Consider the following 72,089-nt stretch of genomic DNA (forward strand, 5'->3'; position numbering starts at 1 on the left):
TCCGTAATCGTGAAAAGCAACATTCTAAACTATTCTGCTTGCTGGAGAGTGGATAATGCATTGTGTGAGTTGAGAAAAAGCAAGTAAGTACCGAACAGGTACAATGACCTTTTATGTACTACCACAGAACACAAACTAAACATAGACCAGGTAGAGTGTTGGATTTGTGAAGGTACACATCAGTAGAGTTTGGGAAACCAAGCAGGGGAGGGCTGGCATGATTCAGTGAGTTCAGTGACGTGACCTACTAATAGTGGGTCTTAAACAACTTATATTCAGTAGGCTGTATCAAGGTCTACTCAAACGTTCACCAGAAGAATAGAAAGCCCATAAATAGGCACAGAAGGGATACAATAAAAGTGTAAATTTAGGTATTGGTTCAAAATCTTAAAATCAAAGCAACTCTTGAGGAGCAAATGCCTCCCTCCCCACTTTTGCCAGCCCACCCCAAAACACAGCTCTCTAGGGAAGAACATGGGACATGGGACATGCCAATGGGGGTAGGGCTCTAGAAACCAGTCTGTGATAGCATGCATTATTATGAATATATATAAGTAATTTAATATAAATAATTCTACATGATCACATAAGATGATGGTGTTATGCAAGTTCGCGCCAAGGTGGATTCCCTGCTGTCACCCATCTCTGCGCTGCCCTGACTGTGGTGGCGGGAGTGCGAGGCCTCCGTCTCGGTTGCAACGGGGCAGCGAGATAGAGGCCTCTTACCACAAGACTTCAGCAGGGTAAGTGAATAAGTAAAGGTGGGGGACAAATAGCGAGAAAGGCGGGAGATAGATTGTGAGAGGGGGGAGAGGTAGATAGTAAGAAAGAGGGGAGGTAGTACGAATATTGAAAAAAATAAAGAGAAATATATAGGGGGAGAGATGAGGAGGAGAAAGAAAGGTGGCAGTTCCCATTTGTGCAATCTGGGCACTGGGCAAGTCCTCTGAGTGCAACCTGGGTGCTGGGGCAAGTCATCTAAGTGCAACCTGGGTGCTCGGGCAAGTCCTCTGAGTGTAACCTGGGTGCTGGGGCAAGTCTTTTGAGTGCAATTTGGCTGCTGGGGCAAGTCCTCTGAGTGCAACCTGGGTGCTCGGCAAGTCCTCTGAGTGCAGCCTTGAGTTCAATCTGGTTGCTGGGACCAGGGCCAGCCTTAGGGGTGTGCGGCCGCACAGGGCGCCATGGCAGCAGGGGCGCCTGCCCGGGACTTAAATTAAGACATCGTGTTTTGTTTTTTGTTTTTTTTTAATTAAAACATGGAGGATGTTAAATAAAGTTTTTTAACTTTTTTAACATCCTCCATGTTTTAATTTAAGTCCCGGGCAGGGGCACCGAGCGGGCGCTCGCGAAGTTTTCAGCAACCGCTCGGCAGCCCTCAGTCTCCGTGACTCAGTCGCGGTGCTGGCGTTTCATGCTGTGAGGCGCGCACCACGGCAGAGCGGGAAGACGGACGCCTCCTGCTCCCACCGGAGGACTCCGGCAACAAGGTAAATAAGGATAATGAGAAGTAGGGAGAGGGGGTAGATTCTGGTGCTCAGGCTTGGGAGCCAATTTTGTGGTCAGCTTACCTGGTTGCGTGTCCCTCCCTCCCCTTATGTTTTGTATTCTAGCTTTGGGTTTGTGGCATTTGTCACAGGGGGTTAATGTGGTGGTAAGAGAATTGTTGGTAACAACTGGTGGGAGGTTCTTGGCTGTCAGTGCTGGGAACCTCCGGTTTGGGTAAGGCATCTGGGTATGTCCCTTCCTTAAGTGGCATTTGGCGCTGGTACCTGGATTACTGGGCAAGCTTAGTGTGTTTATTGTATATACTTACATGTTTGTGTTTTGAATCATTGTCCTTGTTAACGCACCTATGTTTATTATTTCTGGTTTTGGCGTGACAATGACTGCAATAAATAATATTTTTTTTACAGTTTTGTTTATTAGCTACAAAAGAAACAGAAAAATAAAGAAATGATAGCAGAGTGAGTGGAGCGAAAGAAAAGACAAAAGGATAAATAAAGAAGTAAAGGACAGGAGATGAACGAGAAAGAAGAGAAAGAAGAGGAGAGTGACTACAGAAAACAGGGAGATACAGTGGATATTATGAAAGGAAGTTTTACTATACTGAGAGGGTGGTAGGTAAGTGGGAATTTAAACATGCATGAGATAAAAGTATCCTGAATCTAAAATGAGACCAAGGACTGGGCAGGGTCTGAGACTTTACAGCAGGAAAAATGGGAAAACAAGATGGGCCAAATGGTTCTTCTCTGCTGTCAAATTCTATGTTGCAGATTGTGTTTTTCTACGTATTGAAAAGTATTCATATTTCTTATTTGGATACCTGAATTTTTGGCTCTGATAAAGATCATTGATTCAAAATGTCAGTATGCAACTCAAAACATGTTTCTGCTTTTTGGGGATGTACATGGTCTCTCTTTATTACTGTGTGGCTTCCCTGAGATTGTTTATGGGATTAATCCCTTTCCCTGATGCACCCCTTACTATAATGTCTGTATCTTTTCAAATGTATAGTTTATGGTGTGTACGCAACCATTTATAATAATTCCTTGTCACAGTGGACTGAACAAATGCTTTGGGGCGTCTCACACCTACTGTATGTTCATTTCATCAACTTGGTGATCTTGAGTATGTTCACTTTTCAAGAATAGCTGTCGTTGTTTGAAAATACCAGCCATATGTCTCTAGTTTTATGGCTAACAGTTTCATTCAACCGACAGAGCACTTAGGGAATGTGTTAACCTAATACTATAATCCTATGATGACCATTATTAATCTGTCATTCGTTATCTCAACATATCTGTTTCAGAAATAGTGCAGAAAGACTTTTTCACTCTATTTACCAAGTAAGCAGGCAACCTTTTTTCTACAGTAATTCAAACTGGTTGCAGTTCATGTTAGGTTTTCTTCTTTTGTTTGTTTGTTATTTCAATTTTATCATCACGGCAACGAGATATAGAGCTCTTAGTAGAAAAGTTTTAGACAAAAAAAGATATATATTTTCTATTTTCCCCTTTCTTTTCTTCCACCTACAATTTTTTCCCCTCAGAATCAATACAGACATATTATCACAGCAAGATTATAATTCAGGTGTACAATACCTACATTTTCCAGACTACAAAAATGAGACTGTCTTGTACCATGTTTCACAGTGGGAAGCTAATATTAATATGAAGTGTAAATGCCCCAGTACTCTATCTTCTGTCTCAATATTGAACTCCCTTCAAACCCATTGTTAAGTATTTTTCCAAGGTCCATTAAGCGCATGTTTTCTTCTGTGGAAAAGGTTTAAAAAAACCTAATACAAAAAAGCACTCTGAGATATGTTGAATGCAAGCATATTCATCTAGAGCGTTTGCTTAATTTTTCATTTTTTAAACATTATATTTTTAATATTTTGCTAGATTATGTAGTGTTTTTGGTCTGAAATGTTATAGAAATGGTGCCAGTTGTGGGTAAACTGGTGTAGGTTAATTACAGATTTAAAACAGCAGAGATGTGTAAATAACTACTGTTTACAGTCGCCAGGTATATGTGTAATGTCCTCGTGTGTTATACTGTTTCTGTTAGGTTGAAGACAATTTCACTTTTATGCTACCAGCAAACAACCAGTGTGAACAATACAACACAATAAATCATTAATATTGGTGACAAAATCAGGCGCAGTGTGTTTTAGTTCTTGCAATAGTGTTCCTGAATTGGGTTTAAGTTGCAGATTTACACTACCAGCAAAGACTCAACGCAAATAATAAATCAGAAAAAAATGGTGAAAAATTACTAGTAGTGGTGGTAAAATATTCTCTATCCTACCTAACGTGAAGTACAATTTTAGCCACTACCAAGGACTCACAGAGTGGTCATGTTCTGGTCAGGGGCGTACCTACGGTATTTGGCACCTGGGTCGGATCCTATATGTGACACCCCCCCACACACACACACACACACACTTTAACCACTTAAGGACAATGGGTGGTCCCTAAACCCATTAAAAACAATGCATTTTGAGCACGTACATGTACAGGCTTTGTCATTAAGGGGTTAAAACTGCATAGCTTCTATCGTTATATACTGGCGCAGACATTGACGGTGGTATAGGATAACTGTTACCATTATATACTGAGGCAAACATTGACGGTGGTACAACATAACTGTTATCATAATATACTGAGGCAGACATTGACCATGGTACAGCATAACACCTATCACTATATACTGAGGCAGACATTGACAGCAATCACACTCCTATCATGCCTAGGTTCTAGCATGTACTGGTTGCCTGGGAATGATCGGAGTGTGATTGCTGTTAGCTATATATATATATATATATATATATATTAATATTGTTACTGATTTTTTCTGTCCAATTTTGGTGTGTTACTTTTAATAAAAGTGTGGTTAACACACCAAAAAAAAAAAAATCAATAACAATATTATACATGAGATTACAGCCTCTCTATGTCATGCTATCATATCCCCCCACACACACTTACACTGTTACCTCCTCCATGGCGTCTTCTCTTCCATGGGCAGGGATGCCGAGACGCAGCCCGCGCGTTCGTCTCCCTGCTGGTTCCGTTGATGAGAGCCGCCGCCTGGTCCTTCCTCCTCCTAGATGGGCGTCCCCGCCGAGTTCAAGGGATCTTGACGGGGCGCTCCTCTACGTCATGAGAGCCGTTCGCGCATTCACTCATGAATATTCATGTCACTTCTTAAAGTGGCATTTATCATTTTTTCTCCTCCCCCAAATTAGGTGGGTAGGAGGATCAGGATTCTGGTATGTTGAAAAGTCTGTATTTCCCTCTCCCTGTTTTTTTTATTCTGCTTTATCTTCCTTAACATATCACCTCCTATCTGTATGTTTATATTTTATGTCCTCCTTTTCCTTCTTTTTTATCCTTACCTGTGCTACCCTATGTCTATAATCCATACTGTTGTTTTTTTTTATATATTATTCTTTATTTGCGTTTTAAAAAAGTACGTACAAAAATAATTTGATGGTGTTTTAACAAGCGAATTTAACAAACAAACAGAAACCATCCATACATATGACAAAAATTAAAATTTCAATTGGATCACTTACATTATTCACAAATATACATTAATTGATCCCCGCATCACCAGGGTTTATTTTGCCTATTAATTAAGTTCTCATGTCTTACTTATGTTTATATAATATTAGTCTAGTTTGCCCTTTTGTAGTTGATCTACCCAGCCATTCCAGAAGGAATATTTTTCTCGGTGAAAGACTGGGTAGCTTGCAATTCCCCTCTCCATTTGGCATTGATAAATTAATTGCGCTTTCACTTTAGTCCAGATAATCCCTTCAGCCTTTTTCCAATTCCTTGCCACTTCCATTTTTGCTGCTGTTAATATATGGAGGAGAAATCTCAAATCGTTTTTATTTGTATTGGGGAGATTTAAGTGTAGCAAAGCCTGATCTGGAGTCAGGCTCCATTTTTGTCCAAAAATTATTTGCAAACGAATAGATATAAAATTCCAGAATTTCTTAATAACTGTGCAATTCCACCATATATGTAGCTCATCACCTTTTAATTCCCCACACCTCCAGCAATTAGATATAGCATTATGATACATTTTTGCTAGTAGTGATGGAACTCTATACCATCTATTCACCAATTTAAACTGTAGCTCATTAAGGTTCAAACAATGAACATGTTTCATAGTAAGTTTCAGGGCATAATTCCAGTCTTCTGGTTCTATAACACAATTTAAATCTTTTTCCCATTTCTTTAAAGCTGGAGGGGGAGGAATTTTTTTATATGCGTTAATTATACCCAAAGATTTAGTAGTCATTTTATTATATTCATTAGATTTTAATATTTTTATAAAGAGAAGAGTAGCACTGTTTTTGTTATCAAAACAAATATTTTTACTTAGAAAGGTTTTAATCCTTAAGTATTTAAAACATTCCCCTGGAGTTGTTTGTAATGTCGGGAAACTTTTAATGATCTGGTCTTCATACAAATCTGAGATCTTTAATATACCAGCCTGTTTCCATGATATCAGGGTTATGTCTTGAACTAGCTTTTCCATTATAGTCAATGGTAAAGACGTAATAATTTTATCTTCCAATCCCATTTTCTTTTTTATCTGGGTCCACCCCCTTAATAAATGTACCAAAATTAAATTGTTACAAGTCTTAACATATTCAAGACTTTTTTTTTTGGGCAGCCAAAAAAGTGTTTGTAAATCTTTAAATGGAGTATTGTTTATCAATTCTAGTCCATACCATGATTCTTGTTGTGCGTTATCAAATAAAGTCATTAATATACGTGTGAGTTGCGTAGCCAAAGCATAGTCCTTAATAATTGGAAAGCCCAACCCTCCCTCATGTAACTTTTTTGCTAGTAATTGCGAATTCATCCTCGGTTTTTTTGAGGCCCAAATAAATTTTATAAATGCTTGTTGTATTAATTCTAGCCAGGCATCAGGGACTGAAAAAGGTATTAATCTAAAAAAATATATACATTTTGGTAATATATATGTTTTGGCAGCATTTAGTCTTCCCATCCATGAGATGTATAGTTTTTGCCAGTTTTTAAATGACTGGTTCATTTCTTTTATAGGTGGTAGTAAATTAATTTCCAACCAAGCCGCAGGGTCTACTGAAATTTTTATACCTAAATATTCTATTGAGTCTTCAGCCCAAGAAAAACCGAATTTTTCTAACTGTATCTTTTGAGTATTCTTAAAACATAGAGGTAGAGCAAGCGTTTTTGAAGCATTTAATTTATAGTTCGACAAATGGCTATATTGGTTAATTATTGCCATAAGACCCTCTGTTGACCTTACTGGATCTTGTACTGTTATTAGGATGTCATCCGCAAGTTTTATTTTGTGAATCTCCTCCTCCCCACAACCTTTAATTTGTCGACTAGATCTAATCTCCCTAGCTAGGGGTTCTAAAGAAATAATATATAAAAGAGGGGAGAGCGGGCAACCCTGTCGGGTGCCATTAGTTAACAAGAACCAAGAAGACTCAATCCCCGGTCCTACTACTCTACCCATTGGGGTTGTATATAGGGCCATAATGGCTCGGTGGAAATCCGCACCAATGCCAAATGACCGTAGGGCTTCTGACATATATCCCCAACTGACTCTGTCAAAGGCCTTCTCCGCATCCAATGACAGAGTCAGCTGGGGAACCCCCTTCCGCCCTGAATATTCCAGTAAATCAGCAAGGACTCTTATATGATTTACAGAGGATCTACCGGCAACAAATTCTGCTTGATCTTTATGAATCAAACAGGGAAGAATCTTTTTTAATCTTTGGGCCAAAATACCTGTGTAGATTTTGAGATCTAAATTCAATAACATTATTGGCCTATAGCTACCTATATCCTCAGGGTTTTTCCCTGTTTTCAAGATAGGTATTATGTTACCTCTTAGTAATTCACTAGGAATATTCCCTGTATTCATAACCTCGTTAAAGGCAGTAGTCAAATTATAAGATATTCGATTTATAAATATTTTGTAAAAATTAGCATTAAACCCATCCGGGCCAGGGGATTTTTTGATTTTTAATGCTTTTATTCTGTTTTTAACTTCATCAATTGTTATAGGTTTATTCAGTTCCTTGAGCATTTCTTTTGTAGGTTTAGGGAAGGCCTTAGTGGCAAAATATTTTTTTATTTCCAATTCAGAACATTTCTGCGGAATATTATATAACATACTATAAAACTCATCAAAAGCTTGTCCTATTGCTCTGGGGTTCAACAGAGTCTTATCTTTATAGACTAATCTTGTAATTCGTTTCTTCACTCTTTTTTTTTTTAGTAAGTTGGTAAGCAATTTGTCCGCTCTATTCCCTTTATAATACCTATTCATTTTTAAAGAATTCAATGTTTTATTTACTTTCTCTAGCAAAAGATTATTGATCTTATTTTTTATTTCTTCAGTCTTTTCTGTCAGATATGCTGAAGGGGATTTTTCATTTTCTATTGTCCATAATTGGAGGTTGATATACAGTTCTGAGAGAGAAGACTCCATAGCTTTTTTCCTTTGGGCCTCTAATTTTATAAAGTGTCCTCTAATTACCGCTTTGTATGCGCACCATAAAGTGCGTGCTGATATCTCATCTACATCATTCTCTTTAAAATATAATCTAGTAATTTCATCTATGTATGCAATGTCTTGATCTCCCTTCATTAGATTGTCATTCAATGTCCATTCCGGACGATGCTTAAAGGATAAGCCTTCTACTGAAACTGTAACTAAATTGTGATCAGACCAGGTGATTTCATGTATATTTGATTTCAGAACTCTGGACATCAAACCCAAATCTCCAAGCGCCAAGTCTATCCTTGAGTAAGCTTTATGGGATTTAGAGAAACAGGTATAGTCTCTTTCCCTAGGATATATAGTTCTCCAGATATCAAATAATGAGTAGTTACATATCAACTTTTGAAATCTTTTAGCTTGTGCAATAATGTTTTTTTTGTCATACCTCTCTGAGTCATTTTATCTAGATTTGGGTCTAATATGCAATTGAAATCACCTAGAATCATCAAAAATCCCTGTTTAATTTTCATAATTTGTTGAAAAAGAGATGTAAGAAAATAAACCTGTGAACTATTTGGTGCATATATGTTAACCAATGTCATTAGTTTTTTATTTATTTCAATTATCATTATTATGTATCTACAAAATACAATTGCTATTCCTCTCTTTTTTTTTTCTTTCCATGAGGCCTCAAATATGGTGGGGAATTTCGGCGTTTTCATATTTATTTTATCACTAGATCTCCAGTGTGTCTCTTGAATGCAACATATATTTATCTTTTCACTCCATAGTTTATTTAACAATAATGTTCGTTTTTGAGGGGAATTTAACCCTTGGGCATTTATCGTAGCGAACTTAAGCATTACATTCAGATTGTCTGACACCTATTACTACCCTGGTGATGCTTTCTAATCGGACGTGAACCAAAGAAAAAAATATACTAACATACCAAACAATAATACAACATTTAAGACTTTGCACAGTATATATCTCACTTCTACCGAGAGACATATACATCCACATGTGTCTCTCGCTACTATCCCCCATGGCGAGAAATGCAAGTGGATAAGTTACCATCCTACCGATGGTTGTCGGAGCTATTAGGGTATCTCTAATAGACTAGATTTTGACTTAGAGAAGAAAACAGATGAAGGGAGAAAAAAACAAAACAAAAAAAAACAACTTTATAGCATTATAACGTAATGTTTACTCCCCTTACCACCAACCATAAGTGTTCCCAAATGACTCTAATAGTTAGGATATTTATATCCTTTTAGTGCTTTATCAATTTATCAATAAAGTGTTTACTTGCCAAAACAAGTTCCATTAATACTATATCTTCAGTGATCATTTCTCATGGGTGAAACCATGTCAGTTATTAAGTTAAAAGTAACTAATTAATCGATTAATACACTTATATATCAAGTGTTGCCACCAAAAGAGAGGGGAAAAAATATATATATATTATATATTAGTATAATTTTAACAGTAACATTCCCTTTATAACCCATCGTACTTATGACCAAGTAACTTTATTAATAAAGATATTTGTATCCTTTAGTGCTATTGTCATGTATTCTTTGTGCATAATATTTCTTAAATTAATTTTATCTTTTTCTTTAGACTTGAATAATTAATCCACTAGTACTTTTTATATCAAATATTATAAGAGGAAAAAAGAAAAAAAAACAAAAAAAAACCCTTCCATCAGTTTTTCCCATATAGGTCAGAAACCCAGCCTCAAAAAACTATCTTTGAACATTAATAATCTTATTTGTTTGCATCCACATTTTTAATTTTTCCGGTGAATCAAAACTGAAATTTTTTTGATCAAAAGTTAATATAATCTTCCCTGGGAAAATCCATCTGTAGCGAATATTTTTCTCTTTCAAAATCCCAGTAAATTCTACAAATCTTCGCCTTTGTGTTCTTGTATAGTAAGATAAGTCCGGTAATATTCTGATAGCATCATAAGGGCTGTATAAAGTTGTATTCCTTATCTTACTTACAATATTATCTTTTAACGTTGTTGAAACAAAACTTATCAGGACATCTCTGGGAGACTCTGATGGCACATTGATAGGTTTAGGAATTCTGTAACATTTATTCCAGATCCTTGTGTCAACCTCCCGTTTAATCCCAAGCATCTCAATTAATTTTTCAATATAATCTTGGAGATTTTCATTCGGGATAGATTCTGGAATTCCTCTAAATCTGAGGTTATTTTGTCTTGACCGATCTTCCTGGTCTGCTAATTTAATAATGTCTTGATATGTTCCAACTTGGATTTCTAAATATTCCAGTTTTTCTTCATTTTGTTTTACTTTCATAGTAATTGCTGTTAGATCAAGCTTTAGCTCCTGTATAGTACTCTGTAGTAGTTGTTTAAACTGTTCGAGTTGAGCATCCAAAGCTTCAGTCAAATGATCTTGTATAAATTGTTTCATATCAGTTATTGTTGATGAGGGATTTATATGGGCTATATCTACATCGGTTCGATTTAATCCAATCATACTTTCCTCCGGGTTTAACCCTCTTTGATCATGCTTAATAGGAGGAGTAAAAAAGGAAAGTCTTTTTTCTGTTTTCTGTTCTTTTCTATCCTTCCTTGTGATTTTTTCTTGAGTTTTTTTAGTAGCCATTATATAAGCGGTGTTCCCTTTGGGGTTATCAGATTCACAAAAATACTACAGTTTATTGAGTACATTCAAACCTCCTCAGGATAGTTTCTTTACGATATGTAGCTATTTTATGGGATTATTTGACTAAAGAGTGGTACAAAGTCTATAATCCATCAATCCATAGGTATAAAAAATATATGTTTATAAAAGTACTTATCCCAGGAACTTGTCTGATAAGTAGTTCTCCAGCTCAACTTCTTTACTTTACTTTAGTTGTTCAGGCCTTTGCATCTCCACAGTTACTTGTAAATTTCTTCCAGGTCGCACTCTGTTTCTGGCGTCAAATCTGTCTGTCACAGCTGCAACTGCAGATGGAAGTTGCTTCTCTCCCGTGTATGGCCGGTAGGACAGGCCCTCAGCCACAAGTCACCCAATCAGAGGCGTATCTACTGAAAATAGCGCCTATGGCAAGCACTGAAATTGCGCCCCTGTCCAAATATCTAAAACCCATTTACTAGCCCCTGCTGCCCATATATATATATATATATATATATATATAAAAATATTAGTCCCTGCTGCCGATAGCAGGTATAGATCAACACACAAACCCAGATCAATTGAAATTCACTTGTGATCTCAGCACTGAAGGTATATATCAAATAAACAGAATCAGACATACAAGTCCTGTATTTGCAGGTATACAATAATAATATATGAAACGTAGCATCGCAGGTATAGATCAACTGAATAAGACATATTAACCCTGTATTTGCAGGTACACATAAATAATGTATGGAAACATAGCATAGCAGATATGGATCTACAGAATAACACAAAAACCCAGCTTTGCAGGTAAAGATCAATTGGAATTCACATAAAAACACGGCATTAAAGGTATATTTAAAACCCCCTAAATTACACGCATAGATCACAGGATGCACACCCCAAAGCCAGCCCTGGCGTCCACACTGCCCACATAGAACCTGGCCAGCACCCAGATACATTAGATTTGCAATCTTTGTCCCCAAATAGCCCAGCACAAGTCAACTTTGTCCCCAAACAGTCCGGCCACTGCCATCTTTGTCCCATATACACCCTGCCTGTGCCATCTTGGTCCCCAAGGCTCAAACCTCCTGCTAGTGCCATCTTTGCCCTTTCACAATTATACATCTATGATAAACAAACACTTTTACAGTCACTCACTAATTCACACTTTAATTCAGACAACTCATCCACACATTAACTCATGCTCTCCCTCATTCACTCAATGCATCCACACATTAACTCATGCTCTCCCTCATTCAGACAATTCATCCACACATTAACTCATGCTCTCCCTCATTAAGACAATTCATCCACACATTAACTCATGCTCTCCCTCATTCAGACAATACATTCACATATTAACTCATGCTCTCCCTCATTCAGACAACTCATCCATACATTAACTCATGCTCTCCCTCATTCAGACAATACATTCACATATTAACTCATGCTCTCTCTCATTCACTCAATGCATCCACACATTAATGCACACTCTTTACTTATATCTACCCCCCTCCATCCCTTATCACTTTTTAACCCCCTCCCTCCCTTATCACTTTTTAACCCCCTCCCTCCCTCCCTCATCACTTTTTAACCCCCTCCCTCCCTCATCACTTTTTAACTCCATCCCTCCCTCCCTTTCTCATCACTTTTTAACTCCCTCCCTCCCTTCCTCATCACTTTTTAACTCCCTCCCTTATCACTTTCTAACCCCTCTCCCTCCCCCCCTCACCTTGAAGTCCAGCGACGGGAGGACGATGGTTCTGTCTTCCTGCACCGCTCGCTGGTGCCCGCTGCTTCACTGCTGAGTGCCCTAATATGACATCATATTTCGGCGCCCAGCAGTGAAGCAGGGGGCACCAGCGAGCGGCTTTTAAACGCTGTCTTCTTTTTTTTTGATGCGGGGGAGAACGAGGGGCGCCGAGCGGTTGCTAGGCGCCCCTCTCTCTCCTCCGCATCAGTGTTTAAAAGCCGCTTGCTGGTGCCGGCATTTCATGCAGAGCGCCGCAATATGCCGGCATATTGCAGCGCTCTGCATGAGATGCCGGCACCGGGACGGGGGTAGAGGGCTCGTGGAGGAGAATGAGGGGCGCCGAGCGGTTGCTAGGCGCCCCTCTTTCTCCTCCGCATCAAAAAAAAATAAATGACGGTGAGCGGCATTTAAAAGCCGCTCACCGGCGCCCCCCTTCAGAGGGCGCCCATGGCACGTGCCATGGCTGCCATACCCTATATACACCTCTGCACCCAAGCCCTCCAACTCCGAACACCAACCGGAGGAGAGGGACAAAGGGGACACGCAAGGGGCGCCCGGATGGTACTGCAGCCGGTAACCAGCTGTTTCCACGCGGCCCGTTCGTAGCCAGTCGAGAACGCCGGCAATGCACGGTCAACAAACCGACACAGTCGGCACTCCAGGTCGGCAGGTGGGTAGATGCCGCAGCCTGGAGGACGCTTAGCAGCCCAAATTCATCCTGCCGCCCCTACTCCAACAAACCGCGCGCACAGCACGCCCGCCGTGCTACGTCATCGCTCCACCCCCCGAGCCCATACTGTTGTTTTTATTGGTAAAGGGTAACTACAAACTCATTTCCTTTAGAGCTATGATATAATATATGAGGTTTAGACCATATTTTCATTTGTCTTGATTTCTTTATATTATATTTCCATGACCAATGTTTTACCATAACTCCCAACTTCTACGGACAGCGTTACTGTGCATGCACAGGACCACAGGATTACAGACCTGAATCCTGCTGCCCTGCCGAGCCCTACCTCGCCCTACCTCAGTCCTGCTTTGAGGTAGAGCTTGGTGTGACAGCAGGATAGAGGCACAATCAGGACTCTCCCGCTCAAAGCGGGAGAGTTGGGAAGCATGTATTACATCACAAGAGAGATCTAATTTTTTATATTCCCTCTTTGATTGATAATTTTAATGTTGGTGAGGAAGTTTTTAAAACTTTAAAATAAGATTTTTTTAATATAGTTGTTTCAGTACCAATGAAAAAAAGCTTTTGATTTTTTTCAGAGCGGAGGAACTTTACATGATTTTGATTGATGACCAGACTTTGTGTGTTGCAACTTAGTTTTTACTTGTTTGATTGTGTAGGTCCAGAATTTTACAGCTCAGGACTAAAGCTATTCATCAAGTCCCCTTCTTATACAAGCTGGATAACCTTCCAAACACAATAACTGCTAATGAATGTAACTTGTGCTCTGCTCCTAGAAATATCTATAATACTTAATTTCTGGTTGTTATTTTTCACTGCCATGGCCCAAATCCAATGATATTTTCACATCAATGTCATTCTTTCAAATTGAGCTAAGTACTCATAATGAAGACACTCGGTCAAGTTCAAGAACTTACATAAGAAATAGTAGAAAGAAAAGAAACTGGTCTGTACCATATATAAAAGAATTGCCAGTACAACTTGTTTTAGTTAAAAATGAAAATGTGGTACCTAAGGTAAAACATTTCAATGCTAACATATAAATATTTGTTTTTAACTTAAACTAAGGCCCTGAGACATAACATCGCAGACTAAGGTCTCCGTTAAATGGGTGATCTTAGCATCAGCATTAAAAGGGAATGAAAGGGGGAAAAAAAGGTAAATGTGTGAATGTTAGACAAGGACAAGGATTTTCATTTGTTTATTGACATTTGAAAAAGTTCTTGCAGCAAAGGTTATACACATATAGAAGATCCAAGCCATGTAATATCTACAATAGTGGAAATACATAGACTTTGTACTCAGCTTTGCATCAATTAATCAATATGGTTCATGAGCAAAGTGTTTTATCCAAGTTTGCATTTCATCATTTTGTGATTCACCATGCACCGGGGTAAAAGAGGTCACATAACAAAAGAAGTGCCTCTCCCAAGTTGAGTACAGATAAATAAAGAAGCACTTTTTGCTTTTAGTTTTTTTTAATAACTAACCTAGATGTGCAGCCTGTCTAAGGAACCCTAGGGTTCTACTGCTTTGCAAAATACATTTCAGGGTGTCCACGCCCTTATATTCCATATTAAAAAAGCTGGACAAAAAATGATCTAGGGACATACACACACTACATCACTATGCAACAATGCAACACACACATTCACTAAAATACATATTTCCGCGTACCTCGTGTGACACCTATCTTCAGCCCTGATTCCACGAGATTTAAGCTGCCTTTCTACTACTGCAGAACATCACTGAACATGAACCCAGTGAGCGCTCACCTCCCAGTGCACAGCCCACCACTATAGCTTATATAATTATTATATACCACTCTTGATATTATTTTAATCACAATTATAAATCTGTGTTTTCAAACAGTACATAAACCATAAAATATGCAGTAGTTTTATCAGCATATAAAAGCTTTTAAGGAAGGTTTCTCTTAATAACAATTACAGAGATTACTATATATATATATATATATATATATATATATAAAGGCAGCACTCGATCACTCAGACAGTACAACATATTAGGGGAAAAAATTAATTGAATGGCATATCATTGTGCATTATGGTAAGAGCTGCCTATTTACTGTGAGATACATGAAAGTAATTTCTAGATTCCCTGCATATGCTCAAGGTAAACAATCTTAGGAAAACCATACCAGTGATGTCTCTATTGACAGACTTTAAAAAAGAGCTCAGTGACCTTGCTTAATTAGCCATGTAATAAACCAGAACTAAAAGAGATTGTCCTCATAAAACACAGCTCAGCAGCCTTCCACCCACCCATGTTGTCAAAAGAATAGGAAGTCAGTAGCAGCGATGCAGAGTACAACCACTTAGCTTTGTACCTATTTTTTTTCAACATATGAACAAAGCATGAACAAAGAATTCCAACTGCTAATTAGAAGGTATTTTTTTTTTTTTTTATGTCATACTAAATTTCAAGATTCCTTTTTGTATGTTGCATTTTTTTTATACTAAAGTGTGCAAAAAAATTATTGCAGTACAAAAAAATAATAAATTGCAATGAAACTCACGATACATTTAGTTACATATAATACACAATGATCCAGACCATTGCATTTGCACTGCATTAAACTATTGTACTGGCTGCGTTAAAAAGAATAGAAATACAAAATAGTTTAGTTCTCAGTGTTTCAGTCTACACAAAGATCTTAAGGTGTGATGTCCACTTTGAGTATATAAATATATATATATATATATATATATATATATATATATATAGCTAATTGCCTATTCTTTAACAATGTAATGTTTCTTGTCCCCACCATAACGTATGTATATGTTATATTTCATATATATATATGTTATCTTTTTATATATATGTTATCTTTTTATGTGCCAACCTGCCCCCAGTTATGCACATCTGCCCCCCAGATATTCCTTATACCACCCTATATGCCACTCTGCCCCCAGAAATGCCTTATGGCCCCCTATATGCCACTCTGCCTCTCAGATATGGCTTTTAACCCTCTATATGCCACTTTGCCTCCCTGATATTCCTTTTAACCCCTCTATGCCACTCTAAGCCCTTATACCCCCATATGCCACCAGAGCCGGCCTTAGGCGTTGTGGCGCCCTGTGCGGACTACTCCTCTGGCGCCCCCCCTCACTACCCCCCTCTCTGCCCCTTCAAACTGCCCCCTCTCTGCCCCTTCAAACTACCCCCCCTCTAACTACCCCTCCCCTCTGCCCCTTCAAACTACCCCCCCTGCCCCTTCAAACTACCCCTCCTCTGCCCCTTCAAACTACCCCTCCTCTGCCCCTTCAAACTACCCCCCCTGCCCCTTCAAACTACACCCCCCTCTGCCCCTTCAAACTACACCCCCCCTCTGCCCCTTCAAACTACACCCCCCCCTCTGCCCCTTCAAACTACACCCCCCCCTTACCTAGTCCTGCGGTGAGAGCGGGAGGCATCCGTCTTCTCGCTCTGCCGCGGTGCCGGCATTTCATGTTGAGCACCGGAATAGTCCGGCGCTCAACATGAGATGCCGGCACCGCAACAGAGTCACGGAGAGTAAGGGGCGCCGAGCGGTTCCTGAGAACTTCACGAGCAACCACTCGGCGCCCCTGCCCGGGATTTAAAGCATCGTTTTTTTTTAAACTTTATTTAACATGAATGATGTTAAATAAAGTTTTAAAAAAAAGAAAAAAAAAAGAAAAACGATGTTTTAAGTTAAATCCCGGGCAGGCGCCCCTGCTACCATGGCGCCCTGTGCGGTCGCACAGGTCGCACAGGTCGCACACCCCTAAGGCCGGCCCTGTATGCCACTCTTACCCTCCCCCTGGCTTACTAGTGCTTCCCTAGACTGCTGCTGGCACTTCCACCAGTGATTCTATGACAAAAAATAAATTAAGCACAATGTATCATTTAATTGAATAAACATCAAATATTTGTAGCCAGTAATGTGCAGTTATGAGGTTTACATTAAATAATCCCTTCAGTCCTATTTTCATGAAAAAAAAATGCTTGAGTTTATTTTGCATGTGCACATAAATTGGTGCAGTCATTCTTTAAATTTTGGGGTTAACAATGACTTATGTCCTATTGTTTTGTCCTCCTGACTGACTCTATTAAAAACAGAAAACAGACTTCAGTACTGTTCATGCAGGTGTAACATAAATAGGAGTAGCAGCAGCAAATGCAAGTAGATAAGCAGGCAATGCAATAAAGCTATTGAAATTGCAAGCAGTGTGCTGGGTTGTATAGCTAGAGGCATTAGTAGCAGAAAGAGGGTGGAGGTTATGCCTCTTTTTTACAGATCTCTGGAGAGACCTCTGGTTTGTATCAGGAAAGACTCCCTCAAGATTGTAAGCTTGCGAGCAGGGCTCTGTTCACCTAATGTATCGGTTTGTCTTAGCCTGTCAATTCTCATCTTGTCATAGCCCTTGAATATATGTATTGTATTAAGCACTGCATAAATTGTTGGTACTATATAAATAAAAGATAAAAATAATAATAATAGTAATAATGAAGGACCTCAATATGTGTAGCTTGGAAGAGAGAAGACACAGCGGAGGTGTGATAGGAACACTGAAGTACTGAAAGGGGTTTAACAAAATAGAGAAGGAAAGTTAATTTTAAAGGATGAGAAATGTTACAACAAGATGTCATAATGTAAAACTAGAGGGTCAGAGGTTTAGATGTAATGTAAGGAAGTTTTACTTTATCAAGAGGGTGGCAGATAAATGGAATACCCCCCCCCCCCCCAGCAGAAGAGGTAGAGGCTAATCCAGAAGAGAATTTAAATATGCATGGAATGGGCATATGGCTCTTCTAAATCTAAGACCAAGGTCTGAGTCCTGAATCAGGAAGGATAGGCAGAGTAAATGAGTTCTTATCTGCTGTCAAGTTCCTCTATTTCTAGCTGAATATTGATGTCTACCTAGAATACATGGGGTTGGCTTCTTTTGCTCCAATTGATTTCAAATGCAGTTAATACTAGAGAAATTGAGCATCAGAGGCTTATCTAGGGTATGGCACCTATGGCTCGTGCCATAGGCGCCATTTGAAAGGGGTGCGCCAGTGAGCGGCTTTTAAACGCCGTCTTTTTTTTTTTTTTGATGCGGAAGAGAGAGAGGGGCGCCTAGCAACTACTCGGCGCCCCTCATTCTCCTCCACGAGGCCTCTACCTCCGTCCCGGTGCCGGCATTTCATGCTGAACGCTGTAATATGACGTACCAGCGAGCGGCTTTTAAACGCTGTCTTTTTTTTTTTTTGGTGCGGAGGAGAGAGAGGGGTGCCTAGCAACCGCTCGACGCCCCTCGTTCTCCCCCGCATAAAAAAAAAGACAGCGTTTAAACGCCGCTCGCTGGTACGTCATATTACAGCGCTCAGCATGAAATGCCGGCACCGGGACGGAGGTAGAGGCCATACGTCCAGTGGCGTCGGCAGGGGGGGGGCCAGAGGGGGCCATGGCCCCCCTACATCATGCTGTGCCCCCCGGTGTGCCCCCCCAATTGAAACGCCGTCTTTTTTTTTTTTTTTTAATAGACCCGGAGGAGAGAGTGAGAGGCGCCGAGCGGTTGCTGAGGAATAAGTTCTCAGCAACCGTTCGGCGCCTCTCACTCTTCTCCGCGACCGCGAGGCCTCTTCCTGGTTCGCAGTGCCGGCATTTCAAGCCGAGCGCCGGTATATGTCGTCATATCCGGCGCCCAGCAGTGAAGCCGGCAGAACCAGGGATACAGAGACCTCGCGATCTCACCGCTGGACAAGCCCAAGGTAAGTGAACTTCAAAGGGGGGGTTAGAAAGTTAGGAGGGGGTTAGAGAGAAGAGGTAGATAGGAAGTGAGAAGGGGTAGATAAGGATAGATTGGGAGGGAGAGGGGGTAGATTGGGAGGGAGAGGGGGTAGATTGGGAGGGAGATGGGGGTGGATGGGATACATTGGGAGGGAGAGGGGGGTACATAGGATAGATTGGGAGGCAGATGTGGTAGATAGAGAGGCAGATGTGGTAGATAGGGAGGGAGATGTGGTAGATAGGGAGGGAGAGGGGGTAGATAGGATAGATTGGGAGGGAGAGGGGGTAGATAGGATAGATTGGGAGGGAGAGGGGGTAGATAGGATAGATTGGGAGGGAGAGGTCTTTATGGGACAAAAACGGCGTACGTTCAGCTGTTTGGGGACAAAGTTGACATAATGTGTAACTTAGGTGCTGGTCAGGTTTTATGTGGGCAGTGTGGACACCAGGGCTGGCTTTGGGGTGTGTGACCAGTGATCTATGCCTGTAATTTAGGGGGTTTTATCTATACCTTTAATGCAGAGTTTATATGTAATTTCCAATTGATTTATATCTGCAAAGCTGGGTTTTGTGTCATTCTGTTCATCTGTATTGGCTATATTTCCATACATTATTAATGTTTACCTGCAAATATAGGATTTGCATGTCTTATTCAGTTGATCAATACCTGGAGTGCTGTTTCCATGTGTTGATTATTTGATCTAAACCTTCAGTGCTGAGTGTACATGTGATTTCCAGTTGATATATACCTGCAATGCTGGGTTTGTGTGTTCTGTTGGTTTATACCTGCAATGCTATGTTTCCATACATTATTTATGTATACCTGCAAATACAAGTTTTTTTTTAATCTCATTCAGTTGCATGTGCTGTTTCCATGTGTTGTTTATTTGATCTATACCTGAACTACAGGGTGTAAGTAAAAGAGCGCTATGGTTTAGTGAATGAGGGGACAAAGGGACTCTGGGGATGATTACAGGGGAGAGGACCTCTCAATGTCACGGTGCAGTCAGAAGGAGGGAACACTGCACTGACTCTCACTGTCTTCCCCTGATCTGCAGTCAGTGTGGCAAATATATTGGCAGCAGGGTCTAATATTAATATATATTGGCTGCAGGGGCTAATATTAATATATATCGGAAGCTGGGACTAATGTTTATATATATCAGCAGCAGGGGCTAATATTAATATATATTGTCTGCAGGGCCTATTATCAATAAATATTGGCTGCAGGGGCTAATATTTATATATATTGGCTGCAGGGACTAATACTATATATCGGCAGTAGGGGCTAATATTAATATATGTTGGCAGCAGGGTATAATTTCTATGTATATCGGCAGCAGGGTATAATATAAGTATGTATCCGCAGCAGGGGCTAATATTAATATATATCCACAGCAGGGGTTAATATTAATATATATCGGAAGCAGGGTCTAATATTTATATATATTGTCAGCAGGGGCTAATATTAAAGAATGAAAAATAACTGTCACTTAAGCTGTTATTTTGAAATCATATTTTAATCACAGTCTTTACTTCAAAGAGATAAGTGCATATTATGTAGTTAAAAATGCACGTCTAACGTGTGTGTGTGTGTGTGTATATATATATATATATATATATATATATATATATATATATATATATATATATATAGTGTATATGTACCGTTTTATAATTGGCCCCCCTACTTTGGTCCCTGGCCCCCCATGTGCCCCCCCTAAATATGAAACCTGGAGACGCCACTGCATACGTCATATTACGGCGCTCAGCAGTGAAGCAGCGGGCACTGCAACAGTGCTGGAAGACAGAAGCCTCCTGCTCCCGTCGCTGGACCTCAAGGTGAGAGAACTACAAAGGGGGAGAGGGTAGATAGTGAGTAGGGAGAGGGGTTAGAAAGTGATAAGGGAGGGAGAGGGGTTAGAAAGTGATAAGGGAAGGAGAGGGGGTACAAAGTGATAAGGGAAGGAGAGGGGTTACAAAGTGATAAGGGAAGGAGAGGGGGTAGATATAAGTAAAGAGTGTGAATTAATGTGTGGATGCATTGAGTGAATGAGGGTGAGCATGAGTTAATATGTGAATGAGTTGTCTGTATGAGGGAGAGCATGAGTTAATATGTGGATGAGTTGTCTGTATGAGGGAGAGCATGAGTTAATATGTGGATAAGTTGTCTGTATGAGGGAGAGCATGAGTTAATATGTGGATGAGTTGTCTGTATGAGGGAGAGCATGAGTTAATGTGTGGATGAGTTGTCTGAATGAAGGAGAGCATGAGTTAATGTGTGGATGAGTTGTCTGAATGAAAGTGTGAATTAGTGAGTGACTGTAAAAGTGTTTGTGTATCATAGATGTATAATTGTGGAAGGGCAAAGATGGCACTAGCAGGAGGTTTGAGCCTTGGGGACCAAGATGGCACAGGCCGGACTGTTTGGGGATAAAGTTGACTTGTGCTGGGCTATTTGGGGACAAAGAGGGCAACTCTTATGTGTGTAATCTGGGTGCTGGTCAGGTTCTATGTGGGCAGTGTGGACGCCAGGGCTGGCTTTGGGGTGTGCAACCTGTGATCTATGCCTGTAATTTAGGGGGTTTTAAATATACCTTTAATGCCGTGTTTTTATGTGAATTCCAATTGATCTATACCTGCAAAGCTGGGTTTTTGTGTTATTCTGTAGATCCATATCTGCTATGCTATGTTTCCATACATTATTTATGTATACCTGCAAATACAGGGTTAATATGTCTTATTCAGTTGATTAATACCTGAAATGCTGTTTCCATGTATTTATTTGATCTATACCTGCGATGCTACGTTTCATATATTATTATTGTATACCTGCAAATACAGGATTTGTATGTCTGATTCTGTTTATTTGATATATACCTTCAGTGCTGAGATCACAAGTGAATTTCAATTGATCTGGGTTTGTGTGTTGATCTATACCTGCTATCGGCAGCAGGGTCTAATATTTATATACTTATATATATGGGCAGCAGGGGCTAGTAAATTGGTTTTAGATATTTGGACAGGGGCGCAATTTCAGTGCTTGCCATAGGCGCTATTTTCAGTAGATACGCCTCTGAGGAGCATAGACATATATTGTTTGGCACAAATATAGTTTCTGTAGAGTGCCATACTAGCAAATTTACAACAGTAATTATAATACAGTGGTTACCCCTTCAGTGTATTTACATGACGTATTTGTATTTGTAAAAATAGAAAAATGTTGGAACATAGGGAACACAGAATTAGGTAAAATGAGTAAGGTATGTAAATAAGTCCTTTAATGTGCACATACTATTATCGTTTTAACAAAATATATTACAGTCTTGGAGATTTTTGTTGTACATATTAACTGAGCTAATTTGAACATGTTGGGGTGCTGCCTTAAAGACCCTAAGAATCTGAAATGTAAAAGCTTTTATGCATATTTCATACAATTTTATAATTTCACATCAAAATTATTACACTAGTTAAATCATTAATTCAATACAAAATATAATGCAGTGACATTTTACTTTAATACTGAATATGTTGATTTTAACAGGTAAGACATTTTTTGTCTTACTGGAATGCCATACCAACTGGACTGCCATACCGACTTGGAACTGAAATACAAGAAAATGTGAATAGAGCAACACGGTGTCTTATTTCATTTTTTATGTAATTATGTATTGTTATATATAGCTCCATCATATTCCGTAGCGCTGTACAATGGGTAGACAGGATGTAACAAGCCATATATCACATCAAAATTGACTTACAGAAACAACAGGTAAGGACGGCTTTGCTCAAGCGTTCTTACAAAACTCAATGAAGCAAAAGCTGCTGTTAATGCTAGTTTTAATTATTATAGTATCATATATGAATATATGAATCATTGGTTTCAATTACATTTACAGATATATATATATATATATATATATATTAAAACATTCTCAGTGGGCAAATTGAAAATAAATGTTATATTATATTTATCCAATGTTATGCCTGCAGAATGTAGTGTTTTTAGCGCTGGTAAAACATAGAATGGAGAATGGTGCCCTCCTCTGGCTATCTACACTCGCTTTATCAATTCTATTCTATTCTGTCTTCTTTGAAATGATTAAACTGAGACAATTACGTGTGATCAGTAACACTAAATATGAAACCACATGGTTCAAAGAACCAGAGGCATATTGTTAGCGAGAAAGATTAATAGAATTTGAGATGACCTTTGCAAATTAGGCATGTGTTAGCATTAAGCCTTGTTAGAATGCAAACCAACATAACTCGATAGAGTAACTAAACAAATTAAATGATCTGGTAACAAGGCTCAGACTGAAATGCTTTAACCTTCTTGATATGGTAATATTGTTTGTGCTGTTATATAGACTGTGTATGTTATCATAGCATGTTAGCATATAATATTCCCATTAATCAAATAGCATCTCCAGAAATCCTGTTGAAACCCAAGGTTGTTTTTTTCATAATTAATTTGACACAGATAATTTAGTGATAATATTTTGCATATAATAAGGCAGGGAAATCTTGTGCTACAAAATCCATATGAATTAAATTGAAAAATTAATATGTCGAATGCAATATTGTTTTGAAACATGTAATTTGATACATTTTTTGTTTTTAGTAATGCTAAATTTAGAAAAAAAATAAATTGCTTAACATATGGCATAGTATATAATTAACCCTACAGATGCTTTATCATTAAAGTAGTTAGGCTATTCGTTACTCCACATAGTTAAAAGGTAACTTCTCACTAAATAACATTTACATTTTATATTTTTTTAGTGGTATTGGTTCCAAACATATTTTTTACTCTGGCTGCCACTCAAGGATTTCATTTATCTCAATTTTATTTTATATGTGTTTTGCCTGGATTCTATTCTAGTCTTTCTAGTTAGTAGTAATGTGTCTTCAAGGGGGTTATATTATTGTTGTCATAATTATAATTAGTGTTATTGATTAGCAAAACCTGTATGTTTGTAGAATTTATGTCAGGCTTCCAGTATTCAGGTTGAGGAGATTTAGGAACAAACATTAATGAAATACATATTCGCGTGTGTCACAATGCAATAGCAGATATCCCTTACTGCAACTATAACAAGTCACTACATGATCTAGCCCAGCAAGAAACCAACATTAAATAGCTCCGTAAATAGACATAACTCTTAAGAGCTTACCTAAGTGTGGTTCGAGGTGCCCTTTATTTTTACCTTAGCACATGGATCAATATATCTGCTTTCTGTAGCCCTGTTTGGAATCTCTTGGTTTGGTTTTGTTAATATCGCCAGTATTTATATGTGTTATTGATCTGGTCATGGGTACTGGTAGAAGCGGGAATCTAGAATGAAATATTTTCTTTTTTTTTTTTTACTTTTTTCTAAAATAAACATTTTAATGCATATCATATCATTTTTTCTTCTGTAGACACCTCCGCTAGGCAATAAATTAAACATAGAGTCCACTCTTTATAAGGTCATATACAGTATAGCTTAATTTTCCAAAAACAACTTTAAAATTAGTTTCAAGGGTAAAAGGAAACCTGGGAACTTCCCAAGGAAGGCTATTTAGAGCTCTCCTTCTTCTAGCCCCAGTCTGTCTTAAGCGGGCAGAAAGTAGATGGGGAGTAGGGCTAATGAAAGCAGGGGTTCACCCTGAGACTCCGGGTTAGTCCAGAATTAGTCTTAACCAATGCCTTAAGCCTGTACTAACTTGTATATCAACCAAACTTTGGTTCATATCATCATAAAACAAGTTTTTCCACACAATCTCAACATTAATAAATATAAATCGTAAGCAAAAAAAATACTAAGAAGGTAACAGCCACCCACATAGCTTATACAAGGCTGGCTTTTACCTTCTCTGGATTTTTCCTTTGATTCCTTTGTTGAAGCGGCTGCTTCATGTAACAAGCCTGGATCTACTGATTATATTACAGACCCGAGGGAAGAGTAAGTGCTGATGTGTTCCTTGTGTTATACCGGGTTTTATTCAGTCAAATATTGTATTCAATGGTTAGCAACTAAAGTGACCATCGCATAGAATATAATATACCTGTCCTTAGGGGACTGTCCTATAAACAGAGAGGACTCATAGATTTCATATATTTAATGGAAGCCTAAAACTGTACAGATTAAGCATTCACCACATAACTTGTCTTGTCAGATATTACACATACAATAAGTCTGTCGAATGTAAAGATAATCAGCATTAGCGTTGAGAATATTTCACTTAATTAATCAATAGGTACCAATGTTTTACAGAGACACTGGTGTCCTTGTATGGACACTCTATTGCTTATCCAGTGATCCATGGATTATTCTAACATTCTGCATCAGTGGAGAGATCAACCTATATCAGCTTTTCCAGAAAACACAGAGAAAAAATGAATAGCCATGATTGTCCCAGAAAAGATTGAGTCTTTAGTTGTGGGTGGAAACCTTTTATTTGGCTGGCAGGGAAAAATGTTAAGTCACATAAGCTTTTAGGATCATATTTGTCCATTCTCCAGTTGAAATCATGGACCAAGACATTTTTCCAAATGGATGACTAAAATCAGGGGCGAACCTAGAGTATTTGGCACCTGGGGCGGATCCTGTATGTGGCACCCACCCCCACACACACACAAACACTTTAAAACTGCATAGCTTCTATCGTTATATACTGGCGCAGACATTGAAGGTGGTACAGCATTACTGTTATCATTATATACTGAGGCAGACATTGACGGTGGTACAGCATTACACCTATCACTATATACTGAGGCAGACATTGATGGGGGTACAGCATAACACCTAATACTATATACTGAGGCAGACATTGATGGTGGTACAGCGTAATCCCTATCACTATACATTTGTAATGGTATGGTGAGGTAGGACCCCAGATGGCGGAGTGGGCCAGGCCAAACAGGAACCAGAAAGTCAGAGAACCAACCGGGTCAGACTGGTAATCAGGATAAGCCAAATCAGAATCCAGAGACGAGCTCAACAAGCCGAATCAATACCAGACGAGCAGGAATCAGGAGCCGAATCAGGAGACAGGAACGAGGTCAACAAGCCAAGTCAAACCGGAGCAGTCAGTAACAATCTAATGCGCAAGCAAATAGCAAAAATACACCAACCAAGGGTGACCCAGAAGAGGAAGTCCAGGTTTAAATAGGGACAGGAGGAGGTGTGTCCTGCATTAAGGAGGTCACCCGAGGTTATAAGAACACGTTACAGATGTGCTACCTGTTTGCCGCGTGGTCGGCCACGCAGTGAAGACGCCGACCGGGTAGCGGTGGTACTCACTGCCCGGGAAGCCAGCCAAGGAGGAAGTGTTGCGGGACCGGCCACGGCGCGGGACCGGAGAGGCAGGTAAGTCCTTACAACATTGAGCCAGACACTGATAATAGTGCAGCATAACTCCTATCACTATATACTAACCCAAACATTGATGTGGTGTAGGCCTACCACTTCATTGTCTGGCTTAGGGATGCACCGAAAGAAAATTCTGGACTGAAACCGAAAATCCAGCATTTACCTGTCCGAAACCAAATATGAACCCCCACCATAAAAAAAATCTCACACTTTTATTTAAAGTAAGTAACACAGCAAAATAGGACAAAAACATTCAATAACAATATTAATATATTTACCTTACTATTGTCTAAAATACAATGCTTCATTTTGGGGGTAAATATAAAAGAGAGCATATGAAAAAAGAACATTTAACAAAAAGCATCGTTAAGTGTCAATAAGTCGGGTATTGATTTCTACGAGTAGAAATGCTAGTATTGTACAAATATGTTTGTTAATATGCAAGTTGGTGCTAATGTAATCTCAATTTACAATCTCTGTTTCTTGCTATAGATGGTGCCCAAGAGGAAGACTAGGGCTAAAGTGGAGAGCAGCCCTGAACTGGATACATCATCATCCTGCCTTTAGCCATGCTCTGAATCCAAACCTGCCCTTGCATTGAGACTCTTGCCCAATCTGGCACCCAATGCCCTTACAACCCTTGCCATTACAAAACTAGCTCTTTCCACTAGGCCCAATTTTTCTTAACTACACATGTCCTCTTTTCTGTTGTCTCATCTTTTACACCTCCACTTTCCTCTGTCACTACTAATTCTGTCTTTACAGCCTCCTGTTTCCATGGACATAAAACACTTTCTACCTACAGTCCCCACTAACTGGATCTGAATATTGTCAAATTATTATTATATACTCCCAAATTATAGAACAGAATGCAAGGAAGCAGTCAGCCACAAACGCCGGCATTAGTTGCCCATGTACTGATGGATCACTATCAAACAACACCCAAATGTGTGTTCAGCAACATCTCCCGAGTACAGTCATACCCCACATGCATGGGTTTGTCTGGTGTTTGGGGTTAAAATGCCACATTTTGGAACTGCGCCCCCCCCCCCCATTTTGGTCAGTCTGTGCCTATGCCCTATCTTTGAGCCCAGCCACTCCAATTTACCCCATAAAACCATTCATTTTTTTAAATTAGACAGATTTGAAATGCTTTTATTTAAATTTTTCCAAGTCAGGATTTTTGGAAGATACAGTGCTAATTTTAGCACTTGCTCATAATAATAAACTTTATTTTTGTATTTTATTCTTTTTGGATTTTTTTTTAAATATTTTACTAATCACATAGTGATTAAAAAGCTGGGCTCCATTGACTTGTATGGTTGAATGCAGTACCTGTATTCAACCTGCAAGTGGAGCCAGAGTTCCCTAGAGTGTCTGGAGACCATCTAGCGAACTTTTTCAACTTTATAATTTTTTTTGCAGTGGCGGTTGTGACTGCTCTCCGGAGCGGTCACAGCGTGTCCTGGGGTGAGTGATCCCGTAACACCATTGAAGTTTAAAACGGGCATCTGTATGGCGGATGTTGACGCCCACGGGGAGGGGCCAGACATGGCCCATGATGCCGATCTCGGTGTTGCTGAATGCCTTGACATCGAGGCATTACAGCAACACCGTTTAATCGAAGAAAGTGATCGTTGATAGGTCGTAAGTGACCGTTTTGCATGATGTACCTGACCCGGCAATGGACGTTAAGAGGTTAAAAATGCAAAGATAATAAATAAGGTACTCATCTGTGGAAGCCCAAAAGTAACAGGAGGATATTGAAGAATTTATAGTGAAAAAAATTCTTAACCCTTTGCTGCCAGTGTTTTGTAAAGAAAGATTTATGCACTAAATCTAAAGCCTCCTGTCTGAAATAAAATTCTAAATTATTCAATAAAAATGTGTCCTGTTGATGTATTTGTATGGAAATAGAGATTTAAAATATTGAAACCTAAGAGTAGTAACTATATATGGAAAATGGTCAAAAAGATGATTCTCTATATTCCTAAAAAAATTAAATATAACTTTTATTCTGACCATTTCAACATAACCTGATCTGCACTTGCAATATATAAAGTAGGGCTGAAACAACGAATCGATAAATTCGATAATAATCGATAACGGAAATCGTTGTCGACGATTTCCGTTATCGATTAATCGAGTGATCGATTCGTTGTTGGAGCACTCGGCTCCTTTTACTTACCTCCGCGAGCGTTCCCCGCTTCCGCTACACGCGCCTTCTTTTAGTTGCGGTTCGCTCTGTGCGAGTGGCTCCGTTCGCACAGAGCGGTTCGCTCTGTGCGAGTGGCTCCATTCGCACAGAGCGATTCGCGGGGGTGGGGGTGGGGTTTCAGGGGATGCAGGGCAGAGTGGGGGTGGGGGGGCAGGCCAGGGTAGGAGACTGAGTGCAGGGCAGGGTGGGGGTGGGGATGCAGGGCAGGGTGTGAGTGTGGGGGCAGGGCAGGAGACTGGGTGCAGGGCAGAGTGGGGGTGGGGGTGCAGGGCAGAGTTGGAGACTGGGTGCAGGGCAGAGTGTGAGTGTGGGTGCAGAGCAGAGTGGGTGCAGGGTGTGAGTGTGGGGGCAGGGCAGAATGTGGGGGCAGGGCTGGGTGCAGGGCAGAGTTGGAGACTGGGTGCAGGGGCACAGTGCAAAGTGCTGGGTGCAAAGTGCCAGGGCTGGGTGAAAAGTGCCAGGGCTGGGTGCAAAGTGCCAGGGCTGGGTGCAAAGTTCTGGGTGCAAAGTGCCAGGTCTGGGTGCAAAGTGCCGGGTGCAAAGTGCTGGGTGCAAAGTGCCAGGGCTGGGTGAAAAGTGCCAGGGCTGGGTGCAAAGTTCTGGGTGCAAAGTGCCAGGGCTGGGTGCAAAGTGCCAGGGCTGGGGCAAAGTGCTGGGTGCAAAGTGCCGGGTGCAAAGTGCCAGGGGTGGGGCAAAGTGCTGGGTGCAAAGTGCCAGGGCTGGGTGCAAAGTGCCGGGTGCAAAGTGCTGGGTGCAAAGTGCTGGGTGCAAAGTTTCTTGAACAGTAATAGTCCACCTCTTTTCAGAATGTTTGGGGTTATTTTGTTTCATAAATATTGTGTTTGGGTTTTTGTACTTTGAAAATATTGTTTTTTTTTATTACATCATAACAAAATAAGAATGTTAATGTAAATTTTAAGTTGTTTTTTAACATCCAGTTCATTAAATTATTTTAAATAAACAAAAAATTTGCATATTGTTTTTTTTTATCCGATTAATCGATTAATCGAAAAAATAATCGGCCAACTAATCGATTATTAAAATAATCGTTAGTTGCAGCCCTAATATAAAGATAAGTCTGTAACAAAAATGTAATATAATCCCTACACCAACCCTGATAAACTAATAACCTCTAAAGAGAAACTTCACTAGTATATTAAAATGCAGTCCCTTTTATAAATGTAATCTAGTGTGTGCTAATATTATCTTAAAAAGTAGCAGAAGCCCTTTCTATATAATTTTAGTAAGTGTGAGCCCCGCCACAAAGTAGTATATTTAGGTTTTTGTGCTTCCCTAGGCTTGACTAAACTAAAGCACTCCCTAATCTTAATTTGCCAAAAGATTGTAGTTCCCATTGGGTCTATTTCTATTTCACTCCCCTAAGTGTAGAGATGTTTTGCTTAAAAAAAAAAATGTCTGACAGTTCCAGATTCCACTGATGTGAACAGCTGACAGGGAAATAGAATGAACTTTTGCCCACAGACATATCCTCAAGGAAGTACAAAGAAAAAGAAAACTTCTTTACTCCCCTGATTGTTGAGATAGGCCACCACTAACCGACTGTCTGATCATGCCAGCTAGATAGATCAGCCAATGATGAAGAGCTTCCTCCACAGCCAACATCTCAGGGCAATTAGAGGGAAGCAGGAATACTCTCAGTGACCAATATCATTTAGCATATCTTTCTTGATAGATTGCATCCCATCCATTCCTGCTTGCATTTGTAGTCAAGATCTCTGAAATGGCCCAACATTTGCCAATTAAGCCACCAGGTGAAGGATGACCTGAGGTAGCCATGAAGCTAGAAAAAGTCTTCTGCTCCAAAGAGGGGCATAAATCTTCTTACTGAACTTCTTGAAGAAAGAAGTTCAAGAGAACACCCAGGAATGTGGATTGATGGAAGGGTAGGATATTGGATTTCTCATTGAAGAGTGTCTGCAACTATAGCGACATGTCTTTGCAGGGTAAGGCCTGTCGACCTGGTTAGGTATAACAGATTCCTTGAATTCTGAAATGAGCAGCAACAACAGCAAGCAGCTTTGTGAAGACTCGGGGCTGATGCAAGGCCAAATGGGAGTGCCTGAAACTGAAAAATCTCTTATTCCCATGGAAAGGCCATCCTGAGGAAACATTGATGAGAGGGCCGTATAGTTATGTGAAGGTAAGCATCCTTCCAATCTATAGACATCATGAAGATGTAGGTGCACAGGGTCTCCAGAGCAGATTTTGAATTTGATATATTTGAGGTATCTGTTTAAGAACCTTACATCTATAATTAGGCATTAATCTCCTGTGGACTTCGGAACCAGAAAGATATGGGAATAGACCACTAAACCGCTTTCTTGTAAACTACTGGAACCGGAGTCCAAGAAATGACTGGACAAACTGACAAAATGGATGATAGCATTTCTTCACAGCTGGTTAGATGCATCATCAGCAGCCAAAGCTTTGAGCAATGAGGCCGGTCTAGCAGCCAAAGAGAGAGCAGAAGATCTTGCAGCCTTACGGATAGATTCAGTGGAGGCATCGCACAGAAAGTCTATCGCTAACTTTACTGCTGCCATATTTTTTATCTTCAATTGAGCCTTTAGGAGTTACATATTTCACTGTCAAGCCTTCACAGCTCTGGATACCAAAGCTGAAGCTATAACTGGCTAAAAGGCTGAGGCTTCAAAGGATATTTTAACAGCAGCTTCAGCCTTCTTGTCCATGTGATCCGAGAAATGGCAGCCATCTTCCAGAGGTAGCTTGTCTTCAGACACTTTCAAAACTGTCGTATCCACTTTAGGTGTATTCAATGATTGAGTGCAGATATTTGGATCTTGATAGTGGCTGGGGGAAGGCCTTTATCGAATCTTGTACAAAATAGAGGGGCACACTTGCGCAGTGAGGTAACAAATGGCATTTGAGCTGCTCTAACAGTTTAACGGATTTAAACATATTTCCTCTCACCATTGAGTTAAATAAAAAATGTGCAAAATATATTTAATGTGAAAGAAAACACCATGTTTTATTTACATTTATCTTTGTGACGTAGTTTTTTTTTGTTGTTTTTTTTTTAAATAGCTTGATATAAATACATGGCAAAAAGTCAACCCCCACATTTTGTAACAATATATAAATTTCAATGGAAAAATAAACAAGATGTAGTCTACTCTCTCCCACTACAACAGAACATTCTTAATTTAAACTATCTTTAGAAGACCAATCATTTTAACAACAAATTAATGGTGAGTATGACTAATTGGTAAATGTGTTGAATTTATTCACACTGCCAACATAAATGATACATTAAAAAAAAGTTTAGTTTCAAGAAACCAGATTTGGAAATTAAAAACAGGACTAATCAAATAAATCCATGAAAATTTGTCACAACGATGTGCAATTGTGTTTTTCTAAATAATTAAGGTTTAACACAAATATAAAAAGCACAAACAAGGTATCTCATAAAAATATACATTACTGAAATTTACAGTGTAAACAGATCCACTTTATTTTGTTCAGAAATGGACCACGACATATAAAAGACCCATTGTATACGACTATTAACCCTCCGTGTATGACCATACAATGAAATGCTAAAGACTTGCTGCCAGCATACTTAATAGAAGCTAAGCGCTGCACACAATTTGGTTTGGCTGTAGTATTTATTATCGGCGTGCCAGGTTCTTTATATATGTAAGCTGCGTCGCCCTCTAGTGCCAAGTGAAACACGCAGTCTAGGTTCCCTTGCTTTATAATGTTCATTGAAGTCCAGCCTAAAGCTTAAAAACCTCAAGCTTTCATCTGTACTGGTTGTCAGTGAAATCAAAAATTGCTGGACAATACCCTAAAAAAAATTAAAAACAATTAATTAGAAACATGCAAAGGGGACATGTATTTATTCTCATGCATCCAAGAACAGTTCCTTCAGCATTTTATTTTAGCTAATGAGATGTATCAAAGCATCAGAAAGGGCATCAGTATTATAAGGGAAATCAGAACTCGCAGGACAGCAGACTATTCCTTTTTTAGTCTGTGTGAAGACAGTGTAATCTACTATAAGTCAAAAACTCCAGAGAATGAGAGAGGAAAAATTAAAAACAAAAAACACTATTAATCTGTAAAACAAAATAGGAGTAACTACTTTTTAAACAGCAAATCTGCCTCCTATAATAAAATGTGATTGTAATTATTTTTTATTTTTTTTTAAAAGAGAAACTACACCATCTAGTTACTGTAACATAATATCCAACTTAAAGTACACTTACTTGATAGAAATGAGTGAGAATTCTTAACTGCGACTGCATTTTCGGTATAGAGTCTTGAAATTCCAAAACTTTTCTTTTCTCCTCCTCCTCTTCTGCAGCGGTAACCCCCCATTCTCCCTAAAATACACGAAACAAAGAAAAGGACATATTTTAATACTATAACCCCCAGGTTTATATGTTTACCAAATGATGGTGACTCAGAAACAGCTCATGATTGAAGCAGATTTTGTTGCTGACACCAAAGTTGCTGCAAGAGTTTGTACTTTTTGTTTTACTTTGATACTTTCCTCACCAATCTTAAACAGCCCTTACATCATAACAAATAAACCCCACACATACACAGAAAAGAAAAATATAGAATAAGCAAATATCAAGTAGCAAGGCCGGGAATATATTCGATAAGTAAACTATATTTTACTCCACCTCAAGTATTATTCTAACCAGGCCACATAATCATGAAGTTGCATATCATTTGGTAATGTGATTTATTGGGAGCAAACTTCTTACTACATTTTATTTATAAAAGTAGATATGTATAAGCAATATTAGGCAAAATTAAATCCACACCTAAGGTAGTAAGAAGTAGTAGCCCATAAAAAAGGTTACCGTATTTATTGGTGTATAACACACACTTTTAAACTAAAATAAGAAGCAGAAACCCTACCTGCGTGTTATACGGCGATAAATCCTAGAGCTGCACGATTTGCAGCCGCTTCTCCCTCTCTTCCGGTCCAGTCGGTGGTGCGTGTTATACCCCGATGCGTGGTATGCGCCGATAAATACGGTAACTACATCAGCTTTTTGCTTGATGTGTTAAAAGGTGCTGTTCCATCTACTCTGCTGTATTTTACACTTGTGTATACACAGTTGAAATATCATTTCTAGTACTGTTGAATGCCCAACTACTAAGTAGGAATAATGATTTAATCAAGTAAAACGCTGTCTTGTTCATCATGTTTTTGCCAGGAGCACGTCATATGACAAAAATAAGCAGTGAGAGGTAGTTGCCATGGAAATGTTTTAAAACTTTGTGCTTGTTAATTAAACCTTCAGACAAAAGAATAAAAAGGACGGATCTGCTGAGGTTTGTTTGTTGAACATGCTTGAGAGAGTGGAATTAAAGTACCGACTAAGTTTAATAGTGCCTTTCATATATTGTGATGCGCTCACTTATCAGGAACTACGTGTTAGAGATGAATTTCTATTCACTGACTTCACTATGACAGCGGAACCCACCGAGCTGGGAGATGGGATGAGCGGACACTGTATCGTGCATGGGTAGTGGGGTTTATTCACTAAAGAGGGGAGTTTGCAGGAATTGATGTTGTGGAATGCCAACACTAGAATGTTTCTACTGCAAGGGCCAAACTGTCACTGAGCTGGTTATGCAAGGAATTAACTTCCAGCGGAAGCGGTAAAAGAATTTAAGATGTATATAAAGCAATTTTTTCTCTCTTTTACTGTGCATTATGCAATCAGCCAAACAATGCTAATGGTAATCATGGTGAGACATAACATGAACATATCTTATTATTTATCTCAAATGGTGGGAACTTGTTCCTATACTGCAGTTTATTATAAGTGCATACCTCTGACTCTCTTTCTTTTTTCTGCTCTTCAAACTGTAATCTGCGTTGTAACTCCTCCAAAGCAGCCCTGTACATTGTGTCCTGTGCATTCTGAAATTCAATTATCTGATCAAAGACAGCTCGAAGCTGATTAAGAAGAGTCTGGAAAGAAAGAGTAAAAAAAAATAAATCTGTTTTGATTTGCCAGATTAATCAGTAAAAGCGTATTACTGGGTTTGGCCATGTTATTTCACGAATGGCTTATCTCGTATCACATCTGCCAAGCATGTTAAAAAAAAAAAAAATAGTTCTTTGTAGTTGTAAGAACCCCACTAAACGGACCTAGCGAAAGGCGCAGCTATTATCCATGTACTATGGGACTAATAAACGGACTCTTAAAGAATCAAGAATTTGTGCACAGTAGGAAAACAAGACAACGATATTATATTAATACCTCTTGAAACGGTTGCCATTTTTAAATGCAAGTTCACATAACCTACTTATGAGAGTTACAAATAATTTTAAACATACTCTTGATTCACTGTCCAGCAGACACCTGGATATAATTGTGTCCAAGAATACTTCATGTGCAGCTATTATGTGATCCAAATCCTGTGCTTGCAGTACTTTGTTCCACAGTTCATCCCAAGAACACTCCAGAACCTGAGAATTCAAAGAAAATGTGTTAAATATCTTTTTTAAAAAAGCAGCAAGCATTTCTGGGAGATTAAAGAAGAACCACCATACATTACAGTTTGCATTGTACCTCAAATGTGATGTAATACTGCATCTGATGAATGAAATGGACCATTTCTGAAGCCAGGACGTGACACTGATGAAGCACCCCAGAGAGCTCTGCAATGTAAATGAATAATCAAAATTTGACCAAAAATGGAAAAAAAATTCTGTGCAACTATAGCACATCCAGGCCAATTTTTTATTTTAGGAATTGTACCCCCCCCAAAAAATATTTCGGGTAGCAATGAAGATTCTACACAAGCTAAGCAACACAATTCTTATGATAAAACGTTAAGATGGAGGCCTCTCACCTCTATATAAAAGAATACCCAGTGAACAGCATAATGTAAAGTGAGACCTGGTATTTAAACAATACAGCATCATGGGAAGGAGCCAGTGAGATTTATAGGGTTAACTGAAATCTTTTACTTTGGCAACGCTACTGGATGTAGCACACCAGACTGCAGTTACTGTTCCAAGCTTTTATTTTCTACATTCAGGTAAAATAATGTACACAAAAACGCATATTATAAATCGTTCCACATCAAACCACTTTTTAATGGTACTTAAGCAGGCCATGGAATTTTCCAGAAGAATTAAGATATTAATAGAATTTGGCATCATACAAAACAAACGGGGAAAAAAAAAAGAGCGGTAAGTTCTGATGCCTTTTCCCTATATGCTCACACCGATCTCCTTCTATAACCTCTTGTGGATGCAAATATGCGGCAAGCAGCCATAACCTGAATAAAGCTTACAATAAATTAACGTAAATTTATTATGTTTTTTCTCACTTACCAGGCATACTTTTCAATAACTTTGCATTGCACATATGACCTTTCCACATGTCTGTGAGAATATATTCCATCCTCTTTGCCCGCCACAGGAAGTTAAACACCCTGAGGTAATGGCTCATGCACTCCCTGGTGAACACCTGTTTTAAAATGGATGACATTAAATATGTTATTCCTAAAGTAACTTCCATACCCGGAAGTACATATCGCAATCTAAAAGCCATCGATATAAAGATTCTATTTCCACTATCTATAGGTTTTTCTCAAGTCAAAAGTGTAATATATAACTTCTAGATTTTGGGCAAATTAGATAAATCCTCACTACAAACATTTCCAATCATTTTAAAAATGTTGCTTCTTCTCTGAACAAAGTATTTGAATATCTACAGCTTAAAAAAAAAAAAGAAAAACGATGGATTCTAAGCAGTAATGTTCTTTTGAACAATAAACCAGCTATTTTCTCATCAAATCTAATGAATTCTTCATCATATTTTATTTTAAATACTACAAATATGATTGTACTTAAATACATTCTACAGTTCCTTGCAAATTATTACAAATTAGTTGATAGTCTATGAATAATGGAACACAATGAATGAACTATTTCATTAAGGACATGCTTAAGTTTCAAAAGGAACAAATGAATTATTAAATATATACAAAATGGCTTAAATAAAAAGGGATTTATGTGCTTATCAAGAATTTAGAGAAATTGAGATTTTTTTTTTCCTGAAGTGCTGGCATAATAGGTGCCTTGCAAATGCCAAGTGATCTCTTTAATCAGAGGATTCTGGGTTATGCTGGAGAACAGTAGTGAGGGTGAAAAGATTGCAGCTGTAATGAAAAAGTAAAAGATTCTAATAAACGATAATACACGATGGGTAGTATTAACAGAAAAATAATGTGAAAATGTTTTGCAGTTAACTTAAAAATTAAACAACTAACTACAGCTTTATATGTTAAGGTCAACCACACATGGCATAAAGAGGAGAAGGCAGCAGAGAAATGGCGGCATATTCACTAAAGGGAGAGTTGCCCGGATGTTTTGGTTTCAGCTCCTTCAATTTACTTTTTCCATCATAAAAGGGCCAAGACTGGTAGATTTTCCCAACAAGAAGGGCTTAGGTGGTCCTGCATAAAGGGTAATTAAATGAATAGGAAGAACTGGGGGGAAAAAAACGATTAGACAGGACCATCCAAGGTTAGCTCTTCATAGTGTATAGTGAAGTGAACAAGTTACAACCACTACACTCCTGCGGACCCAACCTTTATTGGATAGATCCAATAGTTTGCCTGGGGTACAAAACACCTAGGCTTAATTTATGATGTAAGAGATGGTTTGCGCTGCCTCCGAAGTTCACTCCCTCCTTAGCATTTACCATAGAATAAATTCATGAAGAGGTAGCGGACTGGAGCACTCTTCCTAAATGTGGCCTCTACTAAAGAGAGAATACCTGGTCTGCAGTGTCTGGCAAAAATGTGCACACAGTTAGCAGATTTGCCCCGCTAATGGGTGGGCTCTCAGAAGCTAGAATGTCATTCCCAACAGTGCATTTTCATGGCTTCTACAATCCATCTGGAGAGGAATCTCTTGGAAGCAAAAAGGCCTTTTCTTGGTTACAGGAAAAAATACTCAAAGATGTACGTAGTTGCAACAAAGTTTCTAGCTCCAAGGTTGAAACAATAAGTTGAGATCTAGTGTGAAGCCAACACCACAAGTTGTAAAGCTCTTTTAAAATAGTCAGTCCAAACGTTAGTGAGTGTTTAGGCCGGTAAGCCTGGGCCAGCAAAGTGTAGCCCAGAGGGGGCTCCAATAGACTAGGCTTTATGTCCAGGATTTAGTTTGGGGGGTTTTCAAATGTAAATAAAAGCACAAATCAGTGCTCTTGTGACTTATTGCCCAAGAGGACCTTGATTAAGACACTTGAAATATGACGACCAAGGAGCGCATATACATGGGGAGAAAACAAAAACAACACCAATAGTGTAATATGTATACAAAATTAAAAATAAAAAAAAGGGTGTAAGATCCACTCACAAACTTGCTGAATAAATCAGGCTCATCAAGGTTCAGTAGTAGCAGAATTTAATATCTTCTAAAATCTATAAAAATAGAAAAAGACCACAAATGGTGTAGTATCTTGACTAATCTGAGGAGAGGGAGGTCTGGATACACTTACAGTTATTACAGGCACAACTAAATCAGTGTGCAAAAGCGCAGGTGAACCAAAGTCCCGGATCCACTGTATGGGATAGTCTCTCAGGGTAATATCAGCTTTCTCAACGCGTTTCGCCAGTATTATACTGGCTTCCTCAGGAGAAAATTCGATTTTCGCATGGATTTGTAGTCCAACAAATGAAAAAGTAAAATGCTTCAAGTCCGTGTCTAGATTAAATACATTTATTTCCGGGTTGCGGAACTCGAAATTTTCTCCTGAGGAAGCCAGTATAATACTGGCGAAACGCGTTGAGAAAGCTGATATTACCCTGAGAGACTATCCCATACAGTGGATCCGGGACTATGGTTCACCTGCGCTTTTGCACACTATGATTTAGTTGTGCCTGTAATAACTGTAAGTGTATCCAGACCTCCCTCTCCTCAGATTAGTCAAGATACTGCACCATTTGTGGTCTATTTTTATAGATTTTAGAAGATATTAAATTCTGCTACTACTGAACCTTGATGAGCCTGATTTATTCAGCAAGTTTGTGAGTGGATCTTACACCCTTTTTTTTATTTTTTATTTTGTATACATATTACACTATTGGTGTTGTTTTTGTTTTCTCCCCATGTATATGCGCTCCTTGGTCGTCATTGTATTGTTGAGCATCTTGAGGAAGAGTGCTTTTTGGAGGCTGCTATCTTGGGGAGTATTTATTCATTCATTTATTCTTGTATTTATTTATTGTATTTATTTATTTATATTACTTTCTACACTTTACACGTGAAATTTGGATTTTTGTTTTTGGTCTATTAAGATACTTGAAAGCCTTACGAACCCCAAGCTCCAGGACTTTATAGCACACACAAGCCATACAAACATATACATACACATACATGCACGCGCTATGAACTTACTGTGGCAATGGGACCTTCTACATGGTAGTCTAAGCTGAATACATCCCATCCTGTGTCTCCAGGAGATACCTATGAACAGAGAACAGACTTAAATGTACTGTTTTGGGTTTTTTTTCTTTTCAGAGCCAAACTCACACATGCCATAGACAACAGTGCTCAAAATGATTTACCACACGTGTAAAAGCTGAAGACGTCTGGGAGATTTTGTTCAGGAGCCAGAAGAGATCAAATTGGAATTAGAAGCTGCTTTATGCATTAGAAGCTATGAAGATATATAGGTACATAATATACAGCTGCCGATATTTTATGACTGCAATAGCACAGTTGTGTTCAGATGTGAAGTGGATCAGATCTGTCACAGCCGAAATCTAACATGTCTACATTATACATAAAAAACACCATCTAGGCATGTTCTGCATCAAGTGTGCACAGCATTTAAAACACCATCAACACATCCATAACTTGTTTATATATTGGGGGTAAGAAAAATTTAAAGAAGGCTGCCAGTGACAGCAAAAACTGAATTGATAATTAAAAAGAGAAAACATAGTTCACATCCGCACGAACATTTGAGACAGATTAGTTCCTGACCAAGTAATAGGACACTGAATTATTAAAACGCTAGAAGGAACACATTACTTAAAAGGGCTTTTTATTTCAAGTCTACGTCTCTGCATATCATAAAATATATTTTATGCTATTAGTTTCACATTTATTGACAAAAGGTGTATTCAAAAGCTCTAAAGTAGAGTGACCAATTAGACAGTAGGAATGAAATTTCCCCAAAAAACAGCTTAGTATAAACAATATGCCCTGCAGGCTCTGATCGGATGCAGGGGACAGAGTGATTTGTGCTGATACACATTTCATTCTCCTTTTTGTGAAAGGCCTGTCTCGGTTATTAGCTTGCAGGAGCTCTCAATAGCAAGAGAATTTCATTTTAAAAATAAGGCCTTGATTCTTATTTTGATTTTTTCAGCGCAAATAAATGCTATAAATAATGTCTTCTTATTCCTGCTAAATGGCCCCATTTGAATCATCAAAAGAAAATTGAGGTTATTATGTGCTCCGTCTAGCAGCACTTTAGGTGCCAATTCGAAGGATGTTTGTTTATTGCTGATATTGTCAAGGGACGTACCACTGAATTAAATGCTATGAATGTTTTAGGGCGCAAGCATTTGTACGCAATTGCAAAGTTATTAGCCTAGTGCATTTTTAGTAGCAAATACAAGAAAATTACTTTTAATACATGGGGACTCGAGATACATACAATCAATTGTAGAAGCACACACACAAAATAGAATCGCCTTCAAGTACTAGTTTAATAAAGTACAAACTGTAATCTTAAATTAACGATGAGTATTTCACAAAAGTGCTAGTTAATTAGTGATGATGTCATTTCTTTGTGTATATTTGGCTTAAATGGGATGCAACTGCATACATTAAACTACATGACTCAGTATGGAAATCACAACAAATGCCCACTAACACCCACTGTTTTTAGTGGTATTCCCACTTATTGGTGAAGAAGAAAAAGCTTCTATGGGTTTAAAACACAGGTTGTAGAGTGGCACACTGATAGCCTAGAGCAGCATATATGAAGGGACAAAACTGTAAATGACCAGCAAACTGCAATATTGTTATGATTGCCATTTAGGGGTAATATTGAAATATAATTATGCATCAGAGGAACCATCCAGTTCCAGCAAAATGTAAAAAAAAAAAAGTCCAAAAATAACAAAAAGTTTGTTATTATGAGCAAGTGCTAAAATTAGCGCTGTATCTACCCAATAATCTTGACATGGAAAGAGTTAAAGTAAAAGCATTTCAAATACCCAAGGGTATTTGAATGGTTTGATTGGGTAAACTGGAGTGGCTGGGTTCAAAGATAGATACAGACTGACCAAATTTCTTGGAAAAAAAGTGCACATCCCAAATGTGGCCATTTAGCCCCCAAACACCAGACAAACCCATGCATGGGTGGTGTCACTGTACTCGGAAGACGTTGCTGAGCACATATTGGGGTGTTTGACGTATACCTGGAGCTATAAATTTATACCTGAAGTACAATTTGTGTGAAAAAAATACAAAAAAAAAACACAATTACAACCATAAACTTTGGCAAAGGCTGGTGGTAGAATCTCATGCATGGAAAGGGTTAAAATACTAGCATTCAAAAATATACGGTACGATGGGGTAAATTGCATTGGCCAGCTCTAAACGTATCCAAAATAGCATATGGGGCAGAATGACCAGATTTGGAAAAAAAATTGAAATAGCAAAAAAAACCTCAATTTTAGCATATATTTTTTTTTTTATAGGAAATTAGATATGATCAAAAAAGCCCTTCTTGTCCTGAAAAAAACAATATATAACTTGTGTGGGTTCACTAAATGAGTGAGGAGAAAATTACATCTAAACACGAGCACCGCAAAGTGTTAAAACAGCTTTGGTTCCAAAGGGTACAAAAAGTAAAAAACAGCCTACGTCAGTTAGGTGTACCTCACCCCACTTCCTTACTCTGGCATCATCATTCACCTTCTGAATTCACAGTTTTTAGGACAATTAAACTGGGTCACATAAAAAGCAAGAGAAGAGGCTTGTTTATTTCAAACATTCGCTTATGTAATGATATATACGGATCACAAAGTAATGTTCTCTATTACTGTAATATTAGTAAAGGTACACATGTATTACTTGCCTCTAGAAGTCTGACATCCAAGCGTTTGAGAATTTCAGGATTGTCAAACTGGGCATTGGTTGCCCTTACAGCAGTCTCCAGAATACCAGTAAGATTGTGCTGGTACAACGTGGTGGCTGGACGGACAAGCTCTGGTCTAGAATATCAAGCACAATCAAGTTACCTTTACTATGAATATATAACACCTACACTTTAACCCACTTCAACAGTAAAAACGTCTTACTTTAATAAATCCATTAAGTGCCGTATAAAGTCTCCCTGTCCAAGTAAGAGGTAGCGCCTCATGGCCTGCATGTGTTCGAGTAGGTTATAGTTCTTGTTCAAGACATCTAGCAGGTATTTGCTAGTCTCATAATACGCCGCATCAATTTTACTCTGGAAGGCATTTTCCAAATCCGTAAACAAATCTGCAGCTTAAAAGGGACAGAGGAATATTACGGTAAATTTGTTATTCGGTGATGTACCTTGCATAAATGTACAAAAACAATTTTGTAACATATCACCAGTTGCTTCTCAGCCGTCCCTACTATAGTTCTTTTATTTTAGAATCGGCCACTATATTATATAATTTTGAAATATATTCAAGGAATGTTTGCAAATATATTTTATCAAGCATTTTCTTTTCTGCGCTACGGAATGCATTACAGTTTTATAGAATGCACAGGAAAATACAACAAAAAAAAACAAACCCAAAAACAAGCAGGCAAATGAGAGGAGAAACAAATTGAAACATAATAATTGAGGGAACAAAATAAGAGCAGATGGAAAAAAAGGGTGTCAAGGAATACCTCTAACTTTCTAATCTCAGTCTTGATAGTTAAACACAACTTTGTAAACAGAAGATAGATGCCATTACAGAACATACGCACTATTACATTATTTAATGCAACAAAAATTGTGTGTTTTAGGGATCGTTCGTAAGCATTTCTGTGGCCTTTGGACGCAATAATTATTTAAATCTTACCAAATTATAACCCATATGTAGTGGTGTTGTATACATCTGCGTATAATATACAGTCACTGTATTTAAGGCTCAATGTGTCTGAACATACGGCTTTTAAAAAAAAAAAACACTTAAACCAACCATCTTTAGGCGACTCTGCGGCTTTTGCAACACCCATCATCTTTGCGGTTGGTGTTTGATCATGGCACACTTGATGTAAAAAATTGATGGACTTCCCAATCAAGAGAACCTGGGAATACAAAAAAGACAAAACCCATTTAAAAGGTCTGGTAAGAAAAAAACAAGGCAAGAGATCTTACTGAAAAGCAATTTGTGTATACATCAAAAGAGCGCACTATACTAATGGGTATCAATTGTAACAGGTCAATCTATATAGATTTACAAAATCTAAACCATTTAGCAAGTGCTTTGTAGTGTCTCAAAGGTCTCGAGATTATAATTATAAATCCAGACTGCTTGGTTGTACACCATAAATAAACAAACCCGATAAAGTATGTCTCACATAACAAGATCACAGGGTTGTCATTTTAGAGTTCATAATAAAGAAATGCAATTTCATTTTTCTTTTACATTGTACAATATTTAAAGGCAAAGAAATATCAAAAGATTCCTTACTGCACCTTTCTAGATTGATCCATCGTCAGGAAAGATGGAATCATAGATTTCCTTAGCGTATATTTGTCGTGCCACAGTCGGTCTGTTTTCACCGTAGGATCAGATGCTACAAAGAACTTGAGACACATTGAAGATATTAATTTTGATATATCAGACTCAGCAGGCCAATGCAAATCTAGCCTTACAAGGAACATGTAACAATTGCTTAATATCTTACAGGTAACTATGTAAACAGCTTGCTTCCCATCCAACGTAAAATAAGCTAAAAATAGCCAATTAATCAAAAAAATCCTTATGTGGTTAGAGTGATCTGTTCCCTACTCAAGTAAGAAATGTACATATATTTTTGCTGTTCATGTATGCATAATACTGCATGATAACTCAACCTACAAATATACAAGTCAATAGAGGTACAAGTCAATAGAGGTACAAGTCAATAGAGGTACAAGTCAATAGAGGTACAAGTCAATAGAGGTACAAGTCAATAGAGGTACAAGTCAATAGAGGTACAAGTCAATAGAGGTACAAGTCAATAGAGGTACAAGTCGCATGCCCAAAGTTCAGTGAATCACTTAGCATACAATGAATCCTCCTAATACGTACAACCTCCATCCTAAAAAGAGGTACTTAGACACAGCGGTGAGCAAAGCACTATACGGCCATATGCAAGAATAATTTCAGTAATGATTTTACTTAGGGACGACGGGTTTAAAAAATGCTGTTTATTAGCTTGGTTCTCCAGCTTAAGGGCTCCGAAGCTGATAGATTTTATTAATAAAATAAGGTTGCTCGTTACTGAAAAACGTATTATCATCCTGAAAGCCGGTTGGGTTTGATGAGCCCTTCTGCAGGCATTAGGATGGCCTGAAGTATAAAGATGGTAGAATCACTTCTTAAAGGCAATGATGAAAAAGACTAACACAAATAGAAAATGGAAAAAAAAAAAAAAAAAAAACACACCCAATGTGGCTTATTTTTGTTCTTTAACAGGTAAATACTTAAGTAATAATTGAAAAAAAGTTAAAACTTCTACAACTATAGCACCTTAGTGGCAAGGTATCTATGCAACTAGAAAAAGCAACGAGTACAGACAAAACAGGGGAAAAAAATTCAATTGAGCTATCATTAGTGAATAAAAAATGAACAAAAGAAATCAAGGTCATTACGCGCTCGTGTACTGCTGCATATCCTGTTCAAGGCTCTCTTATTTTCATCACGTCATGCCGTTAAATTGAAGAGCAGAAAAAGATAATTGTACAATGATTTTTCATTAATTATTGGATAAGTGCCAAAGCCAAAGCAAGCAGAATGTAAATAGCTGCACTTCTCACATACTGCCTGGACCAAAACAAACCTATTCCCTGTTATGTTTGTAGGAAAAAATAAACCCTATGGTTACAGGAAAATGTATCCTTACAACGTATCTGAAATATTTGCGTGGCAAAAGCTTCTAGTACATGCCAAAGAGTACACGGTTTAAGCCGTTTATATTCCATTAGACAAGGCATGGACCAGACCAAATTAAACAGCAAACATTTTTGTTTTTTGGACTTTCAACAGAAACACAAGGTAAATTTGTACCCAGTGGGTGGGAGATAAACGGAAAAGCCTTCCATCAGTGGTAGAGACTAATACAGCGAGGGTATTTAAACATGCATGGGATAGACATAAAGCAATCATGAAGCTAAGAAAAGACCAAGGACTCATTAAGGTCCGAGTCTTTACATTAGGAAAAACAGGCAGACCTGATTGGGGGGGGGGTCTTAATTGCGGTCAAATTCTATGTTTCTAAATAACAATATAAATTGACTTAACACATTGGAACAGTTTGTTTTTGGTTCTAAAATTACAATTATAAAAAGGCCATATAGCATCCAGATGTCTAGGTTGGGTGCCCTGGTGCTAGTTAATCTTTTTTTTTGTGTTCGTTTATTACCCTGTCTGTTGCAGAAACCCACATGCAGGGCCGGCCCGACAATGGAGCCGAGTGGGGCAGCCGCTCCAGGCGGCACTTCGCCGCCCCAAGCCCTTTTTTTTTTTTTCTTTCTTTCTAAAGCGAAAGAGAGAGAAAGGGGCGCCGAGTGGTTTTCGCTTACCAAGCTGTCAGTACCCGCTCGGCGCCCCTCTCTCTCTCCTCTGCGGCGAGTCTTCCTGTTCGGTCTCGGTGCCGGCTTGTAATGCTGAGTGCCGGAAGATTTCCGGCGCTCAGCATTACAAGCCGGCACCGAGACTGAACAGGGAGATTCGCCGCAGGACTGCTGAAAGGTAAGTACAAGGGGGGGGGAGGAAGGGTAGATAATAGGGGGGGGGGGGGTAGATAATGGGGGGGGCGGCAGGGACGGAGGGAGAGGAAGTGTAAAAAAGGGGGGGGGGCGCATTTTAAAATTCGCCCCAGGCGGCATTTTGCCTTGGGCCGGCCCTGCCCACATGTCTTCCAACAGTCCCAGGTCTTTCCTAGAACTTGCTACATTTTACTTTACAGAAAGAAAAACACCTGCATCCAAGGTTTTAACAAACACTAGGCCAGTGACTGGCACATTTTGACACTTCATCTGATCTTATATGTCCCTGGCAGATAGTGGTTGAAGTTGCCAAAAGAAAGTTCAATTGATAACTTACTTCTGGTATAAATAATAAAAAGTGTAAACATCATAACCAAGACCATTATGGTACTGTTGAAGGAATTAAAAACAAACATATTTTCAGAGAAGTATTAGATTACTTTATTCATAGCGCATACAAAATGTACCTCATGGTAGGTATCCTCCAACTCTCCATCATATATCCAACGGTATAAGAAATTAAGGATCGGATGTGACACCAAGCCTAGAATATGTTGCACCAGTGAGCGCATGTATGGATCACCAGTTTTAGTGTATGCATGCACTGCCGATGCCAGCTCTCCTCCTTTTCGTCCTGTATGTTCAACAATAGTAAGTTAAAATATTAATATTCTTAAACCAGAATAAAAAACTGAAGACGCAAAAAGGACCTTCGCCAAAACTCAAATGATGAAGAATGCACTTCAGCTCAATGCTGAACAGAATATCTCTCTGCTGTAGTGCATGCTTCAACAAAGTATCTTGAGTTTTGGTGAAAGTCCTTTTGCGTCTTCAACTAGATGGTATACTCTAATAGTTAACGCTGGATTTTGATTCTAATTTAACAGTTTTATTCTAGCTTAATAATGTTTTGCCATTCATGGATTCTAAAGCATTAAAAATGAAAGGGCTTCAAAAGACCGAGGCACTGCTCTGATTTAAAGAATTGCTTCATGTTCTTAGACAGCATATCTTTTAGTAGCAGGTTTTTTTGTAGGCCATTGCAGGGAGAGCCATGGTTTAATTCACTAAACCTGGAGTTTACATGTGATTTTTAGGTAAAACTACACCAGGAGCAGAATTGAAATCACAGATATGTTTACATATGAATGTAAGGATCTGTTCATTCTCAGAGCATTGAAATATCAGTAGAAATTTCATAAAAAAGTATTGGCCTCCCCAAATAATTTGATTTACTCTTACCTTGACAGTGGTCCACTAGTGCTGCAAGTGTCTTCAGTCTAATTTTGGGGTCATATGTCCAAACCAAAAGACGGCGAAGAGTTAAACTGCTTTCTATCCCTAAGTTTACACCTTGGTCATCTTCAACCTGTAGCTGATTAAAGCAGAACATTATGTCTAACCCGATAAATGCTCTTTTAGAATAACACTACATAAATCCTTTTGAAAATATAAGTAAACTTGACTGTTGTCCATACATGTGTAACCAGTGGTTCCCTATGGTAGCCAACAAAGCTAATGGGACCCCTGAAGGGCACAGCAGTAAAGGACCTCCGGTTGTAATTCAAACTTTAGTAAAGAGACATTTTTTCTGATGATGTCATATTCAAAAGGTTGAACAAAAAGGTGAAAAATCTAAAATACCTATAGAATATACATTAATATCACAATATATTAATTCATAGATTAATGGTGTATTGAAAAAGTGCATTCAGTTTCTAATAATTTATGACCCCATAAAATCTTGTGTTTGTTTACCTGAGAGTGTAAAACAGAAAGAAGACGATAATATTCTTTGAGCTCCTGATGTAATGCAGCACAAAAACTCTACAAGCAAAAATAAAAAAAAGCTTTAAAAAATAAAATGAGAATAGTTATAAAAAAAAAGTGTTGTAAATGATGATTAGTTGCACCATGTTTGCACTTAAACATTTTTTTTTGCTGTTTCCTGAATCTCTTTTCAGCTCACATAAACGGAGTTAATATCGTACAGAAAAACACAACCGCGCTATTGTGTCAGCATCAATAAGTTAAAGAATCTCTGAAAACACTACTTATAGATTTATTTTTCTACCTGAGAGAGTAAGACTTCCATCTGTCCGAAATGCAAGCAGTAGAAGCATATTTAGTAGTTTAAATTTAACAGAACGATTAAAAATAAAACAGAAAACGGCAATATCATTCATGTAATAGGTGAAACATATCAAATAGATCATTTAGACCACTCACTAAGCATTCACTTATATATAAGCATCAGGAATCACAGACTCAAATATCTGATCACTTTACGAAAAACCGAATTGGTGACAAATTGGCAACATATACTTTGTTTCTAAAAAGTGTAGTTATAGTTATTAAGGCTTATTAAACACATTAAAAGCCTTTATCAAACAATGTATAATACATAACAGCAATGTAATGACGAGATATGTTCAATCAGCATTGGAGGCTGTTCTAGATACAACACACAGACATACCTGTCCAACAAGTCCAAAAGCACGATCCAGGCTTCTCTGATCTGTGTATTTTCTGACTTTATTATGAAGCCATCCAAGTTCTGCCAGCCTGCTTGTCGTATCTCTCAGGGATTTTGACAGTGCCACCTAAGCATTAGTCACATTAGTTTACTGCAAACAATATTTCAAAACCGTGCCAACATAAAAGGGCCTTAAGGGATGATAAGAGCTTTACATTAAAAACTAAAGCAACAAACATGTCAGACCATCTGTCCAAATCCAAGTCACAGATAAGCATCAAAATCAGCTGGATATGAGCTATGGATGGTTATGTAATTTAAATGGACATAAAGTGTATGCTTGAAAATTGCAGTGTAACTATACTAATGGATTTCTTGCATATATTTTTTTGTGTAGCAAAATTTAGAATAGTTTTAATACCATATTTGCTGGAATAGTACAACTAAAAGAATTACAACACCTTTTATATTCCAGTTCCAATTAGACAGCTGTTATTTGTTCTAACTTAAATATTATATAACATGAAATATATCACATAAGTAATTGTTTCCTTGGTTTCATTTGGCATGACAGCTGTCTAAACACATACATGCATATATATGCATTTATATGAAAGAGCACAGTTTCATTATTTGTAGTGGGGAAAAAAAAAACTCTGCTATATAGGACATTCTTGGAACACTAGATGGCAGTAGAGACCCATTACGCAAAACAAGCAAAAAAACTTTTCCGTTCCAAAAGTCATTTAGCTTACAAGTTTTAAGCCAGGGGAAAAGCTACTGTACTTTAACTAGTTAAAAACATTATACTAGTGCAAAGATGCAGCCCATCGAATGATGAGAGAAATACAAAACAGTCTACTTAAATACATTCAAACAGGAAGGAGGTTAACAAAATGTACTAAAAAAATCTTACATTTACTAAACTACAAGAACCTGAATTTTTACAATCTGTTATAGTAAATATTTGTAAAATCTTAGAGTCTAAACATATAATGTATATACAATAGGCTTTAAGACTAAGTTACTGTGCCAGAAACTAATGCTTCTCTTATTTGTATACTCTGCATTAAAAATATAGTTCTTACTTTGCCATCAACTTTGTAGCAGTTTTCTGAAGGGCACATTTTTATACATTTGCCATCTATTCCTTGGAAAACATATAAAATATCCCGAACCAAAGAGGACTCCGTAACTTCAACAGACCCTGGAAAAAACAAAATGCATAGAAAAGAACATCATTTCATTTCAGGTAAGCAAACCTAAGCATGCATGCGTGCGTACATGCAAGACATTATGCCTCGGATACACCCAAGTGAATTGTAACTTTAAAAGGACACTGCAACCATCACCGCTTGTTACAACTTCCCATAACTTTGTTTGCAATTAGTCTATTTGCTTTGGTAATATCCGACCAAAACACAAATTACTTAAAAGTTAGCACGACTATCAAATTAAAGAATTATCTGCCCGGATGGCTTTCCATCGCTTCTTAACTTGACAAAGCTAGGGAAATAAATTATCTGAACGTGTAGAAAACATTCAAATCATATGAACAGGCTTTTCCAAGTGATATACACATAAGGGGAGTTTCTAATAATTATTTTTAATCGGTGTACTGAAATGCATAATGTAATATATTGGAAACATGACAGACCTACATTAATGATCCATCTAGCGCATTCATCGACACCAGGCAAATAAACATACATATTAAAACATACTTAATGCAGGAATGGTAAGGGTGTGTTTTGTAGATTGTGCCTCTACCACTGTTCAATCAGATGCCTTACCGCTGGGATCACCTTCTCTCTTAGTTCTTGGCACAGCACGGGCCATAGCATTTGGAAGGCCTTTGGAGGTAGTGTTCTGCAACGCTGGCTGCTGACCAGCAGCTAGAGTCCAAGCTAGACGCGAGCCTAGTTGCTGCCGAAGAGAGTCCCCCATCCCTGAGGTTTGATAGGACTGCCTGGGGAAAAAAAAATTCATTATGCTAATTCACTACACTGCACATAAGACCAATATACACTGAACATTTTTTCTGATCTCTAATAATTGAATTAAAGTAAAAGTGATGCAAGAACAAAGATTCACTGGAACACATGGATATAGTGTAATACAGTGCAGAAAGGAAAAGTTAAATACCGTATAAAAAAAGGTTTTTTTAACCAATATTTTTGTTCATTAATTTGATGTTCTTAGTAATACATACTTACCCCTGGACAAATGACGGCGGAGTAGGAGTTGGTCCATTTAAGGAGTACATGCCAATACTGCCAATGCCGCTGCTTCCCATACTCGCCGAGCTCTGTGCAGACTGTGCATTGCGTTCCTGGTAGTTAAGTTGGAGGCTCTGAGGCCTCGCATAGTAATAAGGTGTTGAATGAGTGTCGCGAGGCAAAGCCTGGGCAAATAGTGTTGCGTAGCTAGACACCTAAAAATAAAAATAAAAAACTCAACATAGGAGATGGTAGGAGTTTTACTAACAATTACAAACTAATGTTTGCACACATATACATTACATAAAAAAACTAAATAGATACACTTATAATACAGATCAATTTGAGCCCTCAATGCAATGCTGTATTCTGCACAGCAGAAGCTTTTTATTAAATAAAAGAACTTTCAGAGTACCGTTTATCTTCCAAGGTTCCACTTTCCAAATACGAGGAATATTTGGGAGAGGGATAGACGGCAGAGGCAGCTCTAGCATAAAAAGTAAACTAGGCAGTTGCTTAGTGTATTGGGCTAGTGGGGGGCTCCGCAGTTAGTTTCTTTCCAGTATCAGCAATCAAGCGGATGCAGGATGTAATTTACTTTGGAATTAATGCTAGGAACCCACTGGTCCTGCTAAAAAACACATAAGTAATGCTTCTAAACATTAACTATATTAAGATGTGCGTGAGCGACAGGAGGGGTATGGCTGTACATCATAACAAAATAACCAAAGTTCATTAGCACATGACCTCAACCTTAGTTACCTTGTTTGGTTGCTTCCGAGGATCTTCACTGAGACTAAGCAAGAGGTAGAGTATAGACCACCTGTTCTTCAGTACACCCTAAAGCACAAGCATATAAATATATGAGAATCACTGTGTGATGGCATCAAATATCATAGTATCAAGACAAGGCACATCCCAGATTTTCAGACACACCTAAGGTTTCTTTGATACCGATTCTCCATCACACATTATTCATATACTCATACATTTTCTGTTACAAATATCAGAGCATATACTTGTTACTCTTATAGCAGCCAAGAAGTGACAACAAATGTCAAGCCACAGATGAGGAAGGCAGCTGCAGAAACAGGGCTGCAACTTCCAGGTCAGGTGTTATTCTTTTTGGTTTAAGAAAAACGCATATTAAACAGTTTGCTGCCCTATGGACGTACTGGCAGGTTGATAAGAGGTGAGGCAAGACGTCCCCCTAGGTGTCACCCATCAGAGAACTTTAGAGGAGAGAAGAGAACTAGTTTTATTTTTTTTATAGTTAAACCGATATTTTATTAATGACAAAGCTATATTCTATTTCAGTATCCTTCCCATCTCATAACACTTTTATGACAGGGCCCTTTCTTTGTTTGGCTATACTCAATAAGCATCTTGTGTTACATTGGAGAAATCAGGGCCCTTGACAACAAAGCAAATTATATCATTAGTATAAAAAGGGAGTTCATAGTATGATGAAAAGTATTAACAACAAAAAAAAAAATCAATGCATGGAGCTACTTATTCTTTAGTCCTTTAATTGAATCAATATGTACTTTAACCTTCAATTGGAAAACACCACTACCCTAAAGTATTCAGAAGAGAAAAGCACTTACACAATAAACCTAAAAATAAACTGTCACTATTGAATTCAGTCCATAATGTTAATAAAAAAAATAAAAAAAAATCTATTTCTCGCAAGAGGTTTCCTACGAAGACGGATGTTAAAAGGGTTTGATGGGTTTAAAATAACAGCACAAAGCCACCAATTCCATAATATCTGAAATGCCCTTCCTAAGTTTTTGGAAAGATTAGCCATTAAGTATATGCAACAAAAAGACTGAATATCTGGCTTTTTATTTTTTTATTTTTAAAACAATGTAATTAAGCTGTGTGTTAAAGTGCAATACATAATCAATATAAAAGGATATAGATTAGCTGAGACCAAAACACATTGTGTAAAATATTTTGGCTGCTTCAGCAATTAAATAATTAAAAAAAAAAAGTGCTAGAAATCTGATATAGTATTATGTAACTATTTCTGTATTCCTGTGTTGACAATCTCACCAACAGACTAAAAAGAGGAGAAGATACAACACTAGCATTAAATCACCCAAAGCCCGGCTACGGACTATAACGCCAGTGGACTCTGATCGCAAGAAATCCGTTTTTAACATTAAAGTTTTTTTTGTAAACTCACCTGCCTTTTTTTCCTGCCTTCTGATCTATGCTCAATAATGAAAGTCTCCGTATGAGATGCGTTAAAGTGGCCTTTGTGTGTCCGGTTGGAAGACATTCTATATCCAATTGAAGAATTGAGAGTGTGTCTACATATAGGCATTGTAGTCTTTTTACTAATTGTATCTATATATTTGAAAGTACGCACTACACTATGTGTTGGTTTTTTTTTTTTTCTTTCTTTATGAGCTTGTAGAGAGCTTGAAATGCATACCCATTCGAGAGGGGTATTTATTGGAATTTTATAACTTTTTATTATTCGGATTGTTTGTTTTATTGTTTATTTACTATTTGTGGGTGTTTTGTATTGTTGGACTGTCTTTTAGGACTATTGGGGAGTTTGTCCTTGTATTTTTGCAGCACCACTCCACAAGCGTGCTGTTACAGTTTGACATTAGTGTTGCGCGTTACCCTTTTTGTTTGGCATTTATTCAAAGAAAGTATATCTGTCGTCAATATAAAGGGAAATAAACACTTACTTGTGACTGTAGCTTTCTATGAAGCTCTGAAAACAGAGCACCATCTGCCTCTCTCCTCTGTCTCACGACTGCCAAAGGAAATAACATTACAAATAAAAACCACTACGGAATTAGTGTACACATTTCAATAACATTTCAAACACGCATTACCTGAAGACTGGACTATTGCATTAAACAGATCAGTACTTATTTTGGAGTTAAAATGCCAGTATTTTATTGTAAGATCATTTGTAGTTTACTGCATATAAACATTGATCAAACACTCTGTGGAATATTTGACTTAATACTATGCAGGCCATAGACATCAGAACATTTGGGTTTGGCGGTAGGATAGGTCCTCAGACTTCTTGATACTGTAGTGGCTTAAATATAAGCCTCATGTTCTTGCCCAAGTTTAAATCGATACAATTAAAATGCTTAGCCTATAATCATATATAAACATATTTTGTATTACCAAACGCACCAAGATTTGACTCTTTCAGAGCAAACCACATACATATTAGGTACCAGCCACATATCCCATATCTGGTGCCACTCTCACCAACATCAAGAAAAACACTTTCTGGGGTGTAGTAGGACAGCTCATCGGTAAGCCTGTGTGTGTTTAACGATACTCAAAATGATAGCGTCACAGGCATTGCAGATCTCATAAGCAAGTACACCAAAGGTCCAAAGAGGGATTCAGTTACTTAAATGTGTATCCCCCTATCCCTAGATTTTGCTTCTGTTTCTGTTATATACTTATGGAATCTAACCTCATGTGTGCCTGAACTGCAAAATGTTGTGTCCGCTCATCCACATGGGTTGTTTGTGCAAAGTACATGTATGTCCAAGTAAAGTTATTTGACACATGTAAAAGGGAAGGCTGTTAAGTAAGTTCTGCACTTTTATTATTTGTTTTGGCATTTACTGGGGGGGGGGGGGTCTTCAGTTATATCACGCAACAGGATGCATGGCTAGCCTTTAACTAAGTATCTGAATTGTTTAGGCGTGTAACATGGGGAAAATCTGTTCGGACTCCATCACTCAAACAGTTTATACATAAAATAGTATAGATTATATATTCTGTTTTTAAGTGGTTTTCCGCAGTTATATACACGAGTATTAAAGTCACAAAAGATTCACCTCTAACCACTCCCCGTAAAGCAAGTGTCCCTCTTTACCCGTTTGGGAGATATACCTACATTCTTTTTTAATTTTTTCAGCAACAAGAAATTCATCCCTTTCAACAGTTGGTGCAAAGTTGCTCCCGATGACGCGAACCGCATACTGGAACTGCTGGGCTACATCCGCTGAAAGAGAAAGCAACATTGTACGTGACATCTATATACGCAGTTAAAATGACTGATACGGTATTAATGTTAACGCATTGTGTTTTTCGTAATCCTATAAATGCATTCCTCAAGCACCAGAGCATCATCGCACATCTCTGGCCATCAACTCTGGAGTAACCTTCACAGGAGTCTATGTCGGGTCTTAAAAAAAAAAAAAAAAAAAAAAGGGGGGGGGGGGTCCAGAGTCCTATATCTGCCAAATAGGAACCCGTTCATTTTCTCATGGAGCATCCACACGTCCCAACGCAGTACATTACACGACACAAACTCCTAAAAATTATACATGTGTTGGGGGGTGAAGTATTTCCGCTACTTGGAGACTCTTCATTCATAAGGTGCACTCATTCAAACCTAAATAGATTCACATTGTGCTTTTTGGCCTGGACTTTTTATATAGCCGTTTACCATGAAAACTGCTGTGGTCTCTCAAAAGTAAATGAATACATTTTCAAAGTGAAAAAAAATATTTTGCAATAAAGTTAGCGAAATGTGATATTACTCTTATCATTCAAAGGTTGTATGAGGTTTGTCAAGGTCTGTTATAAGTTATTCATTAAGCGATCCTTTGGCTGTATCAATAAATAATAGCATCCTTTACGCCTTACCACACACGCGTGTGACTAACATGTGCACACTTTTCCTAAGAATGCTCTTCTGATAACAGTGCACAATAAATGGCTTGTGAATTAAAACTTACAATTAGCTACATGTTTATAGCGTGACATTTACTACAGTTTAGTTATGCCAAAGGCATGTCGCAGTGTATCTAATCGCACATGTATATTATATAAGGAACATTTATATAGGTGTATTGGTCCAAGAGAAGACAAAGTCTTTAGTAACATCCATCAATTACGTTATACCGAATGCTAATCCGTTCAAACCTACGAACGACCATGAAAAGATATTAAGCAAAGGGTGAGCGATCTTAGGACCGAACACTGCGGCGACTGCGTTGTTTTATCAGGAGGCAGCTAATTATGGAAGTTACTGGAGAGAATCGTCATTGTTAATTATTAGGATTATCTGGGTAGCTGTGTGTCAAGACACTAGCTCTTAAAAGGACTTACAATTGTTTATATTTAGAGCACTTAAACAAAACATGAATCAACGTATAGCATCCAACGTAAAAGATAATATTGAGACGATTCTATTTTATTTCCAGTGCAGAATTCAGGTTTATTCATTTATTTGAATGAAAGGCACAATCTACGCCACAAGACGTGTTTTTGTTAGACATGTTGGAGTCAATTCCCTGCACTAGATCTGGACTATGCATTGTTTAATTAACGCCGTTAGGAAAACACTTCTGCCTCATTTAATGAATTCCGGCACCCATTAGTGTGTCAACCTCTTGTGCATGCGTGGTAGCGATCCTGCTTGAAACCACAGAAGCCACTACCAATCACACGTATGTCAGCAGCACATCAGTGTTCTTACACATACATGCAATCGCCTACCGCTACTCAGATTAACTAGTATACTGTATAACGAAGTATACTGAGGTATGTTTTCTGCTTGCCGCAGAAGCAGATGACAGAGGAACTTAAATAAAAGAATGCCTGAGAATAGAAAAAATATGAACATTGAGCTGGTGTAGGAAGAACAACCGGAGAGGGTGGGTCGGTGTATCTTTGTTTCAGAAGCGGCAGCTTACTTTGTTTTCTATCGGACTTTAGGAATATCATGTAAACAAAAGAAAGGCAAGTGAAAAATTACCATGAGTTGCACAATTTAAGGCATTTATATCACAGCCGGCTGGCCCATTTTCTTTTGCTGTCTCAGATTTGCAGCCCCTCCTGCTAAGGAAGTGCTTGGCATTAGCCAGCAGGACAAAACCAAAGAAAATAAAAGGATATTGCTTTAAAATACATATTACATAGTGATGTGCTCTGCTACTGACAGTTATGCATCGCATTGGCAACATTAGAAGACTCTTCAACAAAGAGAACAGGTCTCTCTATGTATCTATGTAGACATTTATATGCCCTTATATAAAAAGAGGAAAGTTAAACTCTAGAGGAAAGATAGAAAACAAAAAACAAAACTCTGTCTAAAGCATGGTATAGACTTTGCAGCAAATATATATCCCTTAGAAGTTAGCCGGAGATGAAAGTAAAAATAAGTGCAGGGGGGATGAACGCAGTACAGAAAACAATCAATGGTCCCAACAAACAGGACCAGCTTCTGCAAAAGTTCAGTACAAAAATAGTCCACAAAACAATGTGCCTAGGACGTGTATTATCATCATTATTAATAATAATGGGGGAAAAGCATGTTTTACACAATAAAAAATGGCTTATTAATCACAAATAAACAAAATGATCATTTTCCATCCTTCAAATACTAGTGGTTAAAACACTGACGGGTCATTACCAACACTAGATATCTTTAAATGGACCTGCAGCGCTGTCGTATACATAAGTTTAAATTATTTCAACATAAGTCAACAAAAAAAAAGTATGTTTTCCAAAAACACAGTCTGAGGACCTGTACTACATTGACTTCACGGTTATCACAAAAAGTATCTTAATGTGTACTTCAGGTGGCACTACAAAAAAAGTTCGAAACTAGGTGAACGCGACACTATAATTATACATTCAAAGATATATATAGCCATTTTCCTTTTGATTCAGAAGCCCTAAACCTCACAGAACCAGGTGGTGAGGCCTGACATGAGAGACATAGACTTTGAGGGCAGATGAGAACTATATGACCCATCTAACAAAGATTCAGACCTTTGCCTTGCCTTAGATCCAGGATCCCATCAAATACATGTTTAATCAATTTCCACCACTTTTTCTGGGAGGTTCTTCCACTTATCTACCACCCTCTTACATCTAACCCTCTATCCCACTAGAAACACACATTCTCACTGAAAAAACACACAAAAATAACTCGCTAAAATTCAGACGCCATATAGATTTGTCTCTTAGGGACTTCTTAGGGGATGAGGTTGGTAAACACACACATCGCACCAATGACATATAGCTAGACAGATTCTGCGGGTATATCTGTAAGTTAAGGAAACAGTTACAATGTATAAATCTAAACATAGAGAAGGCCAGATAACAACCGCTCTGCCTGTTCTTCCTGCTGTAGAGACTATGACATCAGTCGTTGGTCTTGTCTTAGATTCAGTATAGCTTTATACCTGCCCCATACATGTTTAAATTGCCTCAATGTATCAGCCTCTTATCCATAACTCTCAGTAAAGTAAGACACTGGAGCTCCTTACAGTTGCTAGGGTCACATATGTTGCTACAGTCAATACTTCACCCCACTAGCCGCTAAGCGCAACTTCAAACCAAGTTAAATACCACCTTAACACCGGCTGCTCCTGAGACTGGTTATAAATAAATACTTCCACTTTGCAATATTTTCTAACAGCTCTATTCAGTTTCCTACCTGCATGCATCACCTATAAAACTTTTCTTAAACACCTTGGAACAGTTCCTTTAAAATGTAACAGTGCTCTACCAGAGGGGAAAACACACATATCCGGATATAAAAAAAATAAAGGAGCGTGCAACCTAAAAAATTATAAAAGGCATAAAAATTCAGATTTCCGGGTTGCCACTACAAAACTTATGACCAATAAGTACTCAAAACACAGGAAGAATTTAGCTCATGCCCAGTAAACATTGTGGATTACTTCATACTATGTGTGGCATTCTTATACTCCTCACAGTATTAACAGGGGCCAAAAATACTGCATACTATAACACAACACATTATATATACATATATATATATATATATATTATAGGTTAAGCCTATACATCACAGATTAATTTTAATCAACACATGGGCCACATATTGATAAAAAATGTCACATTTTATATTTGTTTTGATATCAGTTATTAAACATTTAGCCAATAAGCGTCACATGTCACTAAAAATTATAGCATAATAATAACAAAGGGTTTGTAATGTCCCTATTAACATTATGTAGACTCTTATGCCAAGTACCATATAGCCAGAACAAACTAGCACTGTCATGCCTGACATAAAGATGTGACAATAGAGAAAAGTGGATAGAGACAGCACTTCATGCCATTAGGAGGGAAGGAATGTATAAAACCGGGGACGCATGTGCCATTTATGTGCCATTCATGCGAGTGTAGCCAGATCAGCCATTCAGTCCGCACAAAGTACAGGGCAGGGTAAGATGTGCTGGAGCCGCATTACCTTCCCCCTTGCCCAGTATCCGACAGCACAGGTTCTGCAGCAGAACGTTAGGAGACTTCTGATCCGGGGCCGCCATTCTGTGGGCGTCCAACCAGCGGCGGCTCCCGGGAAACGCTTCTTTGTAACCCTAACCGTTAACGGTTAACGCACTAGCATCCATTGGCAACGGCGCCATTTTAACAGAACCCGCCGAAAACCCACTGTCAGTTCCCACAATGCCCCTCTCTATCTGTCAGAGGCTCTGGCTGTTGTGACAGCGCTGTTGCAGTCTCAAAAGCTTCCCCCCGGTAACACACAACATTCATAAAAGGTTCCGGGGTTGTGTGGAAAATAAATGCCTGGGTGTAAAAGGCTCTTTGAATGTCTGTAAAAGAGAAGGGCGATAACCTATACAGTTTTAATGTATCTGCTATGTCAAGGGTTCACCATTTAAGGGTCAATTCTGTTTGAACAAAATCCATTTTTATTGCCTTGATAATGGTTTCCTGCTTGATTTTTTTGAGTATGTGGTGGCTAGAACAGCATTCTACAGCCATAGGTGTCACAATACTGCGAACGAACACATCCCAAAATGTATACACAAATAAAAACATATTTCTTCAAAATGTCTTAATTTTAAAAATACACACAAAAAGGCTTGGATAAAATGTTTAGTCGTCTCTAACAACAGTACTAACAAAAAGGGACCTCTTTTACCATTTTGATTGTTGGGAGGTATGCTATAGAATTATAAAGGATTTTATTTACCCGGCCATGGCTCCATTTTCATTTGTTTTGTTCCGTTAACATTTTCCTCAAAGTCTAACCGTTTATTCTACATCAACCAGGGAGGGGGTGCAGATAAAATAAGGAGGAATAGGTAAGATAAAGATTTCATGTAAATTTGTTTAGAAAATGGTAGGTGGTAGCAGTAGAAAAGCAGGTAGCGAGTTTAAGCAAGTTGACTATGCCTTGAACTTGTTCACTCCAGATATTTGACTTGAGCCCATACTAGACCAACTACATCAGAGCTCTTAAAGCAGAGCTAGTGAGCTCTTGGGTGTAGAAATCATTTATTTGATCAAACTGATACCAAAATAATGGATGTCTTATGGAATTTTGAATCGCATAATTATTTGTTAAGTTCATTGAAGAAATTGAATTTAAAGGCCCCAAATTTTGGGAACCTTCTCATTGTCCATTTTAGCTGACAGGTCATGGGCCGGTTAGGGAGAGAGGAGCCAACTAGGCTGTGAAATTAATTGAGGTCTGTACGTCAATCCCTAAAAGGCCATCCCACTGTAGAAACATGAAAAGTTGTGGGGTGTGCCTATGTGCATTGATGATGACATCAGATTTAACAAATTCAGCACCTCTCAAATTATGTCATTACAAATTACCTCATCAGTAGCAAAACCAGTGAAATCAATAACAGGAAAATTGCCAGATTTTACTAATTTATGACGTAAAGTCATGATTTATAAAGACACGGAGGCGAGCATTATGCTTATCTCTTTTCTTTATTCCCTCAGCAGCAAAGAAAGAGAAAAACCGTTAACAACAAAATATGTAAATACACCAATCACGAACGTATCCTTAAGCATCCAATGAGGGACCTCCAAGGATACCCCTCCTCTTCCTATATAACCCCTTGCATCCGTAACATCTTCCTCTTTTCTTTGAACTGAACCGAACAACAGGCGAACGATCAAACTGGGAAAAAACTCAGACGAACTGGAGAAACCGCCACGTCAGCCACAGAGGTGGATGGAGAAGGTGAAAAACCAACAGCCGGATACCAAGGATTCCTCATTAGGGCTGCAACTAACGATTATTTTAATAATCGATTAGTTGGCCGATTATTTTTTCGATTAATCGGATAAAAAAAACAATATGCAAATTTTTAGTTTATTTAAAACAATTTAATGAACTGGATGTTAAAAAACAACTTAAAATTTACATTAACATTCTTATTTTGTTATGATGTAATAAAAAAACAATATTTTCAAAGTACAAAAACCTAAACACAATATTTATGAAACAAAATAACCCCAAACATTCTGAAAAGAGGTGGACTATTACTGTTCAAGAAACTTTGCCCCAGCCCTGGCACTTTGCACCCAGCACTTTGCACCCAGCCCTGGCACTTTGCACCCAGCACTTTGCCCCACCCCTGGCACTTTGCACCCAGCACTTTGCACCCGGCACTTTGCACCCAGCCCTGGCACTTTGCACCCAGCACTTTGCACCCAGCCCTGGCACTTTGCACCCAGAACTTTGCACCCAGCCCTGGCACTTTGCACCCAGCCCTGGCACTTTGCACCCAGCACTTTGCACCCAGCCCTGGCACTTTGCACCCAGAACTTTGCACCCAGCCCTGGCACTTTGCACCCAGCCCTGGCACTTTGCACCCAGCACTTTGCCCCACCCCTGGCACTTTGCACCCGGCACTTTGCACCCAGCCCTGGCACTTTGCACCCAGCACTTTGCACCCAGCCCTGGCACTTTGCACCCAGAACTTTGCACCCAGCCCTGGCACTTTGCACCCAGCCCTGGCACTTTGCACCCAGCACTGTGCCCCTGCACCCAGTCTCCAACTCTGCCCTGCACCCAGCCCTGCCCCCACATTCTGGCCTGCCCCCACACTCACACCCTGCCCCCACACTCACACCCTGCACCCACTCTGCCCTGCACCCACACTCACACCCTGCCCTGCATCCACACCCCCACTCTGCCCTGCACCCAGTCTCCCACTCTGCCCTGCACCCCCACCCCCACTCTGCCCTGCACCCAGTCTCCTGCCCTGCCCCCACACTCACACCCTGCCCTGCATCCCCACCCCCACTCTGCCCTGCACTCAGTCTCCTACCCTGGCCTGCCCCCCCACCCCCACTCTGCCCTGCATCCCCTGAAACCCCACCCCCACCCCCGCGAACCGCTCTGTGCGAACGGAGCCACTCGCACAGAGCGAACCGCTCTGTGCGAACGGAGTCACTCGCACAGAGAGAACCGCTCTGTGCGAACGGAGCCACTCGCACAGAGCGATTCGCACAGACATGAAGAATACTTACCTCCGGAACGCGTCACATCCGTCACGCAACTAAAAGAAGGCGGAGAGTGCAGAGCGTGTAGCGGAAGCGGGGAACGCTCGCGGAGGTAAGTAAAAGGAGCCAACAACGAATCGATCACTCGATTAATCGATAACGGAAATCGTCGACAACGATTTCCGTTATCGATTATTATCGATTTTATCGATTCGTTGTTTCAGCCCTATTCCTCATGCTGAAATAAAAGCAAAAATCGAGAGAGTGAACCAATACAAATAAACATCAGCAACAAACACTCATGGCCAGTTGATGAAAAAGGCAACAATCATAGTAAACATAAAACAGTAAACATAGAAAACAAAATGCAAATAAGACACATGACATAAAAGAGCAATGGGTGGGAATACAAACCAAAATCTAAGAAGAAAGGGAAATACCAGAGAATCAGGGCGGGAATAATGCTCGCATCTGTGTCTTTATAAATCATGACTTTACGTCAAAAATTAGTAAAATCTGGCAAGTTATAAAGACACGGAGGCTCCCATTATGCTAGTTTAAAGCTGATCAATGACATTAGCAGAAAAATGAGTCAAAGGCTTAAAATAAAATTCCCGAAACGTAGACTCCCTGGACCAATCCCCCGCCTTGAGGAGATCTTCCAAGCGACACCCCAGAAACGCAACATTGGACGCCATGGCCCCCCTAGTAGAGTGAAGGCCGAAGATGGAAATATCAACGCCCGCAGACCCTAACAACCATTTAACCCACCGGGCCAAGGTGGCAGTCGTAACAGGTAAGTGAGGCCTGCGAAAAGACAAAAATAGCTCTGGACGAGAGACCTCCCTGAAAGGAGCCGTCCGTTCCTCGTATTCCTTGAGACACGCCACGGGGCACAACCGAATTTGGTGAGGAAAAGAAGGGTAAAAAACCGAAGTAAGAGACGTTTTGGTACGCCTCGAAATGTCAAACCTAACACCCTACGGGGTAAACGATCTAGAAGAAATATCCAAAGCTCGAACATCAGAGACACGTTTACAGGATATAAGGCAAAACAACATGACCAATTTGGCGGATAATTGTTGAAGAGACAAATGGGCATTATCAGATCACGAGACCAAAAATTGAAGGACAACATTAACATCTCCAAAGCTCGAATAGCGAGGACGGGGAGGACGAGACAACCTCATGCCCTTAAGCAAACGGCAAACAACCGTTTGTTTTCCCAATGGGACCCCCGCGATGCCTACGAGCCCGGCAGAAATAGCAGACCTATACATGTTGATGGTGCGGTATGCCAGACCACCGTCGAACAATTCCGTGAGAAAACGTAACACCGCTGTCACAGAAGCCGAAACGGGATCTACACGTTGTCCCACGCACCAACGTTCCCACATGTCCTAGGCATGACTGTAAGCCCGTCTAGTCCCTGGTGCCCAAGCTCCTGCCAAGAGATCCTGAGTGGATCTCGAAACACCTCGGACATACCAGGGTCCCCGGAAACCTTCCAAGCTAGCAAGGGAAGAAGACCCTGACAAAGTAAGGGGTGCGGACACCCAGAATCTTTGAGGTGACGTGAGTTCCAGTCGGCGACGTAGTTGCTGAGTCCCGGAATGTGCTCCGACTGAACAGATATGTTGTGGGCGAGGCAGAAGTGCCAAAAGTCCTTGGCCAGACTCAAGAGTGCTTGGGATCTCGTGCCACCCAGATGGTTTATATATCTCACCGCCGAGACGTTGTCCAGTCGAAGAAGTACGGAGCAGTTTAGGGAAATCTCTCAAAAAACTCCGAATGGCGAACGACCCCGCCAATAATTCTAGGCAATTGATATGGAGTCGCTTTTCTCTCAGTGACCATTTTCCCCCTGTGGAGGAATGACCGCATCTCGCCCCCCAACCCTCTCGGCTGGCATCGGACTCTATAACTACATCGGGAGTGGTGTCGATTATAGCCCTTCTGTTCCAGGCATCCATGTGGGTCAGCCACCAAGATAGTTCTTCCTTCGCTTCGCAGTCGATCGGAACAATTGAGTCGTAAGATAGACCTTGGAGTAAAGAGTGGTTCTTTAGCCGTTGTAGCGCACGGTAGTGTAGAGGCCCAGGAAAGATGGCCTGGATGGACACCGACAAAGTCCCTATCATTCGTGCCAAGTGTCAGATGGAGATAACCGGTTGTCTCAAAATCTTCCTGATCTCCTTCTTGATCGACTTCACCTTGGCCGCCGGGAGGTGCATGGATCCGTGAAAACTCCGAGAAACTCCATAGATCGAGACGGCGTGAGGTCCAATTTCTCCCAGTTGATCAGGAAACCCAGATTTTGCAGGAGAGATGTGGTTCGCGACAAGTGAAGTTTCAGGGATTCTACGTCTTGCGACATAATGAGCAAGTCGTCTAAATAAATGATGAGACGCACACCTTTTTCTCGCAAACTGCCCACGACCGGTTTCAGAAGCTTGGTGAAACACCAAGGTGCCGACGACAGACTGAAAGGCAGGCTTGTGAACTTCCACTTCTGAGAGCCCCATCGGAAGTGAAGGAAGTCTTGATGTTCCGCGGCTATTGGGACCGTCAGAAACGCATCTTGGAGATCGAGTTTTACCATCCAATCCCCCACTTGTAACAAGTCTCGTAGACAATGGATGCCTTCCATTTTGAAATGTTGGTAAGTTATGAAGGCATTCAATGGGCGAAGGTTGATCACTGGGCGAACACCGCCGCCCTTTTTGGCCACCAAAAACAAAATGCTTAAGAAACCTGGTGAATCGTTGGGAACAGGGCTTATGGCCCGTTTGTTGAACAGTGCCTGAACTTCCTCGGAGACCAGAGACTTGTCCGTCTCCGAAAACCGTATGTCCCTGGGCAGGTGATATTGAACTGGAGTCTGAACAAAATCTATGTGGTAACCCAACACCGTATCTAGGACCCAGGGGTCCGAGGTCAGCGATCTCCAAGCCTCGAATCAGGAACGCAGTCTGCCCCCGACCTGGAATGCGGGAGGAAAAAAGGTTAGGTTTGTACTTACCATAAGGACACCTGCCTTGGTAGGATCCTCTTGCTCCTCTGTTCTGCCACGGGCGTGGACGCTGGGGAAAGAAGGGTGTGGATGCCGGCTTGTGTTCTTGAAAGTGGGATCTGGAGAGACCGGGGCCTCGAGGACCGGCATATGATCCCCTGGAACTACGGCCTGGTAGACGGCCCCTGTGTCTACCGGCCCCTCCAAAAACCTTGCCCCTAAACACCTTGCGCATATTAGATTGCGCTTTATCCAAAGCTGTGAAGGTGTGAACGAAAGAGCCCAGATCCTTGACAAAGTAATCACCAAAAAGCAAACCTTTTGCTTGTGGGCCAGGCTCAGAAACCGCCATATTGACTAGCTTCGGCTCAATTTTAAGCAAAATCGCTTTGCGTCTTTCAGATGCCACAGCTGTATTGGCATTGCCAACGAGACAAATAGCGCGTTATAGCCAACCACGCAACTCCATCAGGTCCACCGGGGTGTTATCAGATAGAGCAGCCTCCACCATTTCAAAAGCCCTGGTAGTCAGGCCCAGGATGTCCAGGATTTTATCTTGACAATTCCTAAGGGAAAACTCAAGGCCCTTCTTAGACTTCCAGCCTGTTTTCCCTAAAAATTGGGCGATCGTAGGGTCTACCTCCGGTGTGGCACAAGCGTCATCCGGCACAGACAGCCTAGGGCATTCCGCCCTCAATTTATTTCTAGCTGCTTTATCCAGGGGTTTGCGGACCCTGGAGGCCACATATTGGGCGATATGAGGTGAAGGGAACCACTCCGCTGACTTGGGATTCAGCAAGTCATCAGGATTAAAGAGGGGCTCGCCCTGGGGGTCCAAAAGGGTATCCCCGTCAATATTATGGTGGTCGGGGACAGACTGTTCCGCATCCCCATGTGCAGCATCCTCATAAGAGGAAACCTCGGCCTGGTCTGAAAAATCTGATGCCTCCTCAGAAGTCGACTTTAGCCTTTTTCCACCTACGCATCGATTTTGCCCGATGGTGGGCTCTTTTACGTGGTGCAACCACGTCCTCAGTGACAGGGCGTACCTTGTCCGTCTTATTGGTTTTGGAGGGCAAAGATGTGGCATGATGTGATTTAAAAGGAGCCTTACGTCCTGAAAAAACCTCTGTAGTGCCATGCTCAAGGTTAGATGGCATGGAAGGGAGCTGCACAGCTTTCAGAGCAGAGGCAATGGACTGTGATATATTGGAGGACATAATTCCCATAGCAGACTGTAAAGCCTGATTAACAGACTTAGACACTGTGGCATCCAGCAGAGTATGGAACTCTTCAGAAGTAAGGGTATCCCCTTGGGAACCAAGGGGATCCGCAGCCTGAACATGTGAGCCAGCAGTATGTTGGACAGAAGCCATTGGCAGCTCAGTAGAAGAAGCTGTCCGGCTGGGAAACATAGTGGGATGCTAACCTGGCCGGGAACAAAAACGAGCGATAGGGGAGAGAATTCGGTAAAATTATACCGGAGAATCGAGGGAGAAGCGCCGCAGATACAAACCGTGCGGTACCGCAGAGAAAATGGCCGCCGTGAAACGTATCCGACGTCACGGAAGAAACCTGGCAAGGAGGAAGCGATACTCACCTATTCAAAGATGGCCGCCGCATGCGCGAAGCCTAGAATGGAAAAAGAAGGCCACAGAGCACAAAGACGCCAGACGGGAAAACGACAAGCGGCAAACAACAGACAAACGGGTTACATGAAACCGAAGGAAAATGAGGGTATATAGGTAAGGCACAGCGGTCCCTGAAGGCAAATCTGCTAAATACCGTAAGTAAGAGAATCAAATAAACGGGAGTACTTATCTCTAAGGGAGCAGCAAAGAAAAGAGGAAGATGTTACGGATGCAAGGGATTATATATAGGAAGAGGAGGGATATCCTTGGAGGTCCCTCATTGGATGCTTAAGGATACGTTTGTGATTGGTGTATTTGTATATTTACATATTTTGTTGTTAACGTTTTTTTCTCTTTCTTTGCTGCTGAGGGAATAAAGAAAAGAGATAAGCATAACGGGAGCCTTTATAAATCACTTTATAAGACAGCTGCATATACTGTATGTCATGTACATGTGTCCTAGTCTTCTTATGTTAGCCCAGACTCCAGTACTTGGTAGTAAACAATAGAATGTCTCTGTCTTTTAACCCCTTAAGGACATAGCTGTTGTTTTTTGTTGTGCCCTTCATGACAATGTCTGTTTTAACATATTTTGCTGGGTTCGTGTTTAGCTGTAGTCTTCTTCTCTTTCATTTACTGTACACACGTTATATATTGTGTGGCTTTTTTTTCCAAGGGCTTTCTTTAGATATGATTATTTTGATCAGATCATCTAATTTACTATGATAGAAGAAATAAAATATGGTTAAAATGTCAAAAAAGCATGTTTTCTCACTTGAAAAATCTACAAAAGCTAATAAAACCTGCTAAATAAATTTTACTATTTGTCCTGAGTTTAAAAATTCCCAATGTTTTTAAGTTTGTTTGCTTCATTAAGTTATAGGGCAATAAGTACAAGTAGCATATTGCTATTTCAAAACCCTTTTTCAAATCATTCTGTCCCATGTCCTATTTGGGATGTCTTTAAAGCGGTTCAGTTGAAGTTACCCCCTTATGCTTATACCACATATGCTTAAAAACTAGAATCCCCAGGGTATTTCAAATGCTAGTATTTTAACTCTTTATGTGTACCACCCATGCATAGGTTTCTCGGGTTGTCTGGGGGCTAAAACACCACATCTGGGACATGAACAATTTAGTTTTTCAAATTGTAATTTTGGCATGTGGTCATTCTGAACCCATATCCTATTTGGGACATCTATGAACCTGGTCAATTTATTTTACCACATCAAAATACATTTTTGAAAACTAGACACCCCATGAGTACTTCAAATGCTAGTATTTTGTCAGGATTTTGGGGAAGTTACAGCGTTATTTTTAGGACTTGCTCATTTATTTTTTAGTGGGCACCACCATCTTGCGAGAGGCAGGATCTCTTGCTAATGCGCTAGTCACACTCTGGAGCGGTCACAGGGCATCCTGACTGGGTTTTCTGTGTCGAGGTATTTCAGCAACTGTGTTTGTCGTCAATGGGTTTACAAGTAGGATCCTCTGACCCATAAAAGTCTATGAAGGAAAAGATAAACAATGAAGTTTGTTGTTGGACCAAATTTACATGTAACTTACTTTTCTTCAATGTTAAACTAAGTAACTATGTACAGCACTGTGTATATACAAATTGAATCAATTTCCTCTATAGACTACAGTGGGAAAAGAGAATAAACACATAGATACATGTTTTCTCAAGTGACTAAATCAACTTCCTCCTTCCAACATTTGAAGTGTCCAAATAGGGACACGTTTGTTTTCATGGAGTGGGAAGGATGTGGGGGCTTTCTAAGTGATTTTTGCCCATTTGATAGCATTTTATGTTAATGATCACAGCATTTAGAAGAAGGTCTATTATTTGTACGATTTCATTTCAAAACACAGAAAATTGCGCTATATAAAACAATAAATAATAATAATATTATGACTTTTGGGGCTGTAGAACACATTGAAGGCTGCATTTGCCCCTGACTGCAGAGCCTATTCAAACCTCAGGGTTGCAGGTTCAAATCCTGGCAGGGTCAATCCAGCCCTTCATCCTTCTGATGTTGATAAATGACAACTCATTGGGTAATAATAGCAACTATTATTCATCTGCCAAATCAGTTAATTCCAAGAGTGTGCGCTAAAAAAAGCTATATAAATACTAGGTGTTAGGCATTTGGAGTCACATTTTTTTCATCTTAACACGATCATGTGGATGTTTTTCCCCAAGGACAATGAATATTATTATTTTTATATCCCCTTTATCTTTTCTTTTAAAAAAAGGCCACATATCTTTGTAAAAGCAGGTTTTATTTCTATCAGCACATTAAATTATTTTGTGAAAGGAGCAATTGTGCTTGAACTACTAAAGTGATACTGTTACAAGGGACAGCACTAGAAATTATGTTCCTTTATTGAATTGCAATCACAGAGCCTGAACTGGCAGTTACTTACAATTTGTAAGGTCTGGAAAAAAAATCTTCTTTTTCCAAGCCAACCTTCCTTGTCTTAGGGTCGTCACAGATAAAATGCCCATATAATAAATTAAGACCTTTATTACAATCTTTAACCTGTTAATGTCCATAGCACATGATGTCTATAAAGAATAATAATAATTATAATAATAAAAACAAATAAAAGGATTTTTTTAAAATAAAAAAAGGTGCTTGTGTGACATTGGACAGTAGGATTTATGTTTTGTGAGGGCGCAGAATTTGTATAGATTGTAGCTGAGACACACTGAGCGTGATAGTTTTATACTCTGGTTAAATACATCCTGTTTGGTTTGGGGTTGTTGAGGGTGGGGGGAAATAAACTTTTGAGGTGATGGTTACACGCGGCATTAGTCTGAATATAAGATTCAAGATATTTGGGACAAGTCAACGATGGAATACCAACTTCCTACTGAGACATTGTGGACTCTTGTGTGTTTTACTAGAATCCATAGAGACTCAGAAGATGACACCAACCTATATTTGTGGAGTTTTAGTGCATGGACCCTGCCACGCCGCTTAAATTCTGGATATTCTGGTGGTTAGTGCATTGCTAATGTAAATGTCAGATCATGTGTCCATTGAGCTTTCATGATGAGGCAACTGTTGATGGAGGATAAAAAATAAAAATGTTTAAGCAGTATATGTTGGACTATACCTCTAAAAATGGTATCAAGAGAAAGCTCAATCTGTCTTTGAAAAAACAATACATAATTTGTGTGGGGTATGAAAAATTAGAAAGGAGAATCGTGGTTAAGGAAAAGTAGTGTAAAAATGCTGAAAAAGGTTTTTGGTGACATGTAAAATTACAATGTGCCCAGGAAAAAAGGCCAATGTTTTCCTTTAGTACAACTATGGCGTTTAGCCTTCTCTTATTCATGCCTGCTGTGAGATATTTTGTGCACTTGTCTACCTGTCTGTACGCTTACTTTACTGGATTCTAGGAGGCAGTCAGGGTATTTCAGTTTAAAAAAAAAAAGAATTAACATGTTCTGAATGGCCTGGTTTTTCTTAGCAAAAATACTGGCTTGAAAGGGTTGAAAAAAATCTCATTTGAACATAGAATCGGCGAGAGAACCTTAACTACCTTTAACCATATACCTTTCATTCCCTGCCTTTAATTATATTTAATTACTAACCTCTTCCGTCATGCCATTCAGTTTGCCTCCCAGTTTAAAACAGCTAAGACACGGTTCACCTTCTCCAACACAAGAGAGCACTGTGAAGTTACACATGATCTAAACCTTCCACTGCTTATCTGACTCCAGACATTCTCTGAATCTTTACAATTGTGCCATGGATACCCATCTTGTTTTGGATTACGATTCCTGTTACCCCAAGGCACTGAACTATGATGACAGTTCTGACCCAGCAACACCTGTGTTTTCCAATCCCAGTATAACCCTTCACCAAATGATGAAAGGGTTACTTTTTAATTTGATTTACAAGTCAAGGAAGAAATTACAGCCAATTTGTTCACGTAATATAATAATTTTAGACAGTAAGACACTTGCCATGTGCTTTAGCTCTGTTGTGGCCCAATTTACTAGACAAACACACAGACTTCTCAGTCTTAATCACCAAAAGGGACCTGCTGACTCATACGATTCTATGTAGGAAAGGACTTCATAAGATAATCAGAACTTAATTAGCACTTGCATGCAGAAATAGCTCAGTGTGGCCAAAAAATCATGACTACCTTTAATGATGACCAGCAGAAAAAAGGAAGTTTCTTGGACTTTTCAATGCTTACCTGCATTACTGTAAACAGCATTGTATTTAACCCCATCACAACCTTAGGATTTATCGATACCACCTGAAACAAGTAGAATGTATTAGTACATCCTGATGATTTAACATTAATCTCACCTCTGATGCATGGGAGATGAGGCTCTGTCTAATGATGGCCCGTAAGGCCCTGAAAACCCTTAAAAAAATATTAGCTTTTTATGGTAATCCAGTGTGTTGGGAGCTATGAATAAGCATTACATATGGTTAAACCCGCCCCCTTCCAAAAAATTACAACCGTTGTGAAAGGGTTAATGATCCAAAGTTTTTTTTCTTCTTTCAATCCTGGACTTTCCCTTTAAAGGTTAATAATATTGTATTTTTTGTTGGCTTATGTGTTGTGACTCCGTCTATAGAATACAACAGTGATTGTTGTACAGACAAGAAGAACATGCTTATGCGAGATAATATAAGAAATGCGGTAATCGGATCTCCTGTCTCAACAAGATGTGTCGCAAATCCAGTCTAAATGAGGAGTATACTTTATGCAGACACTCCAGTATCCGTGAGGATTGTCATGCCTGACCCTGTGCCCTGCACCTCTGTACAGGAGCTTTGGGTGGGATGTCCGTCCTCAAAGGTACAGTATGCATATCACAATCCAAAAATAAGCACCTGCCATTGCGCCGGAGAAGCCTTGCTTGAATAAAGACAGGGAAAGGCTAGGGATTTCACTTGTAAAAAGCCAACGTATTGTGTCGCTGTTCAAAGGGAGAAAAAGAGCATAATTTATGAACAATATAATTAAACATCAGCAAACTATGCAGAGGAGCCTGCTGCCTTCGATGCTACTGAGGATATAATCTACTGTCCTAATGCAGGCCTGGACTTGCCATCTGGCACACCGGGCAAATGCCTAGTGGCCAGTACTCACTGATACTGCCAATCCAGTGGCCGATCAGTGCTGCAGTGCGTGGCCGTTGGCTGGATGTGCGCGACTACACACCATGTAACTATAAATATGTAACGTGCCAGGGCCAGATTGGAGATGATAGGCCGGCCCTGGAGCTTTAAAGCTAGCATATCCAACCGATGCAGTACCCGATCTGTCACTGGAGCAGCAGGTCGGATGAGAGTCTGGCTCTATCAGCCAGCGGCCCAGTAGGCATTTATCCTGTGTGCCAGATGGCCAGTCTGGGTCCTTAATTAGATTATTTGGCTGCCACTGGCAATATGGCTCCCGAATCGGACCCGCTCCTAATGTGTGTTTGCAACTAAATGAAAATAAAGCATCATTTTATGAATGGAATGTTCTTTTATGAAATAAAGATAAATATTTATATGTTACTGTAAATATGTTAAAGCTGTGATTCGGGTAGCGGAGCCAATTCAGAGTGAATCGGAAATGGATAAGAGGGATCGGCTGTCTCCCTGAGCCAGTATTTCACCATCTGATCGCTTGTAGCAAGAAAGTAGCCGGCAGGATAAAAATAGCAAAGGATGCACAGACTAGGACAGATTGATAATGACTGGAGAGGGGGGGGGGGGGACATGTTGAGTAAAAGGGAGGGGTGGAGTTAAATGACAACAGAGAGGAGGGGAAGTTGAGCAAAGAAAGTGGGTGTGTGCGCAGGGGGGGTGATTGACAGGGAGGGATCAGCGGTGGGAGGGAGGAGAGGCAGCTTGAAAGACTAGACTTTAAGACAGAAATAGACGGAGGGGAGGGGTAGGGTGAGAGGAGGCAGCGGCTGGGAAATGAGAGGGAGGTGAGTGAAGACGAACAATCTGGGAGGGGGAAGATCAGCACAGAGAAACAGGCATCGCTGGGAGAGCCA

The 72,089-nt window shown here is 39.4% G+C and overlaps 2 protein-coding genes across 2 annotated transcripts in view; one reads left to right on the forward strand and one right to left on the reverse strand.

Moving 5' to 3' along the window:
• Positions 1 to 32,145: 32,145 nt before the first annotated feature.
• LOC149299957 (gamma-tubulin complex component 3 homolog) lies at positions 32,146 to 58,470 on the reverse strand. The gene is made up of 22 exons (XM_089485914.1): positions 58,395 to 58,470; positions 54,054 to 54,161; positions 52,870 to 52,937; positions 50,924 to 51,001; positions 50,159 to 50,376; positions 49,736 to 49,911; positions 49,031 to 49,149; positions 47,944 to 48,069; positions 47,225 to 47,293; positions 46,709 to 46,841; positions 45,934 to 46,100; positions 43,190 to 43,300; positions 42,690 to 42,798; positions 41,829 to 42,018; positions 41,606 to 41,741; positions 38,905 to 38,973; positions 35,830 to 35,965; positions 35,060 to 35,148; positions 34,825 to 34,956; positions 34,315 to 34,455; positions 32,726 to 32,842; positions 32,146 to 32,304 (listed from the first exon to the last, which is right to left on the reverse strand). The coding sequence occupies exons 1-22, from the start codon at positions 58,468 to 58,470 to the stop codon at positions 32,146 to 32,148; spliced, it is 2,727 nt and encodes a 908-aa protein (XP_089342040.1).
• Positions 58,471 to 65,851: 7,381 nt separating this feature from the next.
• The window catches only part of LOC149299958 (phospholipid-transporting ATPase IH-like), a gene marked incomplete at its 3' end in the record, with an annotated part of 135,717 nt that continues 129,479 nt past the window's right edge, over positions 65,852 to 72,089 (forward strand). The window contains exon 1 of the mRNA XM_089485952.1: positions 65,852 to 66,167. Within this exon, the coding sequence (XP_089342078.1) occupies positions 65,852 to 66,167 (316 nt within the window). The remainder of the gene's footprint in view (positions 66,168 to 72,089) is intronic.

Source organism: Sceloporus occidentalis, unplaced genomic scaffold (assembly GCF_023333645.1).
Source record: "Sceloporus occidentalis isolate IW3139 unplaced genomic scaffold, rSceOcc1.0.p SCAF_27, whole genome shotgun sequence".
NCBI classification, from domain to species: domain Eukaryota; kingdom Metazoa; phylum Chordata; class Lepidosauria; order Squamata; family Phrynosomatidae; genus Sceloporus; species Sceloporus occidentalis.

What these genes read in the sequence shown, in the direction of transcription:
- LOC149299957 (XM_089485914.1), bottom strand. Translation starts at nt 58,470, where the DNA reads ATGGCGGCCCCGGATCAGAAGTCTCCTAACGTTCTGCTGCAGAACCTG. An exon ending in GATACTGGGCAAGGGGGAAG is followed by an intron (nt 54,162 to 58,394) that starts GTAATGCGGCTC and finishes TTTCTCTTTCAG; the next exon opens with CGGATGTAGCCCAGCAGTTC. An exon ending in CTTTTGGACTTGTTGGACAG is followed by an intron (nt 47,294 to 47,943) that starts GTATGTCTGTGT and finishes TTTTGCTTGTAG; the next exon opens with AGTTTTTGTGCTGCATTACA.